The 72,089-nt window shown below is 44.5% G+C and overlaps 1 protein-coding gene and 1 non-coding gene across 3 annotated transcripts; one reads left to right on the forward strand and one right to left on the reverse strand.

The window, feature by feature from the left end:
• Positions 1–5,135: 5,135 nt before the first annotated feature.
• trnaa-ugc (transfer RNA alanine (anticodon UGC)) lies at positions 5,136–5,208 on the forward strand. Its single transcript has one exon. It is a non-coding gene; the product is annotated as a tRNA-Ala (tRNA).
• Positions 5,209–6,630: 1,422 nt separating this feature from the next.
• LOC129811566 (runt-related transcription factor 3-like) lies at positions 6,631–58,375 on the reverse strand. 2 transcript variants are annotated; one of them, XM_055862974.1, is made up of 6 exons: positions 57,033–58,375; positions 55,821–55,977; positions 54,395–54,499; positions 34,908–35,072; positions 21,473–21,544; positions 6,631–10,110 (listed from the first exon to the last, which is right to left on the reverse strand). In XM_055862974.1, the coding sequence occupies exons 1-6, from the start codon at positions 57,288–57,290 to the stop codon at positions 9,602–9,604; spliced, it is 1,266 nt and encodes a 421-aa protein (XP_055718949.1). In that variant the 5' UTR covers positions 57,291–58,375; the 3' UTR covers positions 6,631–9,601. The 2 variants fall into 2 exon arrangements, with proteins under 2 accessions (XP_055718949.1, XP_055718950.1); XM_055862975.1 differs by lacking the exon at positions 21,473–21,544.
• Between the last annotated feature and the right edge of the window lie 13,714 nt (positions 58,376–72,089).

A 72,089-nucleotide genomic window follows, 5' to 3' on the forward strand; every position in this document is an offset into this window, starting at 1 on the left:
TTAAGACACTTGCCGGCTGGTCAACGCAAGCTCTGAGTATGCGTCATGGTAATCCTTCTGGCCCCGCAGGCTTGTGAATGTTTACCTGTTTAAAGGTCTTACAACGACTACAGAGAGCGAGATCACACAGTCGTCCGGAACAGCTGGTGCTCTCATGTATGGTTCAGTGTTGAAGCGAGCATAGAAGGCATTTAGCTCGCCTAGTAGGCTTGCATCACTGGGTAGCTCACAGCTGTTTTCCCTTTATAATCCGGGATAGTTTTAGAGCCTGCGTAGTAGGATTCGATTTTAGTCCTGCATTGACGCTTTGCTTGTTTGATGGCTTGTCGAAGGTCGTAACGGGATTTCTTATAAACATCTGGATTGAAATCGGCAGCACTAGCCTTTAGCTCAGTGTGGATATTGCCTGTAATCAGTGGCTTCTGGTTGGGATATGTACGTACGGTCACTGTGGGGACGACGTCGTCGATGCACTTATTAATGAAGCCGGTGGAAGGATAGAGTTATTGTCAGATTTGCCAAAGGAAGGGCGAGGGAGAGCCTTGCGTTTCTGTGTGTGGAGTAAAGGTAACCTAGATTTGTGTTGCCTCTAGTTGCACAGGTGACATGCTGGTAAAAATGATGTTAAATGGATTTCAGTTTCCCTGCATTAAAATCACCGGACACAATAAGCGCGGCCTCTGGATGTGCATTTTCTTGTTTGCTTAGGTCCTATACAGCTTGTTGAGTGCTGTATTTGTACCAGCATGGTTTCTTTGGTGGTAAATAGACAGCTACGAAAAGGTTATGCACAATAAACAGTAAACATACAGTATGATATTTGAAATGTAAATGGCCTCTGTATAGCAGTTCCACTGGGAAGCATTATTGAAAGGAGGAAAGATCCAGTTTTTAACAAGCCTTTGTCTTCCCATGTGACTCAAAACAGACATCATAATTGTGCTCACTGCCTGTGCACACAGATGTAAAAAGAAAGAAAGAAAGAAAGAAAGAAAGAAAGAAAGAAAAAGAAAGAGAGATTGTGTATGTGAACTAAAGAGAGAGCATGTTTAATTCTCATGCAGGAAGTGAAAAGAGACCTGATCCGTAGGGATCCCCTTTTCCCCTTTTCGCCTCATTTACCCCCACTCTACTCTAGACTCCAGGGTAATGGAGGGAGGGAGGCCCGAGAAGAGCCTAGCACAGACTAGAAGTGTGTGTTAATTTCCTGTAGTATGAAGGGAGCACTAGTTTTTCGCATGGACATGTGATCATGGACATGTGATCATGGACATGTGATCATGGACATGTGATCATGGACAGTGATCATGGACAGTGATCATGGACAGTGATCATGGACACGTGATTGTTATTCAGAGTTTACTGTGTGAGAAAGAGGACAGTGTCGTGTATCGGTTCTCAGGAAAAAAACGATTCCACCGTGTGGATGTTTTTTCCCCCAATACATTTCTGGGAAACCTTTTCTTTCTCTTCCTCTCTATTCAGTTGATGTCCCGTGTCACCGATTATGCACAAATATATCAAGTTGAAAAATAAAGAAAAAAAAAAAAAATCCAACTCATACAAGAACCTAATACAGCGTGTCAGTGTTGTGTTGTGAAATGCACTGACACAGATGTGCTTTTCACTCTGTTTCAAATCTTCTATTTTCTGAAATTTCTCAATGAAAGTGGCCAAATCAAATTAAGGATAATTTGGTAAGAAAATATGAAGCTATGTGGACATTATGAAACGAAGGAATCCACAAAGAACAACTCCAACCCATTTAATGGTCAGAATGAAGAGTTTAGATGTTGTTGTCTTGGTCAGTAAACCCCATGACCATGGTCTTGGTTATGAAACTTACAGTCTGACTGTCTGTCCTGCAACAGTCTTGCTGGTAATGGAGAGGCTCTTTTTGTCCATAAAATTGTGCTGCTTCTAATTAATTTATTAACATCTTTCTTGGATTACTCATTTCTGTTTCTCCTCAACTCAAATTCATTTAAGCCTACGTGATCGGGACTCAGTTGTGCAGTTGATGACACACGTAGTGTGAAGTAGAGTGCTTCAACATAAGAGTTCTACATTGAGAAGTGCATGCAATTGCCAAACATAATTATTCACCTGCACTTCACTTGCACAATATTCCACAATAACTGGACTGTCCGTTCAAAGATGAGAGCAGGATTTCCATGCAATTCCCAGCATTTTGTTTCGAACTAAGAACTTATATTGTGTCTCTCCGCACAAGGGCATTAAGTGTATGTGTCTAGATGACTACCCTATAGAGCTGGAGGTCTTGGACTACCTCATATGAAAATGTATTACTGGGCTGCACAACTGCATGGAGGACTATCGAAGCCACAAATGTAATACCGTATAATCTACAATATATTCATTACTTCAGGTCCAAGGCATTGAAGAAAAAAAACGGACAATCCAATGATTCTGAATTCCATTCGTATTTGGGAAAATGTACATAAATTCATGAGGTGGAAAGAACCAATATCACCCGGAATAACCCCACCTTACCTCCAACGTTAGATAACATCTTTAAGTCCTGGTTCCAAAGTGGCATCATGAATTCTGAACATGTCTACTAGGATGGATCTCTAGTGTCATTCAATCAATTACAAGAAAGTTTTTTTGTTTGTTTTGCATACATTTTTTGCCTTAGTGTTTTGTTCGTGGATCCCTCTGTGAGAATGAATGTATGTGGATTTGTGGGAGATTAAACTTGACTGAGTTCTGTAGAAAAACAATCAAAAACATATTGTCCCCCCAAAAAGTTATCTAGATGCATCTGATAGAGTGAGTGTTTCTGTGAGTATTTTCTGAGTCAAACCTTCGTCACTGATCCTCATGGGTCTCTGTCGTAACAGAGGTTTGGCTCCACAGAGAGTTCCTCCGCTGTGGGAACTGGATGGTGTGTGGAGAAACAGAGAACAGTCTCTGAAGAGTTACACTGTATGAGAAACTACCTTAACTGGGAGACTCACTCACTTTTCTTCTGCCTCTCCCCCTTCCCTTCCCTTCCCTTCCCTTCCCTTCCCTTCCCTTCCCTTCTTTTCCCTTCCCTTCCCTTCCCTCCCTTCCCTTCTCTCCCTTCCCTTCCCTTCCCTTCCCTTCCCTTCCCTTCCCTTCCCATCCGTTCCCTTCCCTTCCCTTCCCTTCCCTTCCTTTCCCTTCCTTTCCCTTCCCTTCCCTTCCCTTCCTCTCTCACTCTCTTTCTCTCTCTCTAACACATCTCTTTCTTTCCCCATCTCATTTCCATATCTCTCTCTTCCATCTCTATCTCTATCTCTCTCTCTCTATTTTTATCTCCTAGATATCTGTCTCCCCCCACTCTCACTCTGTCCCTCTTTGTCATTGAGTTAATCATGGTCCTCAGTGTGAGAAGGGATGCATCACGACTCTCGCCAGAACCCTTGGCCCTTACCGTTCTTGGTCAATCTGTGGGAACCTTGATTTTGGACGACAGCCGCTTTTCCCACCACCAGTCCAGTTAGAAAATAGACCCGGTCGTACTAAGCACCCAAATCAAACCGGTTCTAGCCCGCTTGCCACTTCTCACGAGTTCTGGGAGTAGAGGTCAGCAGCTCCAGAATAAGCTCTAATGGGTTTTGAATGCAGGTACCGCTGTGTCCACTGCAGCATGGGATATTGAGTTCATGAGAAATGAGAGGGCTTTAATGATGATGTACTCTTTCCAAAAAAAGAGAAACAAAATGTCTCCCTACTTTTCCCAGTTTATTTGTATTTATAAATAGTGTTTTTCTTCTTCTCTAACTGAGAAACAGTCTTGTTTGTGTTGTATTACTGTCAACTAGCTGATGAGCTGATGAAGAGTTTGAACAGAGTGGAAAAAGTGGACTTGGAAAAAACTTAAATTCTGCAAAAGCAGGATGGAACCATGTACTACAAGGTCATGTCGGTTTTACGAAACCGATATGAATGTAATGTCTGTATTAACGGATGTTCCCAATGGCTTCGATTGTTTTTGCGCACACCTGCATTTTGGTGTTTGCGTACCGGTGTGTTTGATTGCTTACTGAAGAATACATCTCCCACTCTCCTCATACTGTAAGACCATTCATCAAGCCATCTTCGACTTCCATCACATCCATTAAACTTTGAGTGTGTTTCCCGTCTTCCCGGAGAGCTACAGTTTTAGGAAGAGGGCAGCAAAAAAACTCTTCTTGTATGTCTATGACAAAGCCAAACCCAGATGGGAGTTCCTCTGGTCCCCACATGTGAAGCACAGAGTCAATCTCACAGAGTGTGTGAATACAGCTGGAAAATTCCCCAGAGCTCTGGCTAATTGAAAGCTTATCGTCTTCTCTTTGTATTTTCTGAGCCGTGGGGGAGCGGTGTGGAAGGACACTGGCTCTGTGATGAGACTAAAGGAAATGGATGGTAATGTTTAAGACAGCACAGATCTGTCATACACTGTGAAGTGGAGCTCAGGTTCTCTGTGTGAGAATCCAACCGGTGTGAGATCTGTCAGCGGGGATTCTGAGTGTGTGTAGAGATGCTTTGAGTGTTCTGAGTTAATTGAATGCAGTGTGTCTCGTGCCTGCGTGTGTGCGTCCTTAGGCTTTGTTGCCTTGCCAAGACTGACCCCACAGAAGGCCCGATGCTGAGACTCATGAAGAAGAGAATAGAAGAGGAGAAGAAAGGAGAGGAAAGAGGTAAAAAGGAATAAGAGAGAAAGTAGCATAGGAGGGAGCGAGAAAGAAACGAGGGAGTGAGGGAAGCAACAAACCTTTTCATGGAATCTCAACAGGTGGGATTAGTTTAAGAGTGAGGGATTGTGGGTATTGTATTTCAGGTTAACCACAGAACTAATTTGATACCAGACCACCCTACGAGAGAGAGATCTCAAGTGTTTAATCCTGTGGGCAGACCTCAAATGAGCTAAATAGATGCCATCAGCAATGCATAAATTAACACCCAATCTTACAGTGGAAACAACGCTGACATTCCTCATTTTTGCTCTTTTGTTTTTTAACAAGTGACAACTTGCTGATGTGTTTTGCGCGGAGGATGCCAGGGTGGTATCGGATTCCTGGGACGTGCTCTATTTAAGCCTTGGGTACAGCCGTGTTGACAGATGTGGCGTTTTGCGAGGTACTGAGAAGTGTGGGTAATTTGCCCGTGTGGCTCAGTTGGTAGAGCATGGCGCTTGCAACGCCAGGGTTGTGGGTTCGATTCCCACGGGGGGCCAGTACAAAAAAAAAAGTATGGATGTATGTACCTGTAAGTCGCTCTGGATAAGAGCGTCTGCTAAATGACTTAAATGTAAATGTAAATACTGATGGGAGACTGGGGGATAATGAAGAGGGAAGGCTTGGGTAACCACCACTTAGATGATGAGAGAGAGCGAGAGAGAGAGAGTTTGAAGGGACATGGTATACAGTCTATGGTATTTACGGCTCTGAGCCTAAGAGAGTATTGGATGAGAACGGAATTTGCCGGAAAGGAATAAATTGGAATGGAGTGGGTTTGATTGAAGATTTGTTCCCTTATACTGTACCCATTAGTCTGCTGAGGTGATCCTGTTTTGTATTTCTAGAGGTGAATTATAGCATGTGTTTACAACGTGTTTACATTCTTCACTTTCAATACCTTCCCTCTTGCTAATCATAGAGGTATTTACAATTGAGACATTTCAATATTGAATGTCAGAATTGCAGTTAATGCCTAAACTTAACTTTAAACACTTGAAAATGGGACATTTGGTGCAAAAGGTTGCATGTTCAAATCCAGCGATAGAAAGTTGTTTTTGAGATTTTTGTTTTAAGCCTATCCCAAACCTTAACACTTAAGGTTAGGCATGATCTCCTAATGGTTAACTTAAGATTTAAGAGTTAATAAACCTAACCCTAACTGTAACGTCTGCTTCCAACTCACACTCTCAAACACGTAGATCCCCTGAACGCAGCTCACTCTCCAGATCCCAATCACCTGAATTCTGATCACCTGTGTGTCATTATCACACACCATTTAGTTCAGTTCTTTGCACCCCATCATTGTGAGGTATTATTTGTTTTGTGACATATGTCTATTTGGAGCGCTGGTTTCCACCGTAATTTAATCCTCCCGTGTATAAGTTCTGGTCTGCCTCACTAATGATGCCCTTCGGATTTCCTGTTATCAACCTATTTCCTGATCTCCTGGACGACGTAACTAGCCTTTTCCCTGCCTGTACTGTTACCTTTTTGGACCCCCTGTGTATGACCTTCTGCCTGCTTCCTCCTGTGGTCTTTTACAAATAAACACTTGCTGCGCCCTGCGCTTGAAACCAACTCTCTGTCTCCCCTCATGTTCATTACACTAACCTTAAAAATTCAGAGCTAATGCCTAAACTTAACCTTAAACACTTTGAAATTTGACGTTTGGAACAACTTAGAAATGTGGCGTTTGAGAAACTATTCTGATGTGAGACTGTGAGGGCTTGTTGTGAAGGAAGTGGTCGTAAATATTTTTGAGACCCCTAAAATTTAGCTCAATGGTTCTATTATGCTATAGAGTATTATTACTCGTGTTGACATAACCTAGATTTTGTCCTCATTAAGGGGAACTGATATACATGCATCATTTTGTCATATTATAATTGGAATAAAAACAACGATCCTGAGAAAAATCTGAAATTTATGTTTTTTAATTAAAATGATTAAAAACTACATTATCTGCACACTTTACAAGCACTTAATACAGAGTCTTTAAGGATATTACATGGATGAAAATTAAATTAACATATCAGCTTCAGACATACATGCTTTGAGCAAAATGAATTAACATTATGGTATAACAAAATGAAGAGGAGGTTGTTTGAAAGAAACATTAAAGAAAACATAAGCTTTGTGCTTTTCTATCCAACATAAAATAAAATAAAATGTAATTGTACAATTTAACCTCCCTGTTTTGCAAATGCCTCATGATATACACACAACCTCTTAAGAGGTATGGACATTTTATCAACAGATAATGGAAACCAACCGAGACATTTTGTGTAAAACAACGAATCCAAACCCTCAATGTAACAATATTACAGGCCTTTCTTTGGTTTTGATATAACCATATGATATCAGGTACATCTTTGATTTCTCATAGCTGCATGAATTTTGCCCAATCTAAAGTTAGGCCTTCAAACCCAAAGGGATGGGTAGGAACACAGTGATTATAATAACATGCTATTCTTTCCCTCCACTCCCCAGAGGTTAGGAATGCATCTTTATATAATTGATTGTCTTAAACAAAAATAAGGCATAAGGTAGTAGATTTGTCAATAGAGTTAGCTTAACTTTTTTTCTGAGCGACAAATGCTAACAGTATTTTTTGTTTTTTAATGTATGAGCTCAAAGATTTGAGGTCGCTAAACCAACCCTAATTGGTATAATATCTGCTCTTAAGAAGCCCCACCAACTCTCCTCCTCCGTTTCACCAAAACACCTCAATTTATTAACATGGCACACCTGACACAATGAATTAAGTGGCTCAGCACAGCTCATAGAAAAAAGATGCTCTGTCCTGACATCTGAATCATGTGCAGTGCCCTGAGCTGCAGGCACTAATGATCAGTAAATTACAATAGGAAGGAGAGAAAACACGTTCAGAAAGGCTTCAAAGGACTCACAGCTCATGCAGAACAAAGGGACCTGTGCACAACAATGGCTTGTTTTTAGTTAGGATTGCCCTTGGTGTTGGTAAGAGGATCCCACTTTGAACACCCCTCTATCTTCATCCCTACTCTCTGTGTCCCCCTGGGGTGGGAAAGGCCATTGGGTCTGTGAGAATGTGCACAATCCCACCTGTAGCACAGAAAGCGTGTGTGTGTGTGTGTGTGTGTGTGTGTGTGTGTGTGTGTGTGTGTGTGTGTGTGTGTGTGTGTGTGTGTGTGTGTGTGTGTGTGCTTACGTGTGAAAATCAGCCCACTCCATCTCTACTGTTTAGTTAGCCACTTCAGACATGCCAATGTGGTTTGAGATTAAGCCAATCATAGTCTGAGGTTTCAGTCATTCTTGATACAGGTTAGTATCTTTGTTTGATAAACAAAGAAACAAGATCTGCATAGCCACATAATGTGGGTTGTGTACCTTAAGTATTTATTTTCTTCTTTAAAAGAGTGGAAAAAATGTGAACTCAAGGAGGCTGGGGGTTGATGATTGGGCGACTGTTTAAGGGGGGATCTTATAAATAAAGTGATTGTTGGATTTAATATTGGGATCTGTGCTTCTAATGGTTAAATATCATGAATGTTTTTAGTGCATCGAAGCTACATTGAAATACAAAATAATAACATTAAAAGTTTAGTTTTTTTTCATAATTTAGAAGAAATATGTTACACAAATTCAAATTTTATATTAAACGACAAATAAACAAAATATTTATACAAAAAAGATAAGGTAGAGAGAAATGCTAAATGTTTTTGGGCATAAGTGAACATTTTCTCAAATTTGGCTCAAATAAATATAAAAAAAGTAAACTGTATTATCTAGTTCAGACATACTACACTAGAACAGTTTGCAGACACAATGAAGAAATATATAGGCCTACCATAAGTACAAATAAAGAAACTAAAAAGACAGGAATCCATAAAATTCCTGCTTCAAAAAACCTCTTCTCTGCTAAAGTCCTGGACGGTCCTCAGAATATCAGCTATTGTTCTGCTACATAGATGATCAATACATTAACGACTTTACAGGGGAGTTTCACTCAAATACATAATGTTGTTCATTTTGAATAAGCATTGCTTACTGTACCTCCAAGGACTGATCCATCCTAGTATAGATAATAAATGCAATTTTCAAGCAATGCATAACTACTTTGAGACGATGGATTGTTCTTGATGATCTTTCATGGACTGATGGATGAATCTCCAAAACCGCTCACAAAATAAAAGCTTCAGGATCAATTGACATGTATACATTAGCAATACAGCCACAAGTCATCTAGGGCAGGTTCTGAGTCATGTGAAGCAAACATCCTGTTTGACTTCTGTTTTCACATAACAGTCAAAGGCTGTTGAGGCAGTACAGTCACTGTTCTGGATGTTTAGCTTGTAACGCCAAGAAAGGTATCCCTCATCTGAGGGATAAGGATAGTTTTGGTCTCGTTGGCTGATTAGCCACAATAGCACTTGCATTTTTACCGTTCATCAGCTGCATAGAATGAATGGATGTGAAAGTTGTGCCTTTTCATAGTCTATGGTATGCATGTTGTACCTGTTTTTCAGAAGAACCTGATACAGTATATTACTATGGCTTATTTGTTCTAACACCATAACATCTATTTACAGTTATTTTGCAGTTCTTACTCATCAATTGAAAATAATGAGATTTGTATGGCTTTCAGAGTCTCAGAGAATAGTCCCTGTCACAGTGCAGGGTGTACCCATGGCCTTCAAAAAGGCCACCTCTGGCCATGGCATTCTGACAGACATTGAATGTCTTTGGTCAACTAGGAAAAGGGTACGAAGCGAGTGCGGAAAAATAAAAGACAAACATGCAACATTTATTTTTTGGGGAAGGATTCATCTTTTTTTGTTCATTTAACTTCTTTACTTTTGCTTTCTCTCTCTCTTCTCTGTCCTACATTTCCTCTAGCTGTCTAACAGTCAGTAGGGCCTCCAGACAGATTCATCCATGCGTCCAGACCCGCTCATGGTCGTAGGGGAGTTGCTGTGGCTACCATCCGCCTCCACCCCCTCGCTCTGGTTGCTCAGGCCCTGGATTATCAGGCTGTTGCCAACTCCAGAGGCTGAGGCCCCCGAGCAGGGCAGCAGGCGGCTGGGGGAGCGCTCACCCCCAGTCCCGCCCGGGCCCACCATGGAGAACTGGTAGGAGCCGGACCCGGTGCCGTAGTACAGGTGGTAGGGGGAGGAGTTGGACTGGAAGTGGCTTCCCTGGTTCTGGTTGCCCGGGTAGGGTGGGGGCAGGTAGGTGTGGTAGCGGGAGGAGGCAGACATTCCCGTCACACTGAGGCCTCCGATGCCCGTGCTGGAGGGGTTGGCTGAGTAGGTGAAGGCCCCTGGGTAGTGCATACGTGGGTCTGAGAAACGAGGGTCAGTCAGCGGGGAGAGAGAGGGGAAGGAGGTCCTCTGGGGGAAGAGATCAGCGGTGGGACCTGAGAGAGGGAGAGAGAAAGAACGCATTTGGTTTAGAGACTCCTGGTGCACATAGATGTCATACATGACCCACCCATGAAAATGTTTCAGAGTCAAAGTGAGATAGGGAGAGTCAGAATTCATTCCACTGACAGGAAGCTGTAGTAAACTGCCACGTCCCCAACTGACAGTGTAGACCTACAACCCTGGAAACACTATCTAGCTAGAAGTAATGAACTGACAGTAACAGGTCAGTAACAGTCATGAAGCTGTGACAGCACATCAGCAAATAGATCTGTGAAGTTATGAGAGAGTCCTCCCCCTCAGCCTCAGAATACTCCAATTCTTCCTACACAACCATTCCAGCTAAACCAGAGGAACCTACAGTAACATTATTCTCTGTTATTTCGAATAATTAAAAGAGGCTAACACTGACAGCTTGTTGTGCATTGTGGGCTGTTGTGTAACTCTACATAAATCACACTGAAGAGAGGGAACAGGAAACTACAGAGATAACCGTCACATTCAGACACAAATAGGGGGAGGGAGGGAGAGCAGTCCGGTCTCATAGACTAGATGTTACATAGTATATGTAAATCCAAGACACTCAAATGAGTGCAATATGTTACGTTTGGTATGGTTACATAAGACAGAAGGTTACTTAAGTCAAAAACGAAAGGAGGGTGGTTGGTCGGGGTGGATGCGTAAGCGTATAACGTGAACGTCTAGCAACCCATAGGTTGCATGTTCGAATCCCATCATGGACAACTTTAGCTAATTAGCAACTTTGCAACTACTTACTACTTTTTAGCTACTTTGCAACTACTTAGCATGTTAGCTAACCCTTGCCCTAACATTAACCATTGAACCTAACTCCTAACTTTAACGCTTTAACCTAACTTCTAACCCTAATCTTAACGTTAGCCGCCTAGCTAATGTTAGCGTTAGCCACCTAGCTAAAACTAGCCACAACAAATTGTAATTCGTATCATATCATACGTATTGCTAATTCGTAATATATTGTACGAATTGTAATTCTTAACATATCATACGAATTGCAAACTCTTTCAATGCTAGTTTAGGATACTACAGGCCTAGTTATCACGTTTCAAGTTGGATTTATTAACTACAAAAAGGTAAGATGTGTTTTTAATTCTGTTACCGCTCTACACACACAAGCTTATTAGCTAGCTAGCTCAAAGGACATTCAAAGTACCTCCATAGAAACCACTCCTCCTAGGTATAATTCTGTGGACCTAATTCAGATAATGCATGTCATAACAACATGCCCAGTACTTCAAGCCTCCTCCTCAACTTTCTCTCGCTCTCTCCCCACCCGCAAAATTTCAGTCGCATGTTGTGCCATAGGCTACACCGTCCATCACGGGTGTAAACAACTAGCCTACTCTGTCCGTACTGTTTGGTGAAGTAATTCAATTAGCTAAATGTAAAAAACGGTTGATTTCACAGGTTCAAAAAGAAACAGAAAGAGGCGATATAAACCGGGAACTTTTTTGGGGGTTCGAACCGGTTCAGATCTTTATTGGCTGGTTGGAACAGTGGAACGAAACAAACAAAAAAATTGTCATTCTGTTCAGAATGCAATGATTGGAAAATTATTTAGGTTCCAACCCCTGATAAGGAGTGTCTCGGATTTACGTACAGAGTAATATAAAAGGCTCTGAGACCAAGTTGGTGAACAAGAGTGGTAGAGAGAGAGAAAGAGAGAGAGAAAGAAAGAGAAAGAGACAGATAGTCAGAGAGAGAATGTGTGTGTTCTATGTTTCTGTGTATTTTGCAAAAGTAACCAAACCGGATCAATGTCACAGACCAGTCAGTGCTAAACTATCCTGAAGTGTAGTCGCATAGGTAACACAGTACACAGAAGCCAGCTGTTTTGAGTCAAATTTCCCAGCCACGCATTCCCTAATTTATTCAACTGACAGAGGAAATTCAGATCATGCTCAAGTGTTTGACTCTGCAGTTTTCCTCGCTGGGATTTGGAGCAGGTTCTGCCACCAGTTTATTTCCTTAAGCACAACACCATACTGCCCCACAAAAACCAAGGCATGACTGCAGGGTTAGGCTGATCTGGCAGTTCTTTCCAAACACAACATGAGCAGTGTGTGTATATGTGTCTCAGTCTTCTCATTCATCTGCTGCCACCTACTGTACTGTAGTATCTGGGTTTGATAGGCGCATACAAGGACAGATGAGGACATGACTGCACACACCATGCACTTAGTGTATGCACCTAGGCCTTCAGCTAGTCTACCTGTTGAGTCAGACATAGTTAACCCATAAAGGACCGACTGGGCACAGACGTCAGTTCAACGTCTAGTTTTGATTTACAGTTGGTTGAGTTGTCAACGTGAAATCAACAAAAAATGTCGCCACGTCATTGGATTTCAGTTAAAAGTTGGATGAAAAAATATGAAATTCCCTTATGTTGATGACTTTTTGCAAATCCACATCACATAGATTTTGGGGGGTTGAAATGATGTGGAAACAACATTGACTCAACCAGTTTATGCCCAGGGGGGCTCCACTTACAATTACCAATATTGACAATAGTGACAGCATCAGGTGTTTTATGTGACAGACAAACATTTGATTAGGTTTTTTAATTCTTCATCTGTGTGATGTAGGCTTCCGCAAACCAATAAACGGCAGTTTAATATCGCTCTATTGATCAGTTTAATTTCTCTTTGGCAGGCAGTCAAGAATGAAGGTTTGCTCAGGGTGCGGCAGTCAATCACCTATTGGAGAAAGTAGGCCAACGGGAGCCATAGAACACCTGATAACTGTCACTCATCTCTGAGTCCTGTCTGACTGGTTTGTTGTTACTGTAGCCAGGGTTTTGGAATAAGAAATATATGTTTTATAATCAGAATTCTGAGACTTTTATTATAGTGTCACCATTTAGACTTTATGTCAGGGACTTTTATTTTGACAATACCTTTCCCCATGCTCACCTGCGCGGGGGATTCACCTGAGTCAATTATGTGCTACAGCTACTACAGCTACTATTCGAATTAAACTATATAGAAAGGAACATCATTGTAACTCGATTCTTTAGCAACAGGCCCTCACAGAAATTGATAGATAATTAAGTCAATGAATTAGGGTTACATTACTACCTAAAACAGTTATAGTTGGCCAAGATGTTACAAGACGGGCGCAAATTGCATTGTAGCCTAATAGCATCTTGCCAAAGCTATGTTTCATTAAGTAGGCCAACTGTCGTTTCTGAAAACTGCAAGGGATGAAAAATATGAACGTTTGGCTATACTTTTTATCATCTTAAATTTGTCACACAGCAATTAATAATTAACTCCACGGAAACCAGACACGTGGCCTTCGGCTACAGAAGAGTGCTACATGCAGGTGTGCCAGTTATTGAGAAGTGCCGTAAGTCTCCCCATCTTGCAACTATATTCAGTAAGTCATCCCTTCAATTCCCTATATGCAATTGCACATGGTTTAGTGCAGTGGAGGCTGCTGAGGGGAGGACGGCTCATAATAATGCCTGGAAACAAGCAAATGGAACGGTATCAAATCATATGTTTGACGTATCTGATACCATTCCACTAATTCCGCTCCAGCCATGAGCACAAGCCCGTCCACCCCAATTAAGGTGCCACCAACCTCCTGTAGTTTAGTGGCATACATTTTATCTAGGCGTACTGTACATAGGCTAATGGGCTGCATTATGTTCTGTCTGTTAGTAGCTGATTTTTTGTACATAGGCAGTAGTGGCAGTTTGATACTGGGTAAGGTGGGAATGTAGGTATGCAATGTATGCTCTAGATGTTGTTTGACTTTGACTTCCTTGTCCTGAGTGTCAGTGGCTTAAAAGAGACATTGTGAATACCAACAGGTGTGACGTGGTTTCTTGCCACACACACACACACACACACACACACACACACACACACACACACACACACACACACACACACACACACACACACACACACACACACACACACACACACACACACACACACACACACACACACACACACACACACACACACACACACATTGTCTGATTCCACTTGATTTGGTGTTGATGAGTTCAGTGTAAAATGTGGATTTGGATGGCAGAGAAAATACACTGTTTAAAAACAAATATACAGTACAAGTCAAAAGTTTGTACAAACCAACTCATTAGAAAATAGTAAAAATAAAGAAAAACCCTTGAATGAGTAGGTTTGTCCCAACTTTTGACTGGTACTATATATACAGTTGAAGTCGGAAGTTTACATACACTTAGGTTGGAGTCATTAAAACTTGTTTTTCAACCACTACACACATTTCTTGATAACAAACAATAGTTTTGGCAAGTTGGTTAGGACATCTACTTTGTGCATGACACAAGTAATTTTCCCAACAATTGTTTACAGACAGACTATTTCACTGTATCTCAATTCCAGTGAGTCATAGGTTTACATACACGAAGTTGACTGTGCCTTTAAACAGTTTGGAAAATTCCAGAAAATGATGTCATGGCTTTAGAAGCTTCTGATAGGCTAGTTGACATAATTTGAGTCAATTGGAGGAGTACCTATGGATGTATTTCAAGGCCTACCTTCAAACCCAGTGCCTCTTTGCTTGACATCATGGGAAAATCAAAAGATATCAGCCAAGACCTCCACAAGTCTGGTTCATCCTTGGGAGCAATTTCCAAACGCCTGAAGGTACCATGTTAATCTGTACAAACAATAGTACGCAAGTATAAACACCATGGGACCACGCAGCCGTCATACCGCTCAGGAAGGAGACGCGTTCTGTCTCCTAGAGATGAACGTACTTTGGTGCGAAAAATGTAAATCAATCCCAGAACAACAGCAAAGGACCTTGTGAAGATGCTGGAGGAAACAGGTACAAAAGTATCTATATCCACAGTAAAATGAGTCCTATATCAACATAACCTGAAAGGCCGCTCACCAAGGAAGAAGCCACTGCTCCAAAACCGCCATAATAAAGCCAGGCTATGGTTTGTAACTGCACATGGGGTCAAAGATTGTACTTGTTGGAGAAATGTCCTCTGGTCTGATGAAACAAAAATAGAACTGTTTGGCCATAATGACCATCGTTATGTTTGGAGGAAAAAGGGGGAGGCTTGCAAGCCAAATAACACCATCCCAACCGTGAAGCAACATCATGTTGTGGGGGTGCTTGCTGCAGGAGGGACTGATGCACTTCACAAAATAGATGGCATCATAAGGCAGGAAAATGATGTGGATATATTGAAGCAACATCTCAAGACATCAGTCAGGAAGTTAAAGCTTGGTCGCAAATGGGTCTTCCAAATGGACAATGACCCCAAGCATACTTCCAAAATTGTGGCAAAATGGCTTAAGGTCAACAAAGTCAAGGTAATGGAGTGGCCATCACAAAGCCCTGACCTTAGTCCTATAGAAAGTTTGTGGGCAGAACTGAAAAAGTGTGTGTGAGCAAGGCCTACAAACCTGACTCAGTTACACCAGCTCTGTCAGGAGGAATGGGCCAAAATTCACACAACTTATTGTGGGAAGCTTGTGGAAGGCTACCCGAAACATTTGACCCAAGTTAAACAATTTAATGGCAATGCTACCAAATACTAATTGAGTGTATGTAAACTTCTGACCCACTGGGAATGTGATGAAAGAAATAAAAGCTGAAATAAATAATTCTCTCTGCTATTATTCTGACATTTCACATTCTTAAAATAAAGTGGTGATCCTAACTGACCAAAGACATGGAATTTTTACAAGGATTAAATGTCAGGAATTGTGAAAAACTGAGTTTAAATGTATTTGGCTAAGGTGTATGTAAACTTCCGACTTCAACTGTATATATAGTGCATTCGGAAAGTATTCAGACCCCTTCCATTTTTCCAATTTGTTTTACGTTACAGCCATATTCTAAAAATGATTAAATTAACAATGTTCCTCATCAATCTACACACAATACCCCATAATGACAAAGGGAAATGAGAAATACCTTATTAACATATGTATTCAAACCCTTTGCTATGAGACTCGAAATTGAGCTCAGGTGCATCCTGTTTCCATTGATCATCCTTGAGATGTTTCTACAATATAACTTGAATGGAGTCCACCTGTGGTAAATTCAATTGATTGTACATGATTTGGAAAGGCACACACATATCTATATAAGGTCCTGCAGTTGACAGTGCATGTCAGGGCAAAAAGCAAGCCATGAGTTCGAAGGAATTGTCCGTAGAGCTCCGAGACAGGATTGTGTCGAGGAAGGGTACTAAAACATTTCTGCAGCATTGAAGGTCCCCAAGAACACAGTGGCCTCCATCATTCTTAAATGGAAGAATTTTGGAACCATCAAGACTCTTCCTAGAGCTGGCCGCCCGGCCAAACTGAGTAATCGGGGGAGAAGGGCCTTGGTCAGGGAGATGACCAAGAACCCGATTGTCACTCTGACAGAGCTCCAGAGTTCCTCTGTGGAGATGGGAGAACCTTCCAGAAGGACAACCATCTCTGCAGCACTTTACCAATTATGCCTTTATGGTAGAGTGGCCAGACAGAAGACACTCATCAGTAAAGGGCACATGACAGCCCGCTTGGAGTTTGCCAAAAGGCACCTAAAGACTCTGAGACCATGAGAAGCAAGATTCTCTAGTCTGATGAAACCAAGATTGAACTCTTTGGCCAGAATGCCAAGGGTCACATCTGGAGGCAGCAAGCCTACAGTAAAGAATGGTAGTGGCAGCATGATGTTGTGGAGATTTTTTTGGCAGCAGGGACTGGGAGATTAGTCAGGATCGAGGGAAAGATGAACGGAGGAAAGTACAGAGAGTTCCTTGATGAAAACTTTCTCCAGAGCACTCAGGACCTCAGACTGGGGACCAAGGTTCACCTTCCAACAGGACAACAACCGTAAGCACACAGCCAAGACAATGCAGGAGTGGCTTCGAGACAAGTCTCTGAATTTCCTTGAGTGGCCCATTCAGAGCCCGGACTTGAACCTGATCGAACATCTCTGGAGAGACCTGAAAATAGCTGTGCAGCGACGCTCCCCATCCAACCTGACAGAGCTTGAGAGGATGTGCAGAGAAGAATACAGGTATGCCAAGATTGTAGCGTAATACCCAAGAAGACTTGAGGTTTTAATCGGTGCTTCAACAAAGTACTGAGTAAATGGTCTGAATACTTATGGAAATGTGATATTTCAGTTTTTTTTTTGTACATTTACAAAAATGTCATTATGGGATATTGTGTGAAGATTGATTTGGGGAAAAAAACAATTTAATCAATTTTAGAATAATGCTGTAACGTAACAAAATGTGGAAAAAGTCAAGGGGTCTGAAAACCTTCCGAATGCACTGTATATAAAATATATATATATATTTAATATATATTCCTTTATAATTTCCCCTAACCCCACTACCCCTCCCCTAATTGGAGTAAACTAATAGACAACAACACTTAGGCTTCCAGCTTACAACAACACTTCTACTTCCAGCTTATACATACTATATACATTTTACGGACACAGTATATTTTAGAATAGTTCACTTTTGTTTGTTTTTAGTCTCATCCTTCAGCTACCTTCAACCCCTCCCAAGACAGGCTGTATTTGTGAAACAGCAAGCGCTTGCACGCCACAGCCCTGAGGGGGTAGGATGCTGAACTTGCGTGCCACAGTCTTGTTGAAATGTCTTTCCCCTACGTCTGGAGAACTGGGTATATTTTCAGCAACAAAAAAATCTGTTCCTTTGTAATTTCCACGGCTTCTGCTTCATTTTTTCAGGGACACATTTATTTTCTGCAGTTGAAATTCTCTTCTTTTTCGGATAAGGGGGGTGCGTGAGGAGGGTTAGGGGTCTGTTTCTTTTTCCAGAGTCTAGCAGGCCCCGAAGTCGGGCCCCGTATCTGATTTCACGCAAGGAAAATCCAAACCTTCAGCTGCTGTTGATTCGGGAGAAGTGGAGTCAGCCCAGCCCCCCCCCCATCTCTCTCTCTGTCTGTTCTGTCTGATTCGGGAGAAGTGGAGTCAGCCCCCCCCATCTCTCTCTCTGTTTGTTCTGTCTGATTCGGGAGAAGTGGAGTCAGTCCCCCCCCATCTCTCTCTCTCTGTCTGTTCTGTCTGATTCGGGAGAAGTGTAGTCAGCCCAGTGTCCCCCCCCCCCCCCCCCCCCCCCCCGCCATCTCTCTCTCTGTCTGTTCTGTCTGATTCGGGAGAAGTGGAGTCAGCCCAGCCCCCCCCCCCCCCCCCCCATCTCTCTCTCTGTCTGTTCTGTCTGATTCGGGAGAAGTGGAGTCAGCCCAGTCCCCCCCCCCCCCCCCCATCTCTCTCTCTGTCTGTTCCTGCTGAATATATGCTTTAGGGTAGAGCTGGGATCTGTGGCACGGGGACTTGATGGCTCTGGTGGCTGTGGCCCACCCCACACATGATCTCTATTTAATTGTCGCCAGTTGAAACGTGTTGACTAAATTGTGGCGGGGACAGGCTTCTGTATTTCGTCAGGGGAAACTCAACTGGACACTTATCAAAACACCTTAATGGGGTTGTGTTGTGTCACAACCTTGGCGGTCGGCCAGCCAGAGAGCACCCACCACAACCGTTCCCCTCTCAGCAGTTTAGCGGCTCCCCCTAGAGGAGAGGGTTAGATAAACAACTCCATACTCACAAACAGAACCACAGTTTTGCAATCTTCTTTTTCTATTCACCCTGTTTGCTACCCTGATCTACACACAGCCCCCTCCTCCTCTCTCTGCCAGCTAGGTATAGACCTAGGCCCTAGGCTCTGCCGCAGGACTGGGGAGGAGGAGTGGTGGATCTTTGGCGCAGGGTTCTGACGGGGCCTAGCTGGTAGCAGGGGCCCACCCCACACATGATCTCCATTAGGCTCAGCTGAAACGTGTTGACTAAATTGCAGGGACATGAGAGGGGATGAACCCCAGAGGGCTGGCTGGCGCGGCCCACCGTCTGTGATGTTCCCACTCTAAAAGTGGTGGCTTGGAATCAAGTTTTTTTTAAGAGAACACAGTGTTCTAGCGCGTTCCTCCCTTTCCCTCACTCCCTTGCTTGTGTGCACGCTCCCATATTGAGTTCTGCCACACAGCAGGGCGGGGGGAAACCTCTCTCTCACTCTCTCACTCTCTCACTCTCTCTCTCTCTCACTCTCTCTCTCTCTCTCTCTCTCTCTCTCTCTCTCTCTCTCTCTCTCTCTCTCTCACACTCTCTCTCTCTCGCTGTCACACTCTCTCTCTCTGAGGTCCACTAGTCCACAGTCAAGCGTGTAACCCAGATACGGAGGGAGGTTTGCCTCATTTGCTTATGGGAGAAACTGATTTTGGTTGTTAACATAAGGGCGAGCAGAGGCCGCCCGCGAGGTGTGTGTGGAGGGGTGAAGGGATGCAAATCCAGGCGCTCACCTGTGAAATGTTTACTCTGAATGCAAACGTCGACAAATAGCACCCAGGGAATGGTGTCTCAGGCAAATGAGCGGAGAGGTGGGAAAGAGAGGGAGAAAACTTCAGACCAGGCTGGCCCAGAGAGAGATAGATGGAGAGATAGATCTCTTCTCCTTTCATCTCCCTCCTCAGACTGCAGCCAGAGACAAGTGACTGTCCCATGCTTCCCAGACCATCACTGATTTGAGATGTGATGAGAGTTTTTATGTTACACATGCTGTCTGGTTTGTAGAGTAAGAGCTTGGCCAAATGCTACAAGGATGGTCAGAGTTGAAATCATTATGGCCAAGCAATACAAAGCCAGGCAAATAATGTTGGTCCACAAGCCAAAGAATAGGAGACACAAATGAACACAAATGATCTGTAGATGTTTGTATAAGCGCTTAGGCCTTGGGGTCAGAGCTTCGCATCTGATGCAAATAGAATAACACGTCAACAACCCCAAAGACCTATCCATGGTAGCCACTGTAACATGTGAGCCAAGCAAGTTTTGCATGGTCCTATTTATCACTAGCAACACGATCGAGGCATTAGGGAGTTTGTGATGATAAAACACAGAGATTTTCCTAATGTATCAACGAACCAGATGTGATTTAGGAGTTTGGATAACTAAATTACCTGGATGGGTTCTGTTAATATTTGTTATTGCTAAAGAGTTTGCAAGCTCTGGCCAGGTGGCATGTACACTCCTAGGTATTATTAATTGTCGTACTAATTTATTTATATTTCAGTCTCTTTGGAAATGGGTTGGAATTTCATGATTAGACATTGGGACCTCTCCTCAATAACAATAGTCCCCATCAAACATCAATTCTACTTTTCACACCTTAGTGAATATCTTGCTCTGAAGTGAATATCTGGCAAGGGAATTTGCCAATCTATACATTCCATCTCCTCATTCTAAATCAGGGGAAAATTATGAAACTGCTCCGTTGTTTTTGGAAATCACTGACAGTCACACCTAAAATACTGTTTTACCCCAGGGGCTTTCCTCATCAAACGTATTGAAAACTTCCAGCAAGCCCAACTGATCAGTCCTACAGAAGGGTGTGTGAGTACAAGGAGCATCGAGGAGTAACATGGAAGGGTGTGTGAGCAGATGACTCAGCAGGTCTGGTGCAGTGGTTTCTGGGAAGAGGACGGGTGGGTGGCTGAGCGGCCGTGAGGCAGGAGAAGAAGAGTGCCAAAACACCATGATGGAGGGAAGGAGGGAGGGAGGGAGAGGGGAGCGACGGGGTGTTCTGGAATGTTCTGGGATCCAGAGCCCTGAGGGCAAACCGAAACACATTCCCAAAAATGTCACAACGAGTGGAACGCCCATTGCCATACCCATAGTTCGAGCTCTTCCACTATCTCTATATTCACTGTGTCAGAAAGATGTTTGATTAACTATTGATGTACAATTATGATGCAGAATTTCTCAATTTGTGTCCTTAGCTCCTCTTGAAGAGGTTATATTGTGTGAATTGTCTTGGGTGATATGTATATGTAGTCCAAGACTGGTAATTATGGTAATCTCTTATTGCTCGCCACACCTCTTATACTGTGCCATGATTGGGCCTTGCATGTTATGATTAAGCCTCAGAAACCAACAAACAACACTTGCAAACATCTTGACATACAGGCCTGCACGCAAAAATTCGGGGTCATCTAAGGAGAGCAGAATGTTTGTGTTTACTTCCTAATGTTGTGGGAGTGTGTGAGAGAGAGAGAGAGAGAGAGAGAGAGAGAGAGAGAGAGAGAGAGAGAGAGAGAGAGAGAGAGAGAGAGAGAGAGAGAGAGAGAGAGAGAGCGGGAGAGAGCGGGAGAGAGCGGGAGAGAGCGGGAGAGAGAGAGCATGATAAAATAATGGAGAGAAAGCACAAGTGAGAAGAAAGACGATTCAGATGAGTTTAGGAGGATAGGACCCAGGGCAGAGTATATATTATATCTCTCTTACTTGACCATCTGAGGTCGTCCTCCACTTTGCATGTCTTCAGAGATGGTGGGTCAATCTGGTCAGACCACAGGGCTGCAATGAACACAGATATTATGTGTTAATTAAGGAGAATTTATAGCCTGGGCAGGTACTGAATCTGTGCGGTATGACAAAAACCTCATAGCATGAGTGTTTCTAATTCTGATGCATAGTACAAGATATTTAGAGAGAATTGTTTCAGGTTATGATTCTGTAGTTAAGTGCACTTACTGAGTTTGAGTGAGGGAAGTGTAGCTACATACTATCTCCTCAATGCCCTAATAAAAGCCAGCAACATGTTTGGGGAACTTTCTACCTGTGACAGGTCTGTCTGTGCTGACTGAACAGAGAGGAGGGCAGAGGGGGAGCTCTCACTGGAGTGAGACTGGAGAGAGGGCCTGGGAAAGCAGGGCTGATGGGTTGTTGGAGCTAACAAGAATATTTTGGTCTCTCAAGGGGCTGGGGAGCGGAGGAGGTGTGAGGCCTTTGTTGGCCTGTCCAGTCAGCCTGTCAGGGAGAGAAGAATCCCTACTGGCGCAGCGCGTGGGACCCTGGTTCACACTCAACGGCCACACCGCAGGAGGCTGACAATTTGACATGCAAATAGTGTCTGTTTGCTCTCGGTCTGAGATGGGGCAGTTGTTACAAGCCAACCTGCACGAACTGTGGACCTCAAACACACATGCTTGTACACACACACACACACACACACACACACACACACACACACACACACACACACACACACACACACACACACACACACACACACACACACACACACACACACACACACACACACACACACACACACATTCTCATACAAACCCTAGTACACATACAGATTCATAGACACACTGTCATATATCTCCTGTTATTATATTTGTATGGCAGTTTTATCTATTAATGAATTGAATATGTTATATAGTGTGAATTGTCTCGGGTGATATGTATATGTAGTCCAAGCCTCCTCAATTATCCCCTCTCTGTATTTTTCATGCCTCTTGTCTCAGACAGTTAATTATGGCCATCTTTTATTGCTCGCCACACCTCTCATACTGTGACACACCCACCCACCCACCCACCCACCCACCCACACACACACACACACACAGAAACATTCTCATATAAACACTAGTACACATACAGATTCATAGGCATACATATTTGCATGGCAGTTTACCATTAACATACAGTAACTAAGGCCTGGAGAGTACTCTGGTCATGTCCCTGGCCCTCGTCCTGCTACTGTAACACTACGCTACAGTATGAGGTGAGGAACAACATCCTAACCGCTATATAAGCAGTAGTGATCCTGACCTTGAGAGGGGCCAGGAACAGGGAGAGGAGGTGGAGGGGAGGGGTTGTTCACCTATGCCCACACTGGGCCCAGGCTGGCTGGGGTTGGGGTGTGTAAAAGCTCTCTCACCCTCGGAGCTACTCTACTTCCTCTCCAAAGGCCCAGATCAGCACTCAGGCACTGAGAGGTTCCGAGCTTCGCCCCACAATGGGAAATTCTTACACATAAATGGGGTTATTCAGAAAGGCTTCGAAGCAGCTGGTGCAATTCGCTCAAGAAAATAAACATTTTTTTATTTTATATTTTGATTGGCCTGTGGACAACGTCAATACCAGCGGCACAGATTACCCCTGTTAATAAGAGGCTCGGCCCCCTGGGCGGGGCCAGAGACTAGGGGGTAAGGGGTAGGTGCAGGATTGGTAGGAGACGACGGCTGCGTCACAAATATTAATGTTTTTGGGGCGGCGCCACTGATGGCTGGGAGGACACAAATAAACACACAATCTGCTTTTGAAGTGCAGTTGGAGATGAAAGGGCGTCTGCTGAGACATTTCGAACCAAGATGGCGTTCTTCCTCGTGACTCCGGATCCGGCAGCGCCTCAGAGACATGTAATGCGCCTGGCGCAATGAAGCGTGTCATTGAGACACAGTGAATGCCGGGCCTTGTGCTAGCTTCCTGTTTCACTTAGGCCCCAGGCGTTGCTACGAAGAAAGAAAATGTGAGAGTCGAGAGAGAGACAGAGACAGACAGAGAAGGAGAGAGAGAGAGAGAGAGAGAGACAGACAGACAGACAGACAGACAGACAGACAGACAGACAGACAGACAGACAGACAGAGAAGGAGAGAGAGAGAGACAGAGAAGGAGAGAGAGAGAGAGACAGAGAGAGAGACAGAGAAGAAGAGAGAGAGACAGAGAGAGACAGAGAAGGAGAGAGAGAGACAGAGAGAGAGACAGAGAGAGACAGAGAAGGAGAGAGGAGAAAGAGAGAGAGACAGAGAGAGAGAGAGGGACAGAGAGAGACAGAGAAGGTGAGAGAGAGAGACAGAGAGAGAGACAAAGAGAGACAGAGAAGGAGAGAGAGAGAAGGAGAAAGAGAGAGACAGAGAGAGAGAGAGGGACAGAGAGAGACAGAGAAGGTGAGAGAGAGAGACAGAGAGAGACAGAGAGACAGAGAGAGACAGAGGGAGAGAGAGACGGAGAAGGAGAGAGAGAGACAGAGAAGGAGAGAGAGAGAGAGACAGAGAGAGACAGAGGAGAGAAAGAGAGAGACAGAGAGACAGAGAGAGACAGAGGAGAGGGAGAGACAGAGATGGAGAGAGAGAGACAGAGAGAGACAGAGAAGGAGAGAGAGAGAGACAGAGAGAGACAGAGAAGGAGAGAGAGAGAGACAGAGAAAGACAGAGAGAGGGAGAGACAGAGAAGGAGAGAGAGAGAGACAGAGAATGAGAGAGAGAGAGAGACACAGAGAGAGACAGAGAAGGAGAGAGAGAGTGAGAGGGGAGGAACATGGCCTTGGCTCAGATATGTGGGACATTTTATATGTCTTTTGAGCCCTCACTTTTAACATGAGTAAAAACAAACACATTGGCTGAAAAGTCCTATGTTCTATTTGAGAGCCCCCCACCCACCCTCCTTCCCCTTCCCCTCTCCTCAGATTCAATAGAGACTGCTCATTGCACACATGTAGTGGCTGTAATTGCTGAAATGTAATACTGGACCCGGCTCTGATGTTAAATTATAACTAACACAAACAGTTGAGTCTGGTAAAAAAACTTGCTTTCCCTTCTCTTTTTCTTTTGACTGTGGAGAGATGGCTTCAAAAGAGAATATTTTTTTATTGGAGAACAAAAAACATTTTCAGTTTGAGTAATTCATCCTAAGGTCAAAAAAATAGAGTGACCACAATTGCAGCTCTTAGGCACCGTAACAAAGAAACTCCATGGTTGCCTTTGACATATTATGTAAATACAGCACTGTAAAAGTAAAACGGAATCACTCGTCGCTGGTCTGGATTCCCGCTAGTTTTGGTTGCGTTTGGCCATAGAGCTCCTTTCCTGTACGGGTTTGGCACAGACCAGCATGCATTCATGCCCAAATGGAGCTTGTAGCCAACAGCCTTTCTACCAGGCTCACAGCATGGTCACCTCTCTCTGGTCTTGTCCTAACAGATAGTCAACGACCCACAGACCAACACAACTACCCAGTAACCACATCTGCTACTTCCAAACAGAGACATGGCCTTGCTATCTATAAGCATGTGCAATTTGCCTGGTTGCCTGCTCCAAGGACTGGCATGCTTGTTGTGTCTCACAGTGACTCTTTGTTGGTTCTAATTGGTTGATCATGTCCTGCTGGCTGTTAGAGTGGGTTTGAGGCTTGAGCTAGACACAGATCCAGATTACCCCACTCCACATTCTAACATTTACCATTAGGAGGATTAAATCAAATCTGACACTGGACCAGCGGTTAAGGGCTCTGGGTCTGATCAGGGCTGTTAGTGATAGAGACTGGCGCAGGCGTTTGCTTAGGGGGCCAGCCATCTTGTTTATGTGGAGTAAACAGTGTGGTCCCTGTGGACAAGAGAGGAGGGGTAGGGCCTCCCTATAGCTAGCAGGATTTTCACAACCAGAGAGAATCCAGGATAGATTCAGCTGTTTGACATTTCACCACAGTACAGCTGCAGATATGTGCCAGAGGAACAGTTTTGATGTATTGGAGGAGTACTTCACAGCATCTCCTGTAACCACCAGTAAATGGTTTTCTTGTAACATATCACATATATACATTTCCCAGGTGTAATGGCTTAGCATGCCAACTTGTGAATCATACTGTACATTCTATGAAGCATAATGAGAAGCTTCTTGTATTATCTTAGCCTTGATTTAATGTGAGGTGAGGTTCCCATAACCCCAGAACTACAGTGTCCTGGCATGCTGACATGCCAGTCTTTAGAGGGGTCTTAACAGGGTGCTGAGATGGGATCGTCCTGGGCAGCATGGAGGTGGTCCTTTGTTTCCTGCTCTGCTAGAATCATTAAGACTAGATCCCTCATCGGGGTGAGAGCATTAATACAACCAGAGTGTGTTTTATCACTCACAGCCATCACACACACACCTCCTCCGCAACGCAGGTTTCTTGGGCCCTCATCAAAGCAGCGAGCACTTGACTAGATGGCGGAAAGTTATGCTAGTATCTCATATTCATCCAGTTAGGAGCGCAGGTGTTGGAACAAATAGCATGTTAAATGATACCACCTCAAAAGGCAAAATACTTTGTATTCAACGATTAAATTGCCACTGTCTTTTTTTTCTTCTAAAAACACATTTAAGTTAAAAGAACAGCTTTGGTCTGGGAAGCTTATTAAAGCAGCCTGAGGCTGGTTAAGTGTGCCTCCTTTAGAAAAGAGAAGGAGGAAAACTGGAATCTCTATGATTATTTTTGCATCGTCTCCCTGAAATCTAATATTCTTTCCATTTAATCTTAACATCTTCAACATCTTTGCCTGTGTGGTTTGACTGGTAAAAACTGTAGACAATATACACAGGGTGCTTTAAGGAGATGGACAGCATTCTCTGAATATCATTAGAACACACACACACACACACACACACACACACACACACACACACACACACACACACATTTAGAAAACCAGAATAAAATGGTAATCCCACACGATTGTCTGAGTGACTACTGCTTGACTGCTCTGGCAGAGCCACACACACACAGCTCCCCACATGCCCTCCCGTAGGATCATTCTTCACATCTAGCAGGCTCACCTGTGGCCATGGCTGAACAAAAACAAGTGGTGAGCCGAGCGCTGGAATCCTGTCACTGCATGTGCTGTAATGAGCTCTTAATGATCCTGTCTGTCTGGAGCGCTAGCAGAGCTTTCAACATTGGCACGTAACTTTGTGTGTGTGTGTGTGTGTGTGTGTGTGTGTGTGTGTGTGTGTGTGTGTGTGTGTGTGTGTGTGTGTGTGTGTGTGTGTGTGTGTGTGTGTGTGTGTGTGTGTGTGTGTGTGTGTGTGTGTACGTCTGAGGAACCAGGGCAGCGTTTAGCAGACGTCTCAAAAGTGTTATGTTGACAACAAAACTCAGACACTATTTCCTGGCTCAGAAAACTATATGAAGCAATGGGCTTTAGCAGGAGATTACATTGTATCTTTTCCTGTTGTTGTCGGCTGTAAACTCTGGGTTTCTGTGTAGATAATAGAAAACATATTTAGCAATCAGAAGATGAGAATCCATTTCATTCTAAAGTGTTGACCGCTCATTTTTACCCAGTGATTCTCAAACAAACAGATCCAGGACTAAATGTATCTGTAAGATACAAGTCTTTCTGCGATGGCTGCCAAAAGCAGAGGTGTGTCGTGTTTATAAACATCTCTTTATTACCAAGGGACTATTTTAGTTGGAGCTCGGTTTGTATTAGTGTGTTGTCTAAGCATGACTACTATACATTCTGTACATGGCCATGCCCAGTGATCTGTGTCATAGTGTACAGTACATTGGCGGCAGGTAGCCTAGTGGCTAGTAATCGAAAGGTCGCTGGTTTGAATCCCCGAGCCGACTAAGTGAAAAATATGCTGATGTGCCCATGAGCAAGGCACTTAACACTAATTACTCCTGTAAGTCGCTCTGGATAAGAGCGTCTGCTAAATGAACAAAAAGTGTAAATGTAAGGTACATATAAGCCTAGGTAGACAAGGGGAGGGAAAACATCTCCACTGTTATTTGATTATTTTAGCATTAGCCCTGAGCTACACAGTCATGGTGGTAATACCAGAGATTAAGGTGTGTGTGATTGTACAGTCCTCCCCTCCTTGTGTCTACACACACACGAACGCACGCACACGCACACGAACACACACACTTCAGAGAGGGCCTCTAGCCCCTGGCGGGTGTTGTGTGGAATCAGTTTGGAGCTCTATGCATCTCATCCCTGGCAGCTCTGAGCCGCATGAATGTGGTGTGTTTCTGTGCTGAAAGACTGTGTGCACCCAGTGTGTGTGTGTTGTATTGGTGCAGGCCTTTGCGATCTGACATGCTTATAAAGATCTGCACTGATCCCCCTGCAGCTAGGCAGACGAGTGCAAAGCACAGAGCCTTTCTTCACTTGCCATCTCACTACTGTCTGCACACCTGTCCTGCTAGACAGGAAGTATTTGGAGATATTTAGCAAGCCCTTATGGATACTGTGCCGTGAAAAAGTATTTGCCCCCTTTATAATTTTCTCTACTTTTGCATATTTTTTTACACAAAATGTTATCAGATCTTCAACCAAAACCTAATATTAGATAAAGGGAACCTGAGTGAACAAAAAACACAAACTTATTTCATTAAATAAATAAAATAAATATATTTTTATTTTGTTATTTTTAAACTCATGTTCCCTTCATCTAATACAGTGGTGTAAAGTACTTAAGAAAAAATACTTAAAGTACTAATTAAGTAGTTCTTTTTGGTATTTGTACTTAACTTTACACATTTTTTTTGGACTACTTTTACTTTTACTTCGCTATATTCCTAACGAAAATCATGTACTTTTTACTCCATATATTTTCCCTGACACCCAAAAGTAATCATTACATTTTGAATGCTTAGCAGGACAGGAAAAGTGTCCAATGAACATCCCTACTGCCTCTGATCTGGAGGACTCACTAAACACAAATATTTTCTTTGCTTGTTTTACCTTTATTTAACTAGGCAAGTCAGTGAAGAACAAATCCTTCTATTCAATGACAGCCTAGGAACAGTGGGTTAACTGCCTTGTTCAGGGGCAGAACCACAGATTTTTACCTTGTCAGCTCAGGGATTCAATCTTGCAACCTTTCGGTTACAAGTCCAACGCTCTAACCACTAGGCTCTAACCACTAGGCTCTAACCACTAGGCTCTAACCACTAGGCTCTAACCACTAGGCTCTAACCACTAGGCTCTAACCACTAGGCCACCTGCCTAGTGAGTGTAGGAGTGTGCCCCTGGAATTGTGCCCTCTGGTTTGCTTTATATAAGGAATTTGAAAGGATTTTTACTATTACTTTTGATATTTCAGTATATTTGAGAAATTACATTTACTTTTTACCCCTTTTTTGTGATATCCAATTGGTAGTTTCAGTCTTGTCCCATCGCTGCAACTGCCGTACGGACTCGGGAGTTGGCGAAGGTCGAGAGAGAGACGTAGGTCGAGAGCCATGCGTCCTCTGAAACAAGACCCTGCAAAGCCGCACTGCTTCTTGACACACTGCTCACTTAACCCGGAAGCCAGCTGCACCAATGTGTTAGAGGAAACACCGTCCAACTGGCGACACGAGTTAGCATGCATCCGGCCTGCCACAAGGACTCACTCGAGCGTGATGGGACAAGGATTTTTGATACTTAAGTATATTAAAAATCAAATACTTTTAGACTTTTTCTCAAGTAGTACTTTACTGGGTGACTTTCACTTTTACTTGAGTCATTTTCTATTAAGGTATCTTTACTTTTACTCAAGTGTGACAATTGAATACTTTTTACACCACTGATCTAATATTAGGTTTTGATTGAAGATCTGATATCATTCAGTATAAAAAAAATATGCAAAAATAGAGAAAATCAGAAAGGGGGCAAATACTTTTTAATGGCACTGTAAGTCCCTCTGGATAAGCTTACCTGCCTAGGGCCGTTCCAATGGCAGACAACATGCATTAAAGTTCAGAACACAAACTTTAAACCATCAAGAAATGTGTAACACTAGTACGTCTTTAGTTGTATAGATGCTAACTTCTCATGGTCTTACTGGTCCATGGCACTGGCAGATGAGGTTCCTTGGAGGAGAGCAGGGTGCTGCTGAGTTGTTTAAGCTCAGCTACACTACATGACCAAAAGTATGTGGACACCTGCTCGTTGAACATCTCATTCCAAAATCATGGGCATTACTATGGAGTTAGTCCCCACTTTGCTGCTACAACAGCCTCCACTCTTCTGGGAAGGCTTCCCATTAGATGTTGGAACATTGCTGCGGGGACTTGCTTCCATTCAGCCATAAGAGCATTAGTGAGGTCAGCACTGATGTTGGGCGATTAGGCCTGGCTCGCAGTCGGCGTTCCGATTCATCCCAAAGGTGTTCAATGGGGTTGAGGTCAGGGCTCTGTGCAGGCCAGTCAAGTTCTTCCATACCGATCTCGACAAACCATTTCTGTATGGTCCTAGCTTTTTTCACTGGGGGCATTGTCATGCTGAAACAGGAAAGGGCCTTCCCCAAACTGTTGCCACAAAGTTGGAAGCACAGAATGTCATTGTATGCTGTAGCTTTAAGATTTCCCTTCACTAGATCTAACGGGTCTAGCCCAAACCATGAAAAACAGCCCCAGACCATTATTCCTCCTCCACCAAACCTTAAAGTTGGCACTATCTATTGGGGCAGGTAGCATCCGCCAAACCCTGATTCGTCCATCAGACTGCCAGATGGTGAAGCGTTATTCATCACTCAAGAGAACGTGTTTCCACTGCTCCAGAGTCCAATGGCAGCGATTTTTACACCACTCCAGCCAACGCCATGGAAACCCAATTCATGAAGCTCCTGGCGAACAGTTATTGTGCCGGCGTTGCTTCCAGAGGCAGTTTGGAACTCGGTAGTGAGTGTTACAAACGATGACAGACAGTTTTTACGCGCTACGCGCTTTAGCAATCTGCGGTCCCGTTCTGTGAGCCTGTGTGGCTTCACTTCATGGCTGAGCCGTTGTTGCTCCTAGACGTTTCAGAACTTACCGTCGACCAGGGCAGCTCTAGCAGGGCAGAAATTTTATGAACTGATTTGTTGGAAAGGTGGCATCCTATAACAGTGCCACATTGAAAGTCACTGAGCTCTTCAGTTAAACCATTCTACTGCCAATGTGTGTCTATGGAAATGCAGAATCCAGCCATTTGAAGGGGTGTCCAAATACTTTTGTATATATAGCGTATCTAGGTTACAGTGGTGAGTCAGGAGTACAAGGCTAAACCCCATGTACCGAGAGATACACTTCCACCCACAGAGAGCAAAACACTCCTAAACACCTTTACAACACACTGATATAGGCTCATTAACTGGGAAGGAGCCTCACTCTGTCTGTCAGCCTTAACCCCCTGCATGGGAACTAGGGAGTGGGTGAGAGAGGACAGTGTGTGTGTGTCTGTGTGCATATGTGTGTGTATATTAGTGTTTTGTCTGCACACTTCCAGACATGCCATCATGTTCAGAACCTCTGACATATGTCTGTGAGCGAACCTCCACCCACGTACCCCCTTTCCCATTACACACACACACACACACACACACACACACACACACACACACACACACACACACACACACACACACACACACACACACACACACACACACACACACACACACACACACACACACACACACACACACACACACACACACACACACACACACACACACAATTCCCCTCCTCCCCAATGTCTCAACTGCAGATCTGCCCTGTTAGGCCAGTCAGTCTGAGACTGACGTGATTGCAGAGGTAACAGGTGGCTGTGAGATTCCTGAGGCTGTAGTGTGACGTGGTGAACCAGCTCCAGTGCTCCAGTCAGGCTGTTTGGCAGGGATCAGGGTTCCACCTAGCCCCAGACTGGACCATGCGTCCTACTCTCTGCGGCCCCGGGCCTCACCGACGCAGGGCATCCGGGGACAGAGCTGGCGTGAGTGAGCGGCCCCTGCCAGTAAATGTACTGGACCCTCCCCCAGGTCTGGGCTCTCATATGAACAGGGAGGGTTGCACTCAACCTGGGGCCTCAGCCTGCCACATAAAACTAACTCAACATGGGGCCTCAGCCTGCCACACAAAACTAACTCAACCTGGGGCCTCAGCCTGCCACATAAAACTAACTCAACCTTGGGCCTCAGCCTGCCACATAAAACTAGCTCAAACTGGGGCCTCAGCCTGCCACATAAAACTAACTCAACATGGGGCCTCAGCCTGCCACACAAAACTAACTCAACCTGGGGCCTCAGCCTGCCACATAAAACTAACTCAACCTTGGGCCTCAGCCTGCCACATAAAACTAGCTCAAACTGGGGCCTCAGCCTGCCACATAAAACTAACTCAACCTGGGGCCTCAGCCTGCCACATAAAACTAACTCAACCTTGGGCCTCAGCCTGCCACACAAAACTAACTCAACCTGGGGCCTCAGCCTGCCACACAAAACTAACTCAACCTGGGGCCTCAGCCTGCCACATAAAACTAACTCAAACTGGGGCCTCAGCCTGCCACATAAAATTAACTCAAACTGGGGCCTCAGCCTGCCACATAAAACTAGCTCAAACTGGGGCCTCAGCCTGCCACATAAAACTAACTCAACCTGGGGCCTCAGCCTGCCACACAAAACTAACTCAACCTGGGGCCTCAGCCTGCCACATAAAACTAGCTCAAACTGGGGCCTCAGCCTGCCACATAAAACTAACTCAACCTGGGGCCTCAGCCTGCCACATACAGACTAACTCAACCTGGGGCCTCAGCCTGCCACATAGAACTAGCTCAACCTGGGTCCTCAGCCTGCCACATACAGACTAACTCAACCTGGGGCCTCAGCCTGCCACATACAGACTAACTCAACCTGGGGCCTCAGCCTGCCACATAAAACTAACTCAACCTGGGGCCTCAGCCTGCCACATAAAACTAACTCAACCTGAGGCCTCAGCCTGCCACATAAGACTTACTCAACCTGGGGCCTCAACCTGCCACATACAGACTAACTCAATTTGGGGCCTCAGCCTGCCACATACAGACTTACTCAACCTGGGGCCTCAGCCTGCCACATACAGACTTACTCAACCTGGGGCCTCAGCCTGCCACATACAGACTAACTTAACCTGGGGCCTCAGCCTGCCACATACAGACTAACTCAACCTGGGGCCTCAGCCTGCCACATACAGACTTACTCAACCTGGGGCCTCAGCCTGCCACATAAAACTAACTCAACCTGGGGCCTCAACCTGCCACATACAGACTAACTCAACCTGGGGCCTCAGCCTGCCACATACAGACTAACTCAACCTGGGGCCTCAGCCTGCCACATCCAGACTAACTCAACCTGGGGCCTCAGCCTGCCACATCCAGACTAACTCAATTTGGGGCCTCAGCCTGCCACATACAGACTTACTCAACTTGGGGCCTCAGCCTGCCACATACAGACTTACTCAACCTGGGGCCTCAGCCTGCCACATACAGACTTACTCAACCTGGGGCCTCAGCCTGCCACATACAGACTTACTCAACCTGGGGCCTCAGCCTGCCACATACAGACTTACTCAACCTGGGGCCTCAGCCTGCCACATACAGACTTACTCAACCTGGGGCCTCAGCCTGCCACATACAGACTTACTCAACCTGGGGCCTCAGCCTGCCACATACAGACTTACTCAACCTGGGGCCTCAGCCTGCCACATACAGACTTACTCAACCTGGGGCCTCAGCCTGCCACATACAGACTTACTCAACCTGGGGCCTCAGCCTGCCACATACAGACTTACTCAACCTGGGACCTCAGCCTGCCACATACAGACTTACTCAACCTGGGGCCTCATCCTGCCACATACATACTTACTCACCCTGCTCAGCCTGCCACATACAGACTTACTCAACCTGGGGCCTCAGCCTGCCACATACAGACTTACTCAACCTGGGGCCTCAGCCTGCCACATACAGACTTACTCAACCTGGGGCCTCAGCCTGCCACATACAGACTTACTCAACCTGGGGCCTCAGCCTGCCACATACAGACTTACTCAACCTGGGGCCCCAGCCTGCCACATACAGACTTACTCAACCTGGGGCCTCAGCCTGCCACACACAGACTTACTCAACCTGGGGCCTCAGCCTGCCACATACAGACTTACTCAACCTGGGGCCTCAGCCTGCCACATACAGACTTACTCAACCTGGGACCTCAGCCTGCCACATACAGACTTACTCAACTTGGGGCCTCATCCTGCCACATACATACTTACTCACCCTGCTCAGCCTGCCACATACAGACTTACTCAACCTGGGGCCTCAGACTGCCACATACAAACTTACTCAACCTGGGGCCACAGCCTGCCACATACAGACTTACTCAACCTGGGGCCTCAGCCTGCCACATACAGACTTACTCAACCTGGGGCCTCAGCCTGCCACATACAGACTTACTCAACCTGGGGCCTCAGCCTGCCACATACAGACTTACTCAACCTGGGGCCTCAGCCTGCCACATACAGACTTACTCAACCTGGGGCCTCAGCCTGCCACATACAGACTTACTCAACCTGGGACCTCAGCCTGCCACATACAGACTTACTCAACCTGGGGCCTCATCCTGCCACATACAGACTTACTCACCCTGCTCAGCCTGCCACATACAGACTTACTCAACCTGGGGCCTCAGCCTGCCACATACAGACTTACTCAACCTGGGGCCTCAGCCTGCCACATACAGACCTACTCAACCTGGGGCCTCAGCCTGTCACATACAGACTTACTCAACCTGGGGCCTCAGCCTGTCACATACAGACTTACTCAACCTGGGGCCTCAGCCTGCCACATACAGACTTACTCAACCTGGGGCCTCAGCCTGCCACATACAGACTTACTCAACCTGGGGCCTCAGCCTGCCACATACAGACTTACTCAACCTGGGGCCTCAGCCTGCCACATACAGACTTACTCAACCTGGGGCCTCAGCCTGTCACATACAGACTTACTCAACCTGGGGCCTCAGCCTGTCACATACAGACTTACTCAACCTGGGGCCTCAGCCTGCCACATACAGACTTACTCAACCTGGGGCCTCAGCCTGTCACATACAGACTTACTCAACCTGGGGCCTCAGCCTGTCACATACAGACTTACTCAACCTGGGGCCTCAGCCTGCCACATACAGACTTGCTCAGCCCATAGAGATAAAGTTAGAGCAACACTGTCAGTTCATTATGTGTCACAGTTAGGGAGAGGCATTTGTAGAGCAAACCTCTATACAGTACTGTAGCAGAACATGGAGTGTTTGTGATGAGTGAGCAGCTCTGAATTGGGACAGACAGAGTGAAAGAGTCAGTGTGATAGGGGTTCCTGTGTGGTCAGTGGTCCTACCTTGTATCTGGGACTGGGTGGAGGGCCCCAGGTGGCTCTGGTGCATGGGCCGGGGCTGGGGGTTACCAGGCCCCATCCTCAGGCTGGCCCGCTGGTAGCGCTCAATCTCTGTCAGCCTATCAGAGAACTGCATCTTCTGGGGATCCTCCAGTTTCACCCTGTGTCCTGAGGGAGGAAGAGAGAAGGACAGAGGGAGAGAAAAAGAGAGAGAGAGAGAGGAGACCCAAGTTACCACCTACACAGCAGGGAAATCATGGCACTTTATTAATTTTCCACAGCGGTAGTAAATAGTCAAAAATAGAAAAAACAATAGTACATCCAAATGTTATGTCTGCTGTAATATTAGAGTTTTTCTTTCCTCAGATCTCTCCATGGCACCAACAGTTTACTAGGCCTTGTGAGTCTGTTTTGAAGTGGGAGGGTATATATTGGCGATTGGGGATAGTACAGTGACATAATTATATTATATGAATAAAGCCCTCTGTTCTCCACCAACTAATCTATTTCAATCGGATTATAGAAAAGAACAGTAGCCAAGTTTACTTAGAAATAGAAACATATGAATAGAATGTTGACAGGCAGTGGCGTTGTGGTTGGGCTAAACCTGCACCTGCCTTTGTGTTATAATCAGATACATGAAATACCACTAATACTCTAGTGTATAACAATAGTAGTAGCTTAATAATACAATAGATGCATGATAATGATGGTATGAAATAGGTTATAATTACAGCAACAGAAAATACTGCGAATCTATCCCCTTATCCCCTAACTTGTTAAGTCAACAGTACAACCCCAGTACAACCCCAGTATAACCCAATACAACCCCAGACCAACCCCAGCACAGCCCCAGCACAACCCCAGTATAACCCTAGTATAACCCCAGTATAACCTCAGTACAACCCCAGTATAACCCCAGTACAACCACAGTATAAACCCAGTATAAACCCAGTACAACCTCAGTATAACCCCAGTACAACCCCAGTATAACGCCGGTATAACCCCAGTACAAATTCAGTATAAACCCAGTATAACCTCAGTACAACCCCAGTATAACCCCAGTGCAACCACAGTATAAACCCAGTAAAACCTCAGTATAACCCCAGTACAACCTCAAGTACACCACAGACTGGGTCTACTTGTCCAAATAGTGACTATACTGTACGTCTCACAGCGACTCAGGTCTGACTAAGCAGTCACTCAGTGAGGGAAACACCCAGACATCCCTCCTAGACTATAGCACTCATACTGGAACACACTGTGTGGACGTGTTGCACATATGTGCATGTACGTGTGTGTGTTTGATGAGAAAGATTGGAATGTAAGAATTAAAGCATATTTGGCACCTCGCATACATCCAATCTGAAGAAGACGTGGAAAGACCAAATTCTACAAGCAAACCCTTATCACTTTAATATCTCTTCCACTGAAAAGCTTTCCTTAAAAGGCATACTTACAAGGCTAATTCAATGCAATCTTTCTCAATTGTATTTAACATGTGATGTCGCGCGCACACACACACACACACACACACACACACACACACACACACACACACACACACACACACACACACACACACACACACACACACACACACACACACACACACACACACACACACACACACACACACACACACACACACACACACACACACACACACCTAAATGCCATACGTGAGTCCGGATGAGGGACTCCTCTAATGGAGGAAGGGCTTTTAATGTAACTATCAATGCAACAAACACATGTCTGAAAGAACATGTATACATTCTGTGGTTTTCTCCCTGGCATCTCTAATGTGAAGTAATGGCTAGATTTGAATATTTTATCACTATATAAAGGGGGCCAGCAGACGGACTGATATGGATTTTGCCCGTCCTCTCTCCAGACTGACCCATGGGCAATATATCTTCCCTCCTGCGACTTGACCCATGGGTAATATATCCTGCCGTTTACCGCTCTGTCCATTTGGTAGAGATCACTCCCTCTCTTTACATAAAATGTAGTATTCTCTATCTCCCCCCCATACCCCCCCACACACACCCCTCCACACACAGACATACACATAACAATTATGTGGATTGAGCTTGACTCCCAAGTAGTATAGGAGTGTGAGTGCATGAGTATAGGAGTGTGAGAGTTTGTGTATGTATGTATGTATGTATGTATGTATGTATGTATGTATGTATGTATGTATGTATGTGTGTGTGTGTGTGTGTGTGTGTGTGTGTGTGTGTGTGTGTGTGTGTGTGTGTGTGTGTGTGTGTGTGTGTGTGTGTGTGTGCGTGTGTGCGCATGCGTGCGTGCGTAGATGAGTAATGTCTGAATGTGGGCTGTTTGACTGCTTGACATGTCCAGCTGTCTGTGTTGGGAGTCAGACGTAAAAAATGCAGAAGGATGCAGTAATAGTGAGTGACCCCACCTATAAACCCACCATCTCACTATGACACAGGGACACAGTCTACCTCAGACACACCTGCACACACATCTGCACACACACACACACACCCACATCTACACACACACACATCTGCACACACATCTGCGCACACACACACACACACACACACACACACACACACACACACACACACACACACACACACACACACACACACACACACACACACACACACACACACACACACACACACACACACACACACACACACACACTTGCTCCATCTCCCACACAGACACTGTGGCTATGTCTGCTCCACCCCAGAACAGGGGAGGCCAGGAGAAACGGCCCTCCAAATTTAGACCCATGTATGTCTCCTAGTGCAGTTATTAAGAGATGAACACCACCTCAAACAGCTGAGGTCAGGGAAATGATACATCCCACAGCTCTGTGGAAGAAGACAACAACTAGGGAAATGATACATCCCACAGCTCTGTGGAAGAAGACAACAACCAGGGAAATGATACATCCCACAGCTCTGTGGAAGAAGAAAACAACCAGGGAAATGATACATCCCACAGCTCTGTGGAAGAAGACAACAACCAGGGAAATGATACATCCCACAGCTCTGTGGAAGAAGAAAACAACCAGGGAAATGATACATCCCACAGCTCTGTGGAAGAAGACAACAACCAGGGAAATGATACATCCCACAGCTCTGTGGAAGAAGAAAACAACCAGGGAAATGATACATCCCACAGCTCTGTGGAAGAAGACAACAACCAGGGAAATGATACATCCCACAGCTCTGTGGAAGAAGACAACAACCAGGGAAATGATACATCCCACAGCTCTGTGGAAGAAGACAACAACCAGGGGAAAAATAACCATAGAAAAAATGTATCATTGTTAACTTTTTTCTGTGGCCCGTGTTGGTCTGGGATGAGCTGGCTGGTGCTTTGGTGATGAAAGAGATCATACCGCTTGATCACCTACGTGTGTACACACACACACACACACACACACACACACACACACACACACACACACACACACACACACACACACACACACACACACACACACACACACACACACACACACACACACACACACACACACACACACACACACACACACACACACACACACAAACAAACAGCAGTGGCTCAGGTCCAGCTGGCAGGGAGTGTGGTGACGACACACTGTTCTGTACTTCCAGTAGGGGTTGGCCAGTCAATGTTACCATGAGAGAGAACCATAGGAGCAGAGCAGACAGAGGCTTCATTAGAATCAGGCCTGGTGCTCATTATCCCAAACCCCACAGTTACTGTTAACACTACAAGTCAACTCACATGGTTGACTATAGCTCTCCTGTCTCCCCCCTCTTCACCCCTTCTCTCTCTCTCCCTCCCCCGTCTTTCTTCCCTTCCTTCTCTGTCCCTCCCTTTTTTATATATAATAGACGACTTCAGCAGTTTTCCATGTGGAAGCTAACATACAGTATATACAGTATACACAACCTTCCTCCTCTTGTCTTCTCTTAGACATCACCCCTTTAAGCCTCATAGAGAGGAAATGGATTGGTGCAATGGTGGCGGGTCTTGTAGAGAAATACAACCGACATGGTCGTGAGAGTGTCATATAGTTGGTAGGCCATTCGGACGCTACAGACAATTCTGTGGGAAGACCGATTTTCGGTTAGTGTCAGTGTTACATAGGTGGATGCAGTGGATTGAGACACATCCAATGCAAATAAAAAAACATATCTCGAGCTTAAACAGAAAGAATTTTATGGGGATTTTTGTATTATGCTAATTAGATTCCCACAGGGGCACGTACATTGACTCTAGGTTAAGAGACAGAGCCCTTTGCCTGATGCTGTTCAATGCAGTGTTTAAACATCTTTTTAGGCCTGACGCCGCTCATCCATGTGTCTGGTAGAACGCCAGAGGTTGACTCCCACTCTGTAGGGTCTCGACCAGGGTTCTCTGCGCACCACGGACCCATTTCGGAGGGGATTCTGTGGTGGATGAATATTTTATGTGTCAGGGTGCACTTAGGAAAGAATGCCCAGTTGTTTCTCTATGATATCATAACCACAAGATAGAGCTGGGAGATGGAGGCCAACGGGGAGGCAGGGATGATGAGGTTCAAACACCAGTGCTCAATACATGGAAAAACACCAGTGCTCAATACATGGAAAAACACCAGGGCTCAATACATGGAAGAAGTAAAATGGATGCCAGAAGCTGTAGACTTACTAGCTTCCTCTCTAGATGGCTGTTGCATCATCTTACAGCATTATAAGGACTGTGAGGACCAAAGAAAAAGGTTGATATAAAATGTCTGGTATTATTAACGATGTACTGAAAATCCATTCCATGGAAAATCTCTTTAGGAATAATGGCTGTGCCTTTCCCACCCACCGTTTCTGTTTTCTTTGGCCAATACAATACCATTTTATCAGCAGATTAACTGAAGACTTAGGGCCTTGATGCCCCCCATGTTTTTAGTGCTCTTTAGAACACGTAGATAGGTTCAAGTATAACAGATAAGATACATCAGTGTGGGAAACTGACCCTGTGACTGGTCCCTTTGAATTGAAACACTGAAGAGCAAAATGATCAACCCTGATCACCTACAAATGACATTGAGCCACAAGGAGCAGAATGATTAAGGTTAGTACTTATAGAACGTAGACCTGTGCCAACGGGCAACTCTTACCAAGAGCTGACGAACCCCTTCAGACCAGACATGCCAATCTCAGCGAGTCCCACCCTAACCCCCTAAAGCCCATATCAGTGGAACACAGAGACAGTGTTTGCTCAGAGGGTGCTAATGACAGCTCCTAAACGCTGACAGGTCCAGCTGAATGATCACCCGATATGGCCCCTTTCCTCCCTCACCGCTGTGCTGCTGCTTTTTTCTAACATTGAAAGAAAGAAACATATGTTCCCTTCCAATGAGAGACACATTAAACACAAGCTCTTTTTAGTAAAGGGCTGGGCGCTTTCAGGGGCAAAGTGAAACTCTATCTGGACTGCAAAGGGCAATACGTGCCTTGGCCCAGACCCAGATCTATGCTGAATATATTTGAAGTGTAAATATTTGTATTCATCGTATAAATGGACTTGGTAGGCCCTTGATAACAGACTAGAATTGGTTGAGTGCCTGTATCAGACTGAAAACTATAACGTGTCTATAAGGACTGTGCACTCTGCCTGTATACATAATAGGTGTACATAGTAAGTGAGAGGCATTATATGTCAGTCCTGTACCAATAGCTGTAGTGCAGGGTTCTGGGTAAGTTTAGCTCTATTATTATGACATGTTGATGCCAGCCTCTCCCTGTCTGATTCACAGTTTGACAAAAACAACACATTCGACTAACATGCTGCTGTTGTGTGTGAGTGTGTGTATTAGGGAGGAATATTTCAAGGCAATAGGCCGAAATACTTTCTATCCTGAACTATAAACTCTCTAACTGTTTCTTCGTCAGTCAGAAACGTCAACCTGCTTGAGAACGGCAGTTGAGAGTTTGTTGTAGTGGCGTTGGTTGGGTTGCTAGCAAACTTCCGCTTTGTATTGGAGCTCGAATACGTTTCAACATCTGTTGAGCAAAGCGTTGCACACCTGTCTTCCTCTTCCTCCTATCTTGACTATTTTGCCTCCCCCTGTCTCCTACCCTCTCTGACTTCCCCTTTCACTATCACTGGTACCATCAAGATGCCTGAGGCGTTAGCGATTACACTGCCACAGCAACGCAACCAATGACAGAGTTGGGCTTTAGAGGCTGTCCAATCATAGATCAGTTTGAGGCTGACCCAGAAGGATGTGGGTTTTATTATTGAATAGGGCTTGTGTTTAGTCTGTTTATAGTCTGGCTCTAAATTAGTCTCAAAAACACACAGAAACACCACACAAACAATGAACTCTTTCAATGTATCTTGTTATATATTGATGTCCATGTCATGAACTGAATGGATGCAGTATTTCACTGTAAACTATCACCATGAGACAGACTACCTATAGTAAATTCCACCATGGGATTCCATAATACTTACGTGGCTGTGACTAGTAGACTGCCACTCTACCCATGTTGGACACTGAGGTCTGCGTACCGGTGGGATTTCCACAGCCTACACCAATCTATCAGGGGAGGTTTAGCTAAGCCTGGCTCTCTCCCCAGCCTGTTACTGGTGCCTGTCTGTATGCATGCATGTCTGTCTCAGAGGCAGATGTAAGCTAGGCTTCCCCTGGGGACCATACTCAGCCTAAAATCCCCCTGTCTACAGCAGGGCTGAAAACACACTCACAGCAGGGGAGAAAAGGTGAGACTGTGTGTGTGAGCACAGATCCAGCCTTCCTGTCTTGATGAAGGGATAAAGCCGAGCAGCGGGAGTGTAGTTAGATGTGTGTGTGTGTGTGTGTGTGTGTGTGTGTGTGTGTGTGTGTGTGTGTGTGTGTGTGTGTGTGTGTGTGTGTGTGTGTGTGTGTGTGTGTGTGTGTGTGTGTGTGTGTGTGTGTGTGTGTGTGTGTGTGTGTGCGCGTGTGATCAAAGAGGAATAGGGGCTATGCCTGGGGCATGTCAGGGCAGGCAGTATGAGTGGAGGGGTGCAGGCCCACCCACATCCACTAACAATACAGAGAGGCCCGTAGCACTGAGCAATCATCTCTCTGTTGTTCCACCATACTATGTATGTATTTCCTCTGGTGGAGGGGAGGGGTGATGTGTGTTAGTAGGAGGGAGGCAGTAAAGGTGGGTGAGGAGGGGTGAGGAGAGGGTGAAGGAGGTTGTTTTTCAGCACCTCTTTGGATGGTTGCCTGAGCACAACCCTTCCCATGCTGCAGACTCAGCCTGCTGAACAGAGAGGGCCCTTTTTCACCCCGGTGACAGATCATATTAAAGAAACAAGCTGCTCTGAGAGTGTTGTTTTAGCTCTGGTGAGAGGTTGTAGGGGTTGCAAGGCTGTGTGTACAGGGGTAGCCAGGGCATGCTAAGCAGTGAGGTGTTGGATTAGAGGTGGGTAGGAGAGAGGGAGGGAGTGGAGGTGTCCTCGCAGATCTGTGGGAAAGGAAAGCAGCCATCGTTGTCACGAATCAACGCAACGCTAGCAGACGTGTCAAAGGTTTCACACCTCGGTGCGCATTAACTTAAACACAAACACAAACACCTACGCACGTATAGCTACGAGCATGCAAAGGCCATTTTGGCACACACACACACACACACAAACACACACACACGGGTTGCACGCACACCGCTCAGAGTAACAACTGACAGGAAGAAAGACTCCAGCTGTGTCAAAGGGCAGGTGTGAATTTTCCTCTGTATTTGCGTGTGTGTGTGTGTGTGTGTGTGTGTGTGTGTGTGTGTGTGTGTGTGTGTGTGTGTGTGTGTGTGTGTGTGTGTGTGTGTGTGTGTGTGTGTGTGTGTGTGTGTGTGTGTGTGTGTGTGTGTGTGTGTGTGAGTGTGAGTGAGTGATTAGTGGGGAGAGTGGAAGATATCTGCATTCCTGATTCAGACTCATTTAGACAGGTTTAGCCAGACTGGCAAAATTAGAACTGGAAAAGTAAAAGTGTGTGTGTTCTTGTGGGTATGTGTGTGTATGAGGAGGTTGCTGTGTACATTTTTGTCAGTTTCCAGTGATGGGGTTCCAAGGTCTGTCCATAAACAGCCTTTAAACAAAGGTACTGGTAGCGCTGAATGTGTACAAGAATGTATATTTTTATTGTTGCAATATGTAAGTTTCTTAATGTGTTTGGACCCCAGGAAGAGTAGCTGCTGCCTTGGCAGCATGGGGATCCCTAATAAATACAAATACAAATGATGTTGTACACTTTAATCTTGAATATGATCAAGGTCAGCAGAGTGCCACAGGAAGAAGCCCTGGTCACATTCTCATAGTGCAGACCAGACATTCAAATTCAGAGGTTAGTATAAATTGATGTTTGAACCACAGGTTGATGCTTCTCTCCTCCATGTTTTCCCATGGGATTACTCACTCCTCCAGCTCTGGAACCAACATTACATCTCCAAACACCTATTATTTGCTGCCTGTTCCTTAATATGAAGTCCCAGAAAAATAAACATGTCAGCCCCATAGTTTTCCAGTAAGCCACAGATACTTCTTCCCACTATCCACCCCCTCCCAAACGCCCCTCGCCATAGAAAAACGGCTTATTGTCATAATGCAGTAAGGGAGTAAATATTCCAACTCATGGGCCATTTATTTTTCTAAATGGAGATCTGAACCTTTATTAAATGAGGTCTAAAAGGTGGTAATGGCTCCCTCTTGTATGGGTGAGAGTAAATAAGGAAGAAGAGTGGGCTTATACTTCTCTCCACTGGTAGGTAAACAGGAAAGACGTTTGGGCAGTGAGTTTGGGGGGGGAAGGGGTCCGAGTTTGGGTATGAAATTGGCTTTTCTGTGTTTCTGAGAAAAAAGTCCCTTGGCAGCCTCACTTCCATCATCATGGAGAATTAAAAGCACTTGCTGATGTCTCTTTATATAATTCTGTAATTCTTTGTGTGTCCACTTGCTGCATATGACATCAGCGAAAACAAAGTTCAAATGTTGTTGAGCGCATTCTATGCCCCACCCCCTTCCACCCCCTGCATGTGTGTGTGTGCATAGCGAGGGGGGTGATTGTGTGTGTGTTTGTCCAACTAGACAGGAGCAGACTTGAGCCTATATGACTAACCTGAGGAGTAGAAAGGGGGCATAACAAAGCAGTAGACAATGCTATGCTCGTCCTTTTTTCCTCCTTAATAGAAACTTCTGCATTCATGTCACAAGGACTTTCAGAACAGCAAACAGAGACACAGAGGGCATGATGAGAAGAAAAAACACCAGTGATGGGCTAACTGAATGGTTTAGCTCTTTCTCTCTCCCTCTCTGTCTGTCCTTGGCTGAGGTATTTAGGCTCATTTGCAGTGCTTGGGCTTAAGTGGGATTATCTACAGTACACTCTTAGAAAAATAAGTGCTATCTAGAACCTTGTAGGGTTCTTCAGCTGTCCCCAAAGGAGATCACTTTGAAGAACCCTTTTTGGTCCCAAGTTTGGTTCCACTTTCTACAGAGTGTTCACATGGAGCCCAAAGGGGTTCTCCCTGGAACCAAAAAGGGTTCTACCTGGAACCAAAAATAGTTATCCTATGGGACAGCCGAATAACTCTTTTGAAACGCTTTTTCTAAGAGTGTAGTGTGTGTGCCTATTTCTGTCTGTCTGTTTTTCTCTCTCGGTGTGTGTTTGTGTGTATAGAGGGGTTTGGGGTAGCTGAGAGGTTTGGGGGTAGCTGAAGGGTTTGGGGTAGTTGAGGGGTTTGTGGGTAGCTGAGAGGTTTGGAGTAGTTGAGGGGTTTTTGGGTAGCTGAGAGGTTTGGAGTAGTTGAGGGGTTTGTGGTAGCTAAGGGGTTTGTGGGTAGCTGAGGGGTTTGTGGTAGTTGAGGGGTTTGGGGTAGTTGAGGGGTTTGGGGTAGTTGAGGGGTTTGTGGTAGCTGAGGGGTTTGGAGGTAGTTGAGGGGTTTGGGGTAGTTGAGGGGTTTGTGGTAGCTGAGGGGTTTGGAGGTAGTTGAGGGGTTTGGGGATAGCTGAGGGGTTTGGGGTAGTTGAGGGGTTTGGGGTAGTTGAGGTGTTTGTGGGAAGTTGAGGGGTTTGTGGGAAGCTGAGGGGTTTGGGGATAGTTGAGGGGTTTGGGGTAGTTGAGGGGTTTGGGGTAGTTGAGGGGTTTGGGGTAGTTGAGGGGTTTGGGGTAGTTGAGGGGTTTGGGGTAGTTAGGAGTTTTGGGGTAATTGGTGGGTTTGGGGATAGCTGAGGGGTTTGGGTAGTTGAGGGGTTTGTGGTAGTTGAGGGGTTTGGGATAGTTGAGTGGTTTGGGGTAGTTGAGGGGTTTGGGGTAGTTGAGGGGTTTGGGGATAGCTGAGGGGTTTGGGGATAGCTGAGGGGTTTGGGTAGCTGAGGGGTTTGGAAGTAGTTGAGGGGTTTGGGGTAGTTAGGGTTTTGGGGGTAGCTGAGGGGTTTGGGGTAGCTGAGGGGTTTGGGGTAGTTGAGGGGTTTGGGGTAGTTGAGGGGTTTGGGGTAGTTGAGGGGTTTGGGGTAGTTGAGGGGTTTGGGGAAGTTGAGGTGTTTGTGGGAAGCTGAGGGGTTTGTGGGAAGCTGAGGGGTTTGGGGATAGTTGAGGGGTTTGGGGTAGTTGAGGGGTTTGGGGTAGTTGAGGGTGTTGGGGTAGTTGAGGGGTTTGGGGTAGTTAGGAGTTTTGGGGTAATTGGTGGGTTTGGGGATAGCTGAGGGGTTTGGGTAGTTGAGGGGTTTGTGGTAGTTGAGGGGTTTGGGATAGTTGAGGGGTTTGGGGATAGCTGAGGGGTTTGGGTAGCTGAGGGGTTTGGAAGTAGTTGAGGGGTTTGGGGTAGTTAGGGTTTTGGGGGTAGCTGAGGGGTTTGGGGTAGTTGAGGGGTTTGGGGTAGTTGAGGGGTTTGGGGTAGTTGAGGGGTTTGGGGTAGTTGAGGGGTTTGGGGTAGTTAGGGGAAAGCTGAGGGGTTTGGGGTAGTTAGGGGAAAGCTGAGGGGTTTGGGGTAGTTAGGGTTTTGTGGGTAGTTGAGGGGTTTGGGGTAGTTGAGGGGTTTGGGGTAGTTGAGGGGTTTGGAGGTAGCTGAGGGGTTTGTGTAGCTGAGTTGTTTGGGGTAGTTGAGGGGTTTGGGTAGCTGAGGGGTTTGGGGTAGTTAGGGGTTTAGGGGTTTGGGGTAGTTAGGAGTTTGTGTAGCTGAGGGGTTTGGGGTAGTTAGGGGTTTGGGGTAGTTGAGGGGTTTTGGGTAGTTAGGGGTTTGGGGTAGTTAGGAGTTTGTGTAGCTGAGGGGTTTGGGGTAGTTAGGGGTTTGGGGTAGTTGAGGGGTTTGGGTAGCTGAGGGGTTTGGGGTAGTTAGGGGTTTAGGGGTTTGGGGTAGTTAGGAGTTTGTGTAGCTGAGGGTTTTGGGGTAGTTAGGGGTTTGGGGTAGTTAGGGGTTTGGGGTAGTTGAGGGATTTTGGGGATAGCTGAGGGGTTTGGGGTAGTTAGGGGTTTAGGGTTTTGGGGTAGTTAGGAGTTTGTGTAGCTGAGGGGTTTGGGGTAGTTAGGGGTTTGGGGTAGTTGAGGGGTTTGGGGTAGTTGAGGGGGTTGTGGTAGTTGAGGGGGTTGTGGTAGTTGAGGGGTTTGTGGTAGTTGAGGAGTTTGGGGTAGTTGAGGGGTTTGGGGTAGTTGAGGGGTTTGGGGTAGTTGAGGGGTTTGGGGTAGTTGAGGGGTTTGTGGTAGTTGAGGGGTTTGGGGTAGTTAGGGGTTTGGGGAAAGCTGAGGAGTTTGGGGTAGTTAGGGTTTTGGGGATAGCTGAGGGGTTTGGGGTAGTTCGGGGTTTAGGGGTTTGGGGTAGTTAGGGGTTTGGGGAAAGCTGAGGGGTTTGGGGTAGTTAGGGTTTTGGGGGTAGTTGAGGGGTTTGGGGTAGTTAGGAGTTTGTGTAGCTGAGGGGTTTGGGGTAGTTGAGGGGTTTGGGTAGCTGAGGGGTTTGGGTAGCTGAGGGGTTTGGATAGCTGAGGTGTTTGGGGTAGTTAGGGGTTTAGGGGTTTGGGGTAGTTAGGAGTTTGTGTAGCTGAGGGTTTGGGGGTAGTTAGGGGTTTGGGGTAGTTAGGGGTTTGGGGTAGTTAGGGGTTTGGGGTAGTTGAGGGATTTTGGGGATAGCTGAGGGGTTTGGGGTAGTTAGGGGTTTAGGGGTTTGGGGTAGTTAGGAGTTTGTGTAGCTGAGGGATTTGGGGTAGTTGAGGGGTTTGGGGTAGTTAGGAGTTTTGGGGATAACTGAGGGGTTTGGGTAGTTGAGGGGTTTGGAAGTAGTTGAGGGGTTTGGAAGTAGTTGAGGGTTTTGGGGGTAGCTGAGGGGTTTGGGGTAGTTGAGGGGTTTGGGGTAGTTGAGGGGTTTGGGGTAGTTGAGGGGTTTGGGGAAAGCTGAGGGGTTTGGGGTAGTTGAGGGGTTTGGGGGTAGTTGAGGGGTTTGGGGTAGTTGAGGGGTTTGGGGTAGTTGAGGGGTTTGGGGTAGCTGAGGGGTTTGGAGGTAGCTGAGGGGTTTGGGGTAGTTAGGAATTTGTGTAGCTGAGGGTTTGGGGTAGTTAGGGGGTTGGGGTAGTTGAGGGGTTTGTGGTAGTTGAGGGGTTTGGGGTAGTTAGGGGTTTGGGGAAAGCTGAGGGGTTTGGGGTAGTTAGGGTTTTGGGGATAGCTGAGGGGTTTGGGGTAGTTAGGGGTTTAGGGGTTTGGGGTAGTTAGGGGTTTGGGGTAGTTGAGGGGTTTGGGGTAGTTGAGGGGTTTGGGGTAGTTAGGGGTTTGGGGGTAGCTGAGGGGTTTGGGGTAGTTGAGGGGTTTGTGGTAGCTGAGGGGTTTGGAGGTAGTTGAGGGGTTTGGGGATAGCTGAGGGGTTTGGGGTAGTTAGGGTTTTGGGGGTAGTTGAGGGGTTTGGGGTAGTTAGGAGTTTGTGTAGCTGAGGGGTTTGGGGTAGTTGAGGGGTTTGGGTAGCTGAGGGGTTTGGGTAGCTGAGGGGTTTGGATAGCTGAGGTGTTTGGGGTAGTTAGGGGTTTAGGGGTTTGGGGTAGTTAGGAGTTTGTGTAGCTGAGGGTTTGGGGGTAGTTAGGGGTTTGGGGTAGTTAGGGGTTTGGGGTAGTTAGGGGTTTGGGGTAGTTGAGGGATTTTGGGGATAGCTGAGGGGTTTGGGGTAGTTAGGGGTTTGGGGTAGTTGAGGGATTTTGGGGATAGCTGAGGGGTTTGGGGTAGTTAGGGGTTTAGGGGTTTGGGGTAGTTAGGAGTTTGTGTAGCTGAGGGATTTGGGGTAGTTGAGGGGTTTGGGGTAGTTAGGAGTTTTGGGGATAACTGAGGGGTTTGGGTAGTTGAGGGGTTTGGAAGTAGTTGAGGGTTTTGGGGGTAGCTGAGGGGTTTGGGGTAGTTGAGGGGTTTGGGGTAGTTGAGGGGTTTGGGGTAGTTAGGGGTTTGGGGAAAGCTGAGGGGTTTGGGGTAGTTGAGGGGTTTGGGGGTAGTTGAGGGTTTTGGGGTAGTTAGGGGTTTGGGGTAGTTGAGGGGTTTTGGGGATAGCTGAGGGGTTTGGGGTAGTTAGGGGTTTAGGGGTTTGGGGTAGTTAGGGGTTTGTGTAGCTGAGGGATTTTGGGTAGTTAGGGGTTTGGGATAGCTGAGGGGTTTGGGGTAGTTGAGGGGTTTGGGGTAGTTGAGGGGTTTGAGGTAGTTAGGGGTTTGAGGTAATTAGGGGGTTGGGGTAGTTGAGGGGTTTGGGGTAGCTGAGGGGTTTGGGGTAGTTAGGGGTTTAGGGGTTTGGGGTAGTTAAGAGTTTGTGTAGCTGAGGGGTTTGGGGTAGTTAGGGGTTTGGGGTAGTTAGGGATTTGGGGTAGTTAGGGGTTTGGGGTAGTTGAGGGGTTTTGGGGATAGCTGAGGGGTTTGGGGTAGTTAGGTGTTTGTGTAGCTGAGGGATTTGGGGTAGTTAGGGGTTTGGGGTTGTTGAGGGGTTTGGGGTAGCTGAGGGGGTTGGGTAGTTAGGGGTTTGGGGTAGTTGAAGGGTTTTGGGGATAGCTGAGGGGTTTGGGGTAGTTAGGAGTTTGTGTAGCTGAGGGGTTTAGGGTAGTTAGGGGTTTGGCGTAGTTAGGGGTTTTGGGGATAGCTCAGGGGTTTGTGGTAGTTAGGGGTTTAGGGGTTTGGGGTAGTTAGGAGTTTGTGTAGCTGAGGGGTTTGGGGTAGTTGAGGGGTTTGGGGTAGTTGAGGGGTTTTGGGAATATCTGAGGGGTTTGGGTAGCTGAGGGGTTTGGGGGTAGCTGAGGGGTTTGGGGTAGGTTGAGAGGTTTGGGGTAGGTGAGGGGTTTGGGGGGAGCTGAGGCCTAGTGTTTCCCTTTAGGGCGTTGTACAGGGTGCTGATGAGGCTATGGGTCACAGCAACCAGGGTCAAAGAGTAATAATCACATCTGCCCTCTCAGCCCTACCTCTCCACTAATGAAGGTCCTAATCATGCCATGGCTCTACAGGCCTCACCTCATGCCTCTACCTGGATGGCTGAGGACCCTAGCAGACTGAAGTAATATAGCAGAGTCACTGTATACATGGTAGTACAGCTCCCTCTTGCTACACTCCTGTACCTAGTCAGACTAATGTGAATGTTTATCCCAGAACACAAGTTTCCTCTGAAACCAATCAAACGTATTCAACTTACAGACCGCATTCCAGGGGATTTATCAGTCAGACAATATTTGCTCAGTTTCTTATTGCAGAAGCCAAGTGTGACGGAGAGACTGAGCCCAGAGAGAACCCTCGCCGTCGCCTCAGGTCATCCAAACAACATAGTGCCATTTTTGGGAAACCATAAGATCTCACGATTTGCCTCATAAATATGCGTCCTTTATATATTTTAACGGCCCATGTCCAATTCCACATCACATCTTTAATTAGGTGTTTTTCTCTGAAGTCTTCCTCTTTGACATCAGCTCTGCTGCTATGTCTCCATGTCTGCAGGTTGTGCATCTGGGAGTTGAAGTGAGGATGGATGGCTGGGCTGGCTAGGTGGTTAGGCAGGAAAGCACCCCACGTCAGGCGGACGTGACACTTTTTTCTCTTTTGGCACTGATACGCTGTAGGCTTTTCCAAAAACACCCGTCTCCATTTCAACATCAAAGTGGCCTTCGAGAGAGCAATTGGCATCGAGGGCGAGCCTTTCATGTGATTTGTGGAGCATAGGCGTGGCCGAGCTGCTGACTTAAGAGATGGACACACCTGGCAGGTGCGCACACACACACACACACACACACACACACACACACACACACACACACACACACACACACACACACACACACACAAACAGCTGTGTGCACATACACACATTAACACACACCTCTCTTTGTTTACTATGAGGAGAGACTGTGCCATGAAGAAAAATAACACAGCCAATGTCATTGTTTGTCTATTTGCATACTTTGTACAGTCTGCGTGCCACATCCAAATCAAACCCCCTCTCCCCACCCCCTCCCTCAACCTTCTGAACCCCAACACAATAAATATAGGCAACAAAACACAACAATGCTCAAGTGGATTCTGTACACTCTTAGAAAAAAGGGTTCCAAAAGAGTTATTCGGCTGTGCCCATAGGAGAACACTTTTTGGTTCTAGGTAGAACCTTTTTTCGTTCCAGGTAGAACCCTTTTGGATTCCATGTAGAACCCTCCGTAGAAAGGGTTTTACATGGAACTCAAAAGGGTTCTACCTCAACCAAGAAGGGTTCTTAAAAGGGTTCTCTTATGGGGACAGCCGAAGAACCCTTTTGGAACCGCTTTTTTAAGAGTATAGAAGTACTACAATACTGTGTGTGGGAAAGAGTGTGATAGTATCACAAAGACAGGATATGCAGTAGTAGGGCCTGCTATGACTGACAGTGTGGGGGAGTAGTTTCACTACATTTTGCAGTAGCTTTGTGATAGTTGAACTGAATTTTAATCTTGGTAGTTGTCAGTAGTTAAAGAACTGTTTTGCCATATAGCGGTGTAGCTAACAACTTGAACTACACATTACTTTTTTTGCAAAAAGAAAAGATGGGTGAAGTAGTTAAGAATTTCCTTTCTTTTTCAGCATCAGCCCTCTATAATTCTCACATGAAACATAGTCTTTGTGTTTAATAGGCCAAATGACATATTCTGTTCATTAACATCTGACTCCAGAGAGATCTGTTCTTGCAGTTTGTTGCTATGACATTTCAGATTTAGATAGGATAATTTATCACACAGCAGTTTGTATGTAGTGAACTACTTTTTCTCAGTAACTAGTTCATTAAACTATATTTTTCTTAAAGGTAGCTTTAGTGTAGCTGAAGTTCTTCCAGTGTGAAGTCATTTGTAGTTTGGTCAACTACTATATTTTCAGAGTAGCTTCCCCAACACTGATGACTGAATGGATGCATGTGCATACACAGCATGTCTCTGTCTGTGTGCATGTTTATCAACAGTACACACAGTGTAGACCACCATGGCTGCCTATGTTGTCACTCACCTAGGGTTGAGCTACAAACAAACAGGCATTTTTCTCTGTTTTTTCACAGGCGTGTATGTTCTCAGCCCAGCCCTGTGTCCCTTGTATCTGGTGAGTTCATCTTTCTCAGGAACGGATTCACTCTGGGTGAGATAAATACTAACAGCCCCTCCCCCTCTGAGGATATGTGACGGGTGATGTCATCACAGAGACAGAGACAATGGACGCTAAATACAGTTAGGGGATGAATTCAGCTGAACTCCCCAGGGAGGAAAGGGGAGAGATGGGGGAGGGAGAGTTGGGTGGGGGGACAGTGACAGGGAGGGTCTCAACACTTCAGTCATCTCATTTTGCTCTCTTTCTATCACAAGTCTCTCGCTCTCTCTGATGCAGTCTTCTCTCTCTCTGATGCAGTCTTCTCTCTCTCTTTGATGCAGTCTTCTCTCTCTCTCTCTGATGCAGTCTTCTCTCTCTCTCTCTCTCTCTGATGCAGTCTTCTCTCTCTCTCTCTCTGATGCAGTCTTCTCTCTCTGATGTAGTCTTCTCTCTATCTCTGATGCAGTCTTCTCTCTCTGATGTAGACTTCTCTCTATCTCTGATGCAGTCTTCTCTCTCTGATGTAGTCTTCTCTCTATCTCTGATGCAGTCTTCACTCTCTGATGTAGTCTTCTCTCTCTATCTCTGATGTAGTCTTCACTCTCTCTTTGATGCAGTCTTCATTCTCTCTTTGATGCAGTCTTCATTCTCTCTTTGATGCAGTCTTCTCTCTCTTTGATGCAGTCTTCTCTCTCTTTGATGCAGTCTTCTCTCTCTTTGATGCTGTCTTCTCTCTCTGATGCAGTCTTCACTCTCTCGCTGATGCAGTCTTCACTCTCTCTCTGATGCAGTCTTCTCTCTCTCTCTGATGCAGAGCAATGACGTACACAAAGCTGCTTCTCAGAAAGCACAGGGTGGTGAGCTCTGATCAAAGAGACTGGTTCACGTTGTACGATTTTGCTTGAAGGCCTATTGTACAACAAGGGCAGTGTTTGGGACGAAGTGCATACGTGTGAATGTGTTTTTGATCAGTGAGTGAGATGAGGGCTGTGTGTTTGGCAGATCATTGCCGCAGGGGAGCTTCAGTCCTGTCCGTCAGGTTAAACATTAAAAAAGCACTTCCCTCCTCCTTTGCCAGCTTCTCTCCTGGCAGCCATGCAAATGCAGGCGCTACAGTAAAGCCCTGAGCAGCCCAGCCCACTCCGCTCTGCCAGCCAGCCAGCTGACAGGTGAACGTTTGCAGGCCAACCAAGGTGGGGGCGCTCATCTCACAAAGGGATAGAGGGATAGTCATATGGTACACTTAAACTCATGTAGTGCATACTTTAGCTGAGGATATCGTCGGCTAGCAATCTGTGTTGTTTTTTTAAACGTTTTTTTTTTATATACTAAAATCTTTAGGAGGAAAAAATATAAGGATTCTCATTATCAAATACAAATGTGGTGGTGCTGTTCTCGATTTAAGAGTCCACTCTTTTAAAGCAAAATTCCCCTTCCCTAAATTAAACAATGTCACCTTATAGCAGGATGGGGCCTGGCCACCGGAGTGTATATTAAATAAGCGAGGCCACACTGACGCCTTCAGTGCAGACATGACATGTAGACAGAGACAGAGAGGAGACAGCTTTACGGTATGGGCAGGGTTATTTCCAACTACAGGAAGCCAACACACTGACTTGTGCATGCATTCAGGAACACACACAGACACACAGCTTGAGTGCCTCTTTTTCTTCAGCAGTGCATGCAGACACATACAACCTGTCCTTTACTACACACATAGACATAGCCAGCAACTCTATCACATTTCACACATACGCACAAGCACACACACACACAGTGGATATTATGATCTATTCCTCCCATTTTCCACACAGTTCTCCTCCATTTCCAACAACTCCTCAAATAGCCTCCAGCCTGGCAGGGGGGCGATGCACCACCCTTCGCCTCCTCGCCCTTCGCCCCCTCGCACTTCGCCTCCTCGCACTTCTCCACCTCGTCCTTCGCCTCCTCGCCCTTTGCCCCCTCGTCCTTCGCTAGGAACCCCATACCCCCTCCATGTGGCACCCTGAACCCCCTGCCTACCTGCATTGGCCAGTTGGTCTGTTTTGACTGGGCTAAATCCACCCTATCCCAAATAAAACCCTTAACAGACATGAGAACAGAGCATAGCAGTCAACCCATCCACAGCAGCCACTATAAACCTGCACAGTATAACCATAGTGGACATGATATCTCAACAGGAGTGATCATTAATCCCTATTAATCCCAATGCTCTGGTCTGACTGCTCCTTGCCAGACATGGGCAGACACACACCAGCAGTCTGTAGCGGTTGACTCATCCTTGTAACACAATCCTCCACAGTCTTTCACATGATCATACATTAAACCACATTGATATGCATCACTGCCCAAATGATGGAGCTAACAGCTTTAGCCTATTGGACCTCACTGGCACAGCTCACAGCAGGCAGCTCACCATCTCTTTAGAGTGTTAAGTCAACGAGCCACTTATGTGGTCAACCAGGTACGACCCTCTGACCAAAGGCAGCAGGGTGAGGCCACAAGTGTTTTGTATTTGCGGCTTGGAGACACAGCTCCTCTTAGCGGTCTCGGGTTATGCCTTAATACGCTTTACAGTTTCCTCTGACAGTGCCCCTCGCCACCCCCTAATACCACACACACACCGCTGCACCACCGAACACACTGCATTGTCTCCCATTGATTACAATTGCTGGTCAACTGTTGTTGATCCGCCCACATACACTGACAGTACACACACATACTCATGGACACACACGGCTACATTTTCTTGTATCATCTGCATATGACTTATGTATCTCTTCTAGTCTGCAATGGTGGCACCCCCTTCTCTCACCCCCTACGCCAAGAATAGCCTCTCTCTCTCTCGCTCTCTTTCTCTGTCTCTCTGTGAATCCCTCTACACACAGCTCATGAGAGCAGTACATTTGACTTCTGATAAGACAAGACAAATATTCTCATGTACCCTGTAAGTACTCACGTCTGGGTTCCCTGGGCCCATCCACTGTCACTTTAATGGCACGGTGGTAGGTGGCCACCTGAGGGGGACCAGAGAAGACTGTGATGGTCAGAGTGAAGCTCTTTCCTAGGGTAGACAGAATAGAGAAGGCCTTGGTTAGTGAAGGGCATCAGTAACACAGAGTTCCAGGAGGAACATCAAACCAGAGCATGTGTGAGGGTTTACTGGCTTGGTTAATTAATTGTGGAAATAAACAGATTTTTGTGGAACATACACACTTTGTTCATAACCACCACAGTCAGCTTGCTGAATTAAAATTGCCTCCTGATATGGCTCCCTTTTAAGTTTGTAAATTAAAGGGACCACCACTTTGATGGGCTGAAATGTGGGCATGATTTGAATTATTGAGAGAATCTATTCCAGACTGTCCAAAAGGCTTACAGCGACAGTTTATTGTTCAACAAGGCAGATTCTTGCACGAGCTTCCTCGAGCTCTCCCATCTGCATGAAAGGGGAGAGAGGGAGATCGTGCAATGGTCCGTTTTTCGTCCCAGGCTATGAAGCAGCGCTTTCATAAAAAGGCATCTCTTGTTAAAGAGACTGTGGGGGGAAAGGAATCCTGGGGTGGGGTAATTGACTACAGAAATGAAAGGTACGTTTAATTCAGAGACTAGAGCGTTTTCCATTCATCAGTCTGCAACTATTTAAAGTGTAACATTTAAGGGAAATATGTGAGCACTAGGGCCAGGAGGAAGGAGAGGGATACGAAAAGGTTCTGGTTCTGGTGGAATGTCAGCTATGTGAGAACTAGTTTTTAGAAGTGTAAACAGGCAAGCTTTTAGAAATGCCAAGCCTTGAACTGAATATTCTGGTCCAAGCGATGTGTTATTTGGACAATGGTGCAATGTTCGTAGAATATATGCTGCTGCTACTATCCCGAGCATCTTTTGAGGGGGGCGTGCGTGATGGTCAATTAGGACTAGTCCTATAAAAAGAACTTGTAGCAATGCTTGGCTGAGCATTAGGCTATAATTTGAAATTGGGCTTTGCTCTTTGTCGATAAAGAATGATCAAACCACATCTTAAAATATGTAATAATCATATTGTGTTCTGGATTTTCTTTTGTTCCAATAAACATTGATAATCCCCATAATTATACCTGCGCAATGATGGTGCGGTCTTGCAGCTATAATTGGTCCGGGAGATGAATTCATCTGATTCTCACATTCCCTAACACTTTTATTTTATCTGTTAAAATATTTTATCACTTTCTTTGTTTAAAATAGATTACCAAAAGTAGATCTACTCAGGCTAAGTTTTGCAAGTCAGTGCAATTATGACGCATGCCGACAGGTGTTTTGTATGCGATGTTAGTTATTGATTTAATTTAGTAGGCCAAATACTATTCATGGTTTAAGGATATAGGTGCGTGACTCCCTCTGCTCACCTCGTCCGCTTCTGCCCACGAACCGCAGGTCGTTGAAGCGGGCGACCTGGTTCTTCATCACCGCAGACGCGTTCCTCAGCTCTGCAGAGAAGTTCTCGTCGTTCCCCGCCATCACCGTGACCAGAGTCCCGTCGGGCACATCACCGAGTGCAACAACCTGTGAGAACTCAACGCGGTCAACCGGGGTCACCATGCTAAACCAAATACAGACTGCAACAAACCGCATCCGGTGGAATCAAAAAACGCACCATAAAACACATAAATATTAGACCTGATTTCCAATCCATAAAAAAATTTGCCTTTTAGATATTGTTAGCAAATATTTTGGTCAAAATATATAGGCCTATTGTGCTATTAGGTTACAACTACATGGTACGATGCTTTCTTGAAACAAGCTTGCAATTCAAACACTAATATTTTAAAGCTATGTAAATTACTTTGACATTTGATAGGCCTATATCCAAATCACTTTCCCAAATAATTTTTGCAAATACTCCTCATTAAATAAGTAGGCCTATGCGATCTAATCAAGCATTTTTTTACACGTGGATATGATACAAATCAAATAGATATAGGCTTGTCTATTTTTCTAAATATTACACTTTTAGGCCACAAATTCTATTCACATCCTGGTGTATAAATAGAATTGATAACGTTCAATGTAGCATCATTTCATCGCTTCGTAATATAGGCCTAAATATGTTTTTCTGCATTGCAAAACCTTTCAAAATAGCAATTTAAAAATAACTAGCTTACCAGGTATAATAATATATGTTATCATTAGAATTATTGTTATTAAATTATCATTATTTGTATTAGGGCCTATATTGTTGGCTAATTGTTGATTAATTGTATGTCATCGCAGTTCTTGCAAATCCAAACACTTTTCTAAATCTCATATTCAAGTAAGTACAATGCAAAAAAGAAACAAGATAATTATGCCAAGGTATCACTTTGGCAGGCCACTATAATTTTGACAACTTTATTTAATTCAATTATTTAGGCCTATATTACAGAATAGGGCTCTGCGTAAAAGTAATTGTAATAGACCTACTAATGTAAGTAGCTGCCTTGTTAGCGAAATGAAGCATACTCAAGAAAGCTTAAAAAATTGTATTTTACGCTTTTTCTGCAGTAGCCTACAGTAATACATCATTAGGTCGGTCATTACTTCATAAGTGCCCATTTGTAATTATGCATAATTTACCTTACCTTGAAAGCCACAGGGAGTGTCTTGTTGCACCTCCAGTGTGAGGGCAGCACGGAGCAGAGGAAGTTTGGGCTGTCTGTACGGACCAGCTCGCCAGCGTGGTCTGACAGGACGTCCACCACATTCCTGGCCTCGGGTCGTGTCCTCAGTGGTCCAGGGGTGCCCATGGTCCCGCTGCCGTCTCCAATCTTGCTGCAGGGGAACGACGTGGAGGGCGGTGTGAACCGTCTGGTGGTGTTAGGGTCTACGGGAATATGCATCACAACAGCGTTGGTCAAGGCCACTTCTCGAGGGGTTTTGACGAGTGTTCAGGGCTCTTTTTTTGGAGAATATATGTATTTTCCCGCTCTCTGACACTTGCTCCTTTGGTCTCGGTCAATTCCAGCGGTTTACGCGATGATGGAGCTGAGCGCACGCAGCTCCCCCGGTTAATCTATCACAATAAATCCTGAACTGTCCAGTGAGTGAAGAGACTTTTTATCTTGCAGACACGATAAAGTTGAATGTTTGCGTGTTATATCATCTGCTCAGGATGTAGCTGCATGAGAAACATCGAGTTGATTTCTGCTTCTCACGGACTACAGCAAAACCACGAAACCGCAAACTTAGATCTGACCTCTTTTCCACAGTGCTCTGTTCTGGTTGCCTATAAGGCATACACTCTATCTGCACTATTCAGCATTTAATACGATGCCCGCCCGCAATAAGATTTTGGCCTCATATTACAAAATAAATATCTATACAATGAGAAACATTAATAACAATCTATCGACTGATCGACAAACGCAAAAATGTACAATTATTAATAACGTCCAGTGAAAAGGAAAACTATGCAATCCAATCGTTTGCAATATTCACGGAAGCTGACGAGTCGAGTGCTCCTTGTTAGGGCTTCAACTTTATAGCAGAATTTTCCAAATATCTTGTTTCACCTTCGGTGACTGAATGAGTTCCTTCGATTGAATTGGGCTTTTTGGGTCTCGCCAGACCTCGCCGCACACACTGAAGATGTTGCCTACTCAACAAAGTAGGCTAGCTACAACAGAGTATGGAGGCTACTCAGCAATTCACAGTTCTCAACGCGAAGTACAAGACGCAGAAGTCCGATGGTTTCATGTGAAGTTTCTTTATATTCAATGTTTTTTGTTCATCCGTATCACATGTCCTGCCACCGGTTATCCTTAATGAAACTAAAAAGTAAGTCGAGATCCAAAAACTATTTTCTTGAAACTATTCTGTCTCTACGTTGAAATAATCTTGAATATCTGTATAAATGTAGTCCTTTTGCTGTAGTTAACGCAGTTGAAGGTAACAAAGACGCGCTTGAGTGAGTGGTGGTGCGAGAGTGAAGAGTGCTGTGATATTATTTACTCAAGTAATTTTAGTGTTAGTGGTTCGAGTGTGGCGATAACTTCCACCAATGAGTCGCCTGGGTTGGGCTTTCATTAGACCAATCAAAGTCTTCGGAATATAGGCGAAGTGAAAGCGCTCTCTGCTTATTCTGCCTTACACACACGATACATTATTAATAATATACTATCTATTTGTGCTTTTCTACATTATGTATCTACATTAGATGTTATAATGTTTTGCACAGTTAGACTATATTTATACTTAAAGTTATAGCAACTGTTCTCACCTGAATGGTGAACCAGTTATAATTCCCCCCAAAAGTTATTTGTTAATTGAAGATTTAAAAAAACACATTCTGTGTTATGACTGATCCCTCTTCCTTCTTTATATGACATCAGCAAAAATAATATAGGCAACCACTTTTTGAATAAATAGAATCACATAATGCATTCTGCCTATATTAGTACATCACCGCAGTGCGTTTACATACAGAGTGAAAAGAAAACAATAATTCAAGCATACACATGTATTTGGTGACTGCAGAAGAGACCAACGTCTTTAGGGAAAATAGCCCAGTCATATAATGCAGCTATATGATCTTATTATGGGCCTATACCCTTAGCCTATTTGTTTTTACGAAAAGCAATAGGCTATTTCTGAATGCAGAATTGTCAATCAACCGTAATGAGCTATTGATCATTTTAGGGGTTCATGCACCTTTCAAATGACATAACTATGGTTTATTTATCAATATGAGTTGTGAATTTATTATGATTTTCCCATTATTGTTCCTTATGCAATTCACCCTTGAGTTTTCAGAGCACGTCAAAGCCAAAGGCATCTACCGGATGATTTTGTTGTTGTTTAGTATCACGTAATTGAGAGTAGGCCCAATAGGCTTAGGCTGCATTACATGAACTGTAGTGCTGCTGGGGTTAGACACCTACTCACTAAATATGTGGAATACATATTTAGCAATATGCTTTTGTTATTTAAATTTTTTATTTTCTTTTTAATATGTTATTTCTTCCTATATCCAAGGAATTAGAATAAATTAGGCTAAGGAAGCGTATACATTAATAATATAGGCCTATACATTTTACGTAATATGCATAGGTGCATATTTGTTAATATTTATAATTATATATAATTGTGTTATCACCATGATTCGATCACACCAAATGAAAACGAATTAAAGCATACAAGCAATTTCCTCCATAGGCTTACATAACAACTACAATTTTGCCAAAATACATTAACCACAGGCAAATATTAATTGGAATTCCATCATTTAATAGGTTAGTCAGTGTATGGCACATGAAACCGCACACCCCGTTTACTCGTTCCCATGCAATGATGGCCCACAGACGCTAGTTGGCGCATTTGTCTTTGCCAAATGGACCTGCCTTAGTACAGAAGGGGTATGGAGGGAGAAACGGCATTTGTACCATCAGGGAAAATCTGAAAAAGCAACATATAAACTACATACTAGCTTGCTCCAAGACGACAAAACGTGGGTCCTAGACGACAATTATTAGGCCTACCTGTGTCGAGCGTAAAGTTTCTTTAGTCAATTGACCCATGTGCTGGAATTCTGCTCGTCTAGTCCATTCTTTTCTGCATTGAAGTAGGCTTAAAATGCAAAATAAAACCACTAAATTTTCTATTTGTTTAATGCCACCTTTTAGGTTCTTAACAAGTTACGAATAAATGTACCATGCTCTGTTTTACTCTTATATAGCCTCGATTAGGTAATCATTTATATATTTTTTTCCCACAGATGTATGGAGACATTACATTACATTACATCACGTCTTGGGTGTGACAATAGCGCTTTACAAATTAAATGAATTATTATTATTATTATTATTATTATTATTATTATTATTATTATTATTATTATTATATATTTGCTGTTTTGTCCAACACACAATAAATGATTGAATAAACAAAGACATGACATACTGTATAGCCCATCTATATATCAAAGAGCAGTTATTTAGTAAACATATACAAGTAAAGGCCCAGAAAATCATTAAGAAGATCAGACTATCTACAATCACATTCGTTATAGATTAGCCTACATATTAATTGTGGGGAAAAAAGAGGGGGGGGACGGGGACGGGGGGACGTTTTAAATGTAAAATATTTGTGGATAACTTGTTTATTGGATCAAGAGGCATTTGATTCTTGGGGTTATTTTTTGTGGTGAGATGCACAAACCCATTAAAAACCGCTCCCATCAGAATTAGGCCCTATTGTCAGAAATAAATAACATAAAACACATCATGGGATCGGATAATGCCTTGAAAGTCATTGAAGTAAAATGTTATAACTTACCTACCAAAGCACGTGTGGGGTACTTATTTGTTTGTCTTCAATTTTCCCAAATATTGCATTGGTGCGCTATCTAAGTCTATAATGCCTTATAGAAGTTCATTCCCATTGGGATTATTCATTTAGGTACGTGTTTGATATATAATTATACCTGATTGACAATCATTAGTCTACGGTCCTGAGGAAAAAATGACCCGTATATATTTTCCCCCTATTTCTATTGAATATGCAAAGTGTGTGTGTGTGTGTGTGTGTGTGTGTGTGCTTTTGTTTATTTTAGATAGGAGGGAGTGGGTTGGTTAGGGAAGAGAGTGGGTTTAGATTTACCCTTCATTTTCTTTATTACCCTGATGTCAGTCAGACAGATAAAGCCAGAGTCTTGTGGGGAGAGAGGACGAGGAGATTATACACTCTTCATGCACGCGGAGACCGTTAGGAGGGAAGCCATTTGAAATCATATTTTAACAACACGAATTGGCGCCAAACGTATTGATAACAATTATCACAGCCATAGTCTATACATTTATTTGCTAGGCTGTTGTCTGTCGAGTGCAGACTGCATAGTGGGGTGATACCTCAACTGGGCGAGCTGTCAGCAAGCCTGTTTCTTTATGAGGAGAGAATGTGAAATTCTTAATTGCTACAACCGCACTGAATGACCGCAAATATCAAGGCATGTGCCTTTTGGAGAACACTGGACATGTGTCTAAAACAGATCGTTCTTCTAATTATAAAATACTATGCCTAAAATCTTCTGAGTTTATATCTAAGTAATCAGAGAGTAACTAACTGTTGTAAACTTATAATAATGCAATTATCATAAAATGTATATGCTGTTAGCTGAAGCTGCAGGGTGCATTTTCAGGACCTACTGTCTTCAAAAGTATCGCCTATCATTGTCCGCTAGTGGGACAAATACATCGGGGATATTTCATTCGTCCTCCTACCTCTGTTCATTATTAATATCTGACCACACGACCGACTACCCTGCGCAGCGGTAATGCGCGCTTCGGGCGCCTGTCTTATTTAGACTCCTACGTTTCAACAGACAGTTTCTACGGTTTCAGCCGCACAGAGACTAAGGACGGAGCCCGTCGTGCCCCTGAACGATTTTTAATGATTCGAGTGGGTTCAGCCCACCTGAATGCAGAACTCCTGGACGATATCTGATACCCCAGGCCAACCTCACGTACTAGACGTTTTTACCCTCTACTTTTAAAACACAGAGGTTTCAGCTATAGCCTCTATAGGCCCAGTATAAACACTACAGGCCTCCAGTATGGAAAGAGTTTGGAGGGTTAGAGTAAGAAAGGATAAAAAGTGCTCCAACCAAAATTAATAGATTCCTTATGAATATGAGAAGTTTCCTTCTCAAATTCATATTAACTCTTACTATGACCTGTGCGCTGGCATATACACCTCCAGCCATGCTATCTCTATGTTGTGAGGAACTACAGGTTTTCAAATGAAAGATCTTTTGCATTTTCTTTTCCTCTTGAGGCCTGGTTTAAAATGAGCCTAGTTAAGCCTGCCTTGCCTGCCCTGCAGAGGCCAACCAACACCCCAAATCATGGCATATCAAAGAGAGTATCAAAGTTTTCTTCCTCTCCATTTTCATATGGTTTGGCTGATAATGAAGCAGAATGTAAAAGCTAATAGTTAGAACATCATCCCCATTCGCTGAGAAACCCACAACAAGCCTGTTAGTTGTAAACCTACCCCTGACTCCACCATGCCCACCATGCCCACCACCCATCATATTTCATATGTCTGATGTCACTTCAAACAGGTTTTGATGGATGGGGAGACACTTTCAGATATGTGAGGAGATACAAACGTGAAATGTTAATTCTCAATATGAACCCCAGTAACCCCATAAACCCATGAGATATTTACAGACGTGTGTACATGTGCCATTGGAGGGGTGCTTTTCATTAGAAAAATGGGGCTATGGAGCAATCAGAAATAGTTTGAGGTTAAACGATGACATAAGACAAAGATTTCTATCTTTAGTGGCTGTGGCGGTCGCACATTTCTGTACATTCACAAATTACAGAACAAGCCTGACCCTCAACCCACCGAACACATTCCTTCCGAAAAGTGTCTTCTCCTATTTCAGCCGGGGGTTTTGTGCTCAGTGGAAATATGAGTGTTCTGAATGGAAGACTCCTATGAAATTGACTTTTATATCTCTTGGATTAAATGAGCTCCACAACTGTGCTCAGGATATTTTTTTGTACAGTATCAATGGTGAGTTCTGTGGTAGACTTGAAATGCTGCTATATTTAAAAAAATAAAGTTTGCTATGAAATGGACTTCTGCTGCTTGATATGACAAGAGTGTCAGTGGTTAGTATTCCAAGCATGATGTAAGTCATCAAAGCATTCTGTCCCTCGTCCCAAAGCCAAATCATATTCTAGCATTTGGATGTTTACACACAGACTATAGAGAGACTTTGAAAAGTAATGCTTCAGAGAGACTGGGTAAAGATTGTTTCGTTTTGTATGGGGATTCTGAGCTCCGATTGCTGATGCTTTCTCAAACGATGATTACATAATGTGTCAGCACATCGCAGTTGGTGGTCATTGTTGCCCGTTTTGATGTAGACCATCAAAAACCACATTGGCAGTTTTTATCATAGCATATTTATGTGTTCTTAATTGATCTAAAGCCAATTACTCCTCATCTTATCAACTTCCAGTTAGCTGATTCAGATATGAGCACCAGGCTACTCGTTTAATAATGAGATTAAACACTTTAACTTTCTTTTTTAAAGACTTAAAACTAATTTTGGGTAAATCAGAAATTGAATCACCTACACTCAAATATACGCATGTGTCACGCCCTGGCCTTAGTTATCTTTGTTTTCTTTATTATTTTGGTTAGGTCAGGGTGTGACATGGGGGATTTATGTGTTTATCTTGTCTAGGGGTTTTGTATGTTTATGGAGTGTTTTCTAGTCTAGGTGTTTGTATGTCTATGGTTGCCTAGATTGGTTCTCAATTAGAGGCAGCTGTTTATCATTGTCTCTGATTGGGAACCATATTTAGGCAGCCATATTCTTTAGGGATTTTGTGGGTTATTGTCTATGTGTAAGTTTCCTGTGTATGCACTTGTTTAATATATAGCTTCACGTTCGTTGTTGTTTTGCATAGTTTGTTAAAGTGTTCTTCGTTTCGTTAAATAAATAGAAGAATGTATTCTTATCACCCTGCGCCTTGGTCCTCCTCTCTTCATCCACATTACGGCGATCGTGACAGCAAGTGATTCTTCAGAAACATAATTTTTACGCCACTTTGATACAGCTATGATCGGAAGTGACTTTTTCCATAGTAGGTTAGGAGAATTAACGTAGCAGGTTAGGAGAATAAGGTTAAGATTAGGAAAATGGTTATGATCAGAGAAAATGCTCTCCTAACCTGCTAAGAAAATCACTTCTGGTCGTAGCTGTATCAAAGTGGCATGAAAAGAGTGTGTCCCTGTGATTCTTGAGAAAGTTCGGGATCCATATACTCCACAAGCTTCCAACATACTTAACCATCTTGTTGAAATGTAGAATTTCAGGTTATCCACAGAGTTCGAGAGATCTGTTTTTTCATATCAGGCCTCTCATATGTTGAACAGTCTCCAGTTCGCACTTCGTTTGGATGATTTGGTGTCCCTGGGTCAATAAGGGAATTGGTTAAGGATTTTTATAGTGATGAATGTGTTTTATTTGATTATAATGGCTATAGTGTATCGTGTATGTATATATTGTGTATATTTTGTGCATTTTGTATATAATTGTTTGTGTGCTGATATGACTGTTCCCAGGGCACGCTTGTGAATGAGACCTAGATCTCAATGTGTCTCCTTGGTTAAATTCAAGTTAAATAAATATAAGCAGATATATAATATATATCACATACAATGATGAATGAGTCTGTAACATCTCCGAAACCAGCAGCTAATTACTATGTAAGTGTGATTAGGTGAAATAGTGCAGTTGTAGACTCAGACAATGAGCACATTCAGCTCATGCATCTTTAATCCACAGCCTACATGTTTTAAAAGGTGCAGAGTGTAGCCAAGGGCTTATTAAAGGCCTCTGAATCAATTGAGTAAAATAATGGCTGTTGGGGGATGTCTCTGTCTTGTCTCTGGGTGCTGCAACACTTTATTCATGCACACTAAAGGACAGCTAGCTATACAGTAACTAACTGAGTAAAGACATTAGTCATGACGAAGAGGCCTTCAAGTCAGATGACTGTTATTATCACTGTTATCAACACACTCAGAGACATTTAACGTGTCCCCCTTCCCTTGTTTTATACATCATGTATCAAATAATGTAAAGTATGTACATGAAGATACTGATTATGATCACACGTTCTGTGTTTCAGAGAAAGATAGAGAGACAGAGAGAGAGACAGAGAGATAGAGAGATACAGAGAGAGAGAGAGAGACAGAGACAAAGACACAGAGAGAGATAGAGACAGAGAGAGAGACAGAGACAGACACAGAGAGACGCAGAGAGACAGACACCCACAGAGAGAGACAGACACAGAAGAAAGGCAGAGAGACAGACACAGAGAGAGAAAGTGAGAGAGAGAGAGACAGACGGAGAGAGAGAAAAAGAGAGGGATAGAGTAGGATGGAGAGAGAGAGAGGGATAGAGACAGACGGAGAGAGAGATATAGATACAGATGGGGAGACAGAAAGCGACAGACAGACAGACAGACAGACAGACAGACAGACAGACAGACAGGCAGGCAGGCAGGCAGGCAGGCAGGCAGGCAGGCAGGCAGGCAGGCAGGCAGGCAGACAGACAGACAGACAGACAGACAGACAGACAGACAGACAGACAGACAGACAGACAGACAGACAGACAGACAGACAGACAGAGAGTTATGTGTTCCTCTCCTCTAGAGGGGGCTGCTGCAGACAGGACTAGGGGTGATTGTGCTGTATGTTCTGTAGTAGCACTCATATACTCCCTTTCTGATACTCCCTAGTATGTGTCTAGCTCTTATAAAGGCTGTTATGTTTATAACAGACAATGTGAAGTACTACATAGGAATAATTGCATAATAATGCAATTAAATTAGATGAAACATGAAACATGAAAACTATACTTATTCAAAGATCAATAGACTTTTCTGTAGTGTGACCTCACATTGACATTCTATATCAAAACCCGATCAAATAAATAGTTGTGTAAGAAATAGTTTAAAGTCGTATGAATTTGATTTAAAGGTTTATATCTGATCAGTGTGTAGGGTTAACCCCGTGGTCAGACCCCACCCCTGTCACCCCTGTCTTTTAGTTGCAGTTCAAGGGGACACCTCCGGGGCCTGCTCTGGGGTCTCTCTCTGTGAACTCCCATGTCACCATCGGTCCGCCCTCACATCATCTGTCGGGTACGCTCGCCCCACAATGACAGTCAGAAGGCTGTGATGTGGTTGCGTGTGGTGTTTATTCATTGGAAAGCCACTAAGAGTACTATTGATGGTAAAGTCACAAATAGAGCTGTGTTATTATATGAGCACATTTGGTTTTGGTTGAGTTAGTTGAGATCTGATCCAGTTGGTTGAGATCTGATCTAGTTGGTTGAGTTCTGATCTAGTTGGTTGAGTTCTGATCTAGTTGGTTGAGTTTTGATATAGTTGGTTGAGTTCTGGTCTAGTTGGTTTAGTTTTGATGCAGTTGGTTGAGTTCTGATCTAGTTGGTTTAGTTTTGATATAGTTGGTTGAGATCTGGTCTAGTTGGTTGCGTTCTGATCTAGTTGGTTGAGTTCTGATCTAGTTGGTTGAGTTCTGATGTAGTTGGTTGAGTTCTGATGTAGTTGGTTGAGATCTGGTCTAGTTGGTTGCGTTCTGATCTAGTTGGTTGAGATCTGATCTAGTTGGTTGAGTTCTGATCTAGTTGGTTGAGATCTGATGTATCTGGTTGAGATATGATCTAGTTGGTTGAGTTCTGATCTAGTTGGTTGAGTTCTGATGTATCTGGTTGAGATCTGATCTAGTTGGTTGAGTTCTGATCTAGTTGGTTGAGTTCTGATCTAGTTGGTTGAGTTCTGATGTAGTTGGTTGAGTTCTGGTCTAGTTGGTTGAGTTCTGGTCTAGTTGGTTTAGTTTTTATGTAGTTGGTTGAGTTCTGATCTAGTTGGTTGAGATCTGATGTAGTTGGTTTAGTTTTGATGTAGTTGGTTGAGTTCTGATCTAGTTGGTTTAGTTTTTATGTAGTTGGTTGAGTTCTGATCTAGTTGGTTGAGATCTGATGTAGTTGGTTTAGTTTTGATATAGTTGGTTGAGTTCTGGTCTAGTTGGTTTAGTTTTGATGTAGTTGGTTGAGTTCTGATCTAGTTGGTTGAGTTTTGATGTAGTTGGTTGAGTTCTGATCTAGTTGGTTTAGTTTTGATATAGTTGGTTGAGTTCTGGTCTAGTTGGTTTAGTTTTGATGTAGTTGGTTGAGTTCTGATCTAGTTGGTTTAGTTTTGATATAGTTGGTTGAGTTCTGGTCTAATTGGTTTAGTTTTGATGTAGTTGGTTGAGTTCTGATGTAGTTGGTTGAGATCTGATCTAGTTGGTTGAGATCTGATCTAGTTGGTTGAGATCTGATCTAGTTGGTTGAGTTCTGATCTAGTTGGTTGAGATCTGATCTAGTTGGTTGAGTTCTGGTCTAGTTGGTTGAGATCTGATCTAGTTGGTTGAGTTCTGGTCTAGTTGGTTTAGTTCTGATGTAGTTGGTTGAGTTCTGATCTAGTTGGTTGAGATCTGATCTAGTTGGTTGCGTGTGTGTTGTGGGTCCTGTCTTGCTGAGTTAGGGGAACCAGTATGATGTGTTGTTGAGTACTGACCTGACCTGAAGGTTGCTTCATTAACTCCCTTATACTGCCATGTCTGATTTGGCTTTGAACCTTGTTTGGCAATATACATTGACATCATATTGTTATTAGTTGTTGGTAAATCATACACTTTAACACGAGACTTGTTTATCGTCCAATATGAATATTTAGCTTCATGGTGAGGAAGATGGACATAACTGTCCATGACCTTAATCTCTATTGTGCCCTATAAATGCACCAACTCATCCACCTTTGAGTTTTTTAGTATGACTTATAATAATTTATCTTCTTTCTTTGTCTCTTTGTCTGTCTCACACACAGGCAAGTATACATGCCCAGACACACACACACGTGCACGCACACGCACACACACACAGGCCCATTTTCCTCTCTCTGGCGAGTTCTTCTGATGCTAGGAAGGCAATCTTTAATCTGTAGTAATTGCATGTTGCAGAAAAACATTTTTCCGCTGTGGTAATTGCTGCAATATGTGCCTCGGCGTTGCCAAAGTGACAGCACCCCCACCCCCAACACACAGACACACACACATCCCCGACTGGCTGACTCACTCTGCCTAGCCTCAGCCAACTGTGTCCGGCTACAAGAGCCGTAGACCCAGCCTCCTTTGGATGGGTGAGATACGGTAGACAGACGGATGTAGAATACAGAGGAACTAACTGGCAGACAACACACCTGTGGCAGCAGCAACATCATGCTACATTCACCTTCAGCAGCAGATTTATAGTTCCCCCCAGTGACAGTTTAACTGCCGTATCACACCACTTCAGAGCCCTGCCAGAGCCAGATCACAGCTACAGCTAGTCACAGCTAGTATTCACATTCAAAATGTGTTTTGTTACTGTCATGCATTGCACAAATAGACTAAAAAGGTATTATGAACATACAGTATCTTATTGACAGCGCTGCTCTCGGGTCAGCTTTCTCCATTCAAATCTTACATTAACATTAGAATTATCCCACAATACTGACGAAGGATCAGCTCCTAGAGAAATATTATCACCTACAGTATGGCAGCAAATATGGAGGTGGCTAATGCTTACCCTAAATAATGCACGAAATCAAGATTTGGCATCATTTCACACGTTAGGCTACACATCATGAAATAAATTGAGGCAAAGATTAGACTGTAGCCAAAAAAAACTCAATTCAATGAACATGAAATTGATTTCAACATCATTGAAATATATAGACCTATAGCCATACTGTAGGTAGGCTTTCTTTTTTAATACAGTCATTTTAAGCCTCTTTTTATCCTTTGCTTATTTGTAAGAACTGCAAAGACATTGTCAACTTTGTATTTGTATTCAACTTTGTATTTGTAGTCAACTTTGCGTTTGTTGTCAACTTTGTATTTGTAGTCAACTTTGTATTTGTAATCAACTTTGCGTTTGTTGTCAACTTTGTATTTGTAGTCAACTTTGTATTTGTATTCAACTTTGTATTTGTAGTCAACTTTGCGTTTGTTGTCAACTTTGTATTTGTAGTCAACTTTGTATTTGTATTCAACTTTGTATTTGTAGTCAACTTTGCGTTTGTTGTCAACTTTGTATTTGTAGTCAACTTTGTATTTGTAGTCAACTTTGCGTTTGTTGTCAACTTTGTATTTGTAGTCAACTTTGTATTTGTAGTCAACTTTGCGTTTGTTGTCAACTTTGTATTTGTAGTCAACTTTGTATTTGTAATCAACTTTGCTGTGAAATGATCAAAGGTCAAGGAGAGATGGATGAACACTGTGATTCTATGTTTAGGAAGCTTTTGGGAAAACGGGCCCTGTCAAAAGACCAATTAGTGGAAATAATCTCAGAATTGGGTTGCTGTCTAAACACAGTAATTTTAGGTCGATGTTCTGTTTCTTTTACAATTGTTAATTGTGATCAAATTCCCTTTTGTTACTTTCCTTGTGTAAAATTAGATTTACTTAATTACTATTATTAGGCAGAATTTATTGCCTGGCTGCCCAATCTCCTTGCTCCAGCCAAACGCTATGCCATGCCCACGGACATTAGTTTCTTCTCAGCAATCTGAGTTCCTCCCCATGAATGTCTAGAACACAAACACATTCTAACCATTCTGATTGGTCCCAGAAACCAATGGGTTGGGCCAGAGCCAAGAACACATGTGGGTAAAGAGGGGTTTTGAAAATTCATCATTGGCTTTGATACTCTTGATTGGTTAGAGATGATCCAATCACTGATGACTGATTTGTACAACACCCCTCATTTTGACATCACCACAAATGATTTAAACAATGGCAGTCCAGTACTCTATGTAGCAAACATAGAGCAGCGGAAGAATTACGTTTGAATCATCAGGCAACATAATTGAGCCACTGGTGAAGAATTCTGTGAATGGGGTTAAATGAAGCTCAGCTTAAGGTAGGTAAGGCTGCTGTGTCGGTCTGTGGCTGGACTGTTGATGCATGTTTATTAAGCCTTTGTCCACCACTCCACCACTCGTTAACACTGGTTTGCTATGTGTGATTGTGGCGCATGGTTATGAGGCCACCATATCGATTCGCCCCATGTCCCAGACACACTATTCTGTGAGACTGTGGCCAAACTGTGGAGTGAGTTGATGAAGTCCTTGCCCACCATTTCATTACTCCACCACTTCAACAAACAGCTTCTCAGTGTGTAACTGTGGCTCGACTGTGGCGCACGTTTATGAAGTCATTACGCACCGCATCACCACCCCTGTGCCCAACACAGCCCCAAGACATGTTAGCTCACTGATGTTGCACTTCCGCACACTCCACACTGGGTAACCACACACCTACGGTGGGCAGGGACATTTACAGATCCTCATTCCCTTCACCCTGCCAAAATGGGAGTCTGTCTGTGATCCTCTCCCTCGACATCTCACACAAATATAGAACCGAATTGAGGGACCCAGCAAGGGGTGGGTTGGCTGAGCCAACCTGGACTCTGGGATAGACGTAACATAGTAAACCTTTATCTGTCTCCCTCCATTTAGTATGACAGGGTAAATTGAGCATAGGGACAGGGTAAGTTGAGCATGGGGGCAGGGTAAGTTGAGCATAGGGACAGGGTAAGTTGAGCATAGGGACAGGGTAAATTGAGCATGGGGACAGGGTAAGTTGAGCATAGGGACAGGGTAAGTTGAGCATAGGGACAGGGTAAGTTGAGCATAGGGACAGGGTAAGTTGAGCATAGGGACAGGGTAAGTTGAGCATAGGGACAGGGTAAGTTGAGCATAGGGACAGGGTAAGTTGAGCATGGGGGCAGGGTAAGTTGAGCATAGGGACAGGGTAAGTTGAGCATAGGGACAGGGTAAGTTGAGCATAGGGACAGGGTAAATTGAGCATAGGGACAGGGTAAGTTGAGCATAGGGACAGGGTAAGTTGAGCATAGGGACAGGGTAAGTTGAGCATAGGGACAGGGTAAGTTGAGCATAGGGACAGGGTAAGTTGAGTATAGGGACATGGTAAATTGAGCATAGGGACAGGGTAAGTTGAGCATAGGGACAGGGTAAGTTGAGCATAGGGACAGGGTAAATTGAGCATAGGGACAGGGTAAGTTGAACATAGGGACAGGGTAAGTTGAGCATAGGGACAGGGTAAGTTGAGCATAGGGACAGGGTAAGTTGAGCATAGGGACAGGGTAAGTTGAGCATAGGGACAGGGTAAGTTGAGCATAGGGACAGGGTAAGTTGAGCATAGGGACAGGGTAAGTTGAGCATAGGGACAGGGTAAGTTGAGCATAGGGACAGGGTAAGTTGAGCATAGGGACAGGGTAAGTTGAGCATAGGGACAGGGTAAATTGAGCATAGGGACAGGGTAAGTTGAGCATAGGGACAGGGTAAGTTGAGCATAGGGACAGGGTAAATTGAGCATGGGGGCAGGGTAAGTTGAACATAGGGACAGGGTAAGTTGAGCATGGGGGCAGGGTAAGTTGAACATGGGGACAGGGTAAGTTGAACATAGGGACAGGGTAAGTTGAGCTGCCTTGGGGTAAGTGGATGATGGTGTCCTGTGCAGTGGTGTAGTGGAGGGTATATGCAGCTATTCACTGTATACCCACTTATTTTTCAGTGATCATTGCATATACTCACTTCTTAATCTCCACTGAAACGTATCAAAGTAGTGTGGTGAGGGTATACGCCATATCAGTTAATAGGACTGATGGAACAGATCAGAACGTTTAGCTTCAACCTCTTATTTCTTCCCATGTTTGGTGCAGCGGTGTACACACGGCAGTAGGCCTATGCCTGAATGTTCCAAAATGCAATTTGCGGGAAAACCCAGTTCTAAAATGCGCACCGCACATAGGAACGGTTTCATGGACAGAGATGGAAATATCTGATAGAAAGATGGGGGATTTAAAGATGCAACAACTATCATGGGTTGCTAATACTATTAGGATGATGCCTTTGGCTGCTAGACGTCGGGGGTGGCAGGTAGCCTAGTGCGTTAGAGTGTTGGGCCAGTAACCGAAAGGTTGCTGGATCGAATCCCCGAGCTGACAAGGTAAAAATCTGTTGTCCTGAGCAAGGCAGTTAACC

Source organism: Salvelinus fontinalis, chromosome 15 (assembly GCF_029448725.1).
Source record: "Salvelinus fontinalis isolate EN_2023a chromosome 15, ASM2944872v1, whole genome shotgun sequence".
Classification (NCBI taxonomy): Eukaryota; Metazoa; Chordata; class Actinopteri; order Salmoniformes; family Salmonidae; genus Salvelinus; species Salvelinus fontinalis.

Coding starts and splice junctions, on each gene's coding strand:
- LOC129811566 (XM_055862974.1), bottom strand. CDS start 57,290: ATGCATATTCCCGTAGACCCTAACACCACCAGACGGTTCACACCGCCC. Junction 35,073..54,394: donor TGGGCCCAGGGAACCCAGAC/GTGAGTACTTAC, acceptor TTCCTCCCTCAG/GACACAGGGTGAAACTGGAG. Junction 10,111..21,472: donor GGACGACCTCAGATGGTCAA/GTAAGAGAGATA, acceptor TCCCTCTCTCAG/GTCCCACCGCTGATCTCTTC.